Raw genomic sequence first — 53234 nt, forward strand, 5'->3', positions numbered from 1 at the left:
ATATAATTAATTAATGTGAGATTCAAACTCCTCTCTCCCACAATATATTTTGAAATACTACTTCATAATACAATATGTTTGATGCAGGACTCAAACTTCATTCACAACACAATTTAATAATATGGAATCCAAACTTCATTCAACCACCATATATTTTTAAACATTATCATAATTACATTTTTAATGTGAGATTCAAATTTCACTTACAACATACTTACCTAACGATTTTTTAAACTCATACTCAAAAAGTTGGGGAACATTGATGGAGTGGAGAAACAAGTATCTCAAAAAAAGAAAAAAAAAAGAAAAGAGTACTATAAAAATAAGAAAAAGAAAAGGAGCGAGAAAACTAAAATTTAAGAGCACTCGCAATCTCGCAAATCCTTACTTTAAAGTGGCATCCTCCTCTCTGCCGCGCCGACCGCCGCTTCTCTCCTCCACCGTCAACCTCAAAATCGTAACTTTTCAACTGGGTAACTGTTGGAAGCTATCAGTTGATCCGTAGAAGAAGCTCTTCAAATTTTCCGAGGTTAGTGTTTCTTTCATTATGAACTAATTACTTTATTGCTTGTTTCTCTTTACTACTAATTGAATGTCACTTTATCTGATTAATATCTGTGTATTCTGGAATTACTTATCAAAAAGGGTCGCTTTTATCTCGAGGGTTTTATTTAATTTATTCAAAAAGCTGTATTTTCTTTGTTACTTAAATGATTTAAACCCGTCATTCTTCTTAAACCCTAATTCCCCTTCTCCCTCGTCTGCATCTTCAGTTCCAGAGTTTGCATCCTCAATTCAAGAGTTTGGGAACACAACAGAAGATTCAAGAAAAGGTATTTATGGAAGATGATTTCACCTTACATTTTTTTTTTCATTGTGAAGATATTGAATGAATTCTGTTTTTGTGATAACTGAAATCCATGTTTATACGTAAAATTGCTGAAATCACGTCTGAAATTTTGAAACTGTTGCCGAAATCATGTTTATTTGAACATGTCTGCATCTCCCGATTCCTACATTCTCGCATAGCCTCAGCGCCGCCTCGCACCTCAGCGCATCCGCGCGTCGAGGTGGCCACCTTTCGCTGACGAGGCGCATATACACAAAAATCTTGCAGAGGCGCACATATTGGTGCACTTCAGCGTCGCCTTGCCTTGAGGCGCGCTTCAAGGCGTCCGCCTCCAGTGATTGTCACAACATTGCTTAAATCCTTTATGCAATTTATCGAATTTCATGGTGTTCAGAGATGATTGTTATCTTCTTTTTGTTTGTCAAGAAAAAAAACCATGAATACTTCCTGCAAAGCAAATACAGAACTCTCCCGCTGTATCTCGAGTTCGATTAATCATAACTTGTTCAAGATTGGTAAAGACCATTCAACAAGAAGACTCTTGCCTTTCTTGTCCAAGAACTGCAAGAATGAAATTAAGATGAGAAGAGGAACTAGGAAAGGCAGAGGTGTGGTTTCTATGTCGAGAACTGAGGCTGCAGAAAAGAGCGATGGACTTACTTACAAGGATGCCGGAGTTGACATTGATGCTGGCTCCGAGCTTGTTAAAAGAATAGCTAAGATGGCTCCCGGAATCGGAGGCTTTGGAGGGCTCTTTCCATTGGGTATTGTTCTCTGCTTTTGTGATCTTTATGTTCAATAGTCGATGCTGACATTTTTTTCACTCGAACTGCATGAATTGCCTCGTTTAAAGTTTTGATTATATTTGGATTTGAAGCATGAGTTGTCTGTATTTATCTTTGGCTCATGTATTAGGGGATTCCTATTTGGTTGCTGGTACTGATGGAGTGGGAACAAAGCTTAAGCTGGCTTTCGAGACTGGAATCCATGATACTATCGGCATTGATTTGGTAAAAAAAATTCAGTCTTTGGATGTTATTTGTTAGTTATGCCGGTGGTAATGTGCAATTCTCTTTATTCAGGTTGCGATGAGTGTTAATGACATTATCACATCTGGAGCTAAGCCTTTGTTTTTCCTTGATTACTTCGCCACAAGCCGTCTGGATGTTGACCTTGCAGAGAAGGTATTGGTTGTTATCAGTCGACCTCTTGCATTATCCATTATCCGATGAAAATTCAGTAATTTTATTATATACTATATACTAATTCAGGTCATTAAAGGCATTGTAGACGGTTGCCAACAATCTGATTGCGCTCTTCTTGGGGGAGAGGTACTTTTGGCCTACTATTTCTATCTGTTTTGGCGACCATCTAGCTCCCAATATAATTAACTATTCGTTCTTCAAAGGTTTTCGAACTTGTACATTTTTTTGTTGTTTTCCAAAAATTAGCTGGTGTCTATGCTGAATTGCTAAGTATGTTTTTTTTTTTTTTCCTGTCCACTCATAGTGTTTCTTAAGTGGTTTCTTTACGATAAGCAAATTATTATTTTTCATTTGTGCTCCATTCAGCTATAAAGTCGTGACCTTATTTATACAAACTCCCTTATTGCGTAAAATGTGCTTTTGAATAAGAAAACCGATGTCTATTCACTGTATTTGATTTGACTCGACTGTCCTTGATATCTTTCAGACTGCAGAGATGCCTGATTTTTATGCTGATGGTGAGTATGATCTGAGCGGCTTTGCTGTTGGCATCGTGAAGAAGGACTCTGTTATCGATGGAAAAAACATCGAGGTTGGGGATGTCCTCATCGGTCTTCCCTCCAGTGGAGTGCACTCAAACGGTTTCTCTCTTGTCAGAAGGTTCACATCCGTTTCTCTGAGATTGCTCGTTTTTCAGTTGGAGTTGTCTTTTCTGTACACCTCCGGAAACAGATGAGTTAATAGCCTAATCCGATTGCACTAATCCAGGGTTTTAGAAAGAAGTGGCCTTTCTTTGAAAGACAATCTTCCCGGCTCGTCTCTTAGTCTGGGCGAAGCTCTGATGGCCCCAACCGTTATATATGTGAAGCAGGTAATGCCTCAAGCTTAGCATACAACGTAATACCATTTGCGAGCTCACTCGTTCTTGACACAGGTTCTTGACATCATTAGCAGAGGTGGCGTCAAAGGGATCGCCCACATCACCGGTGGTGGTTTCACTGACAACATACCCCGTGTTTTCCCAAAGGGCCTTGGGGCTCTAGTATACAAGAACTCGTGGGCTGTTCCCCCTGTCTTCAAATGGATTCAAGAGGTCAACATCATCAAATTTGTCTAGGCCTCCTCTCTCATTTTCTGTTTACTCACACCATTGAACTTTGATGAATCTCAAGGCTGGAAGGATAGAAGGCGCCGAGATGAACCGGACTTTTAACATGGGGATCGGGATGGTGCTCGTGATGAAGGAGGAGGCCGCTCTCAGATTACTCGGAGATGATCATGGCAAGAACTCGGTGTACCGGATTGGTGAGGTTGTAAGCGGGGATGGCGTGAGCTACCGATAATCGTTGTTTCGAATTGCCAGCCTTGAGAAGTTCTGAGGTAGCTGAGATTGCAGAATTTTTTCTGTTCCGGTTGAAGTTATGAAATCCATCGTGATTAGCGATTTTTGCAGGATTTTGAGGTGAAATGAATATAAAATTGAAATGTCGTGTTTATTACTCCATGCTATTGAAGTCTTGTTTATGATTATTTCTGAACTAGATTAAGTTGCGTTTACTTTGATGAAAAATGAAAGGAAAAAATATATTTTAACACATTTTCTCTATCATTTTCACATAGAAAATTTTCTCCAGGTAGGGTAGAATATTTTCTTGCTTTGTCTTTTTTCACTAATTTTCTCTCCATTGTTAATTTATCTTAAGGTAGGGGTGTGAAAATATTTTTCAACATTTTCTTATCTTTTCATTTCTAACAAGTTCTCCATTTTCAATTAAAAAAAAATATTTTCTCATCTTTTCTTATCCATTTTCAATAAAAAAAACATTACAATCAAATTAAACGCACTTTAAGGGGCGGTTCCTTTACAATTGCTTAAAAAATGAGAGACAATTCCTTATTTTTATTTTTTTTAATTGAATAAATTGAAATTTTAAAGTTTGCGTCACTATTATCATAGTTACAAGGCAAAAGTATAGTTTAATGTCCAAACTACTTATCTCTAATAAAAAGTGTCTTAAATTACACATATTTGCAATAAAATATCCAAATTATTGACACTTAAAAAAAAGTCTAGAATCATAAATAATTACAATTAAATGCTCAAATTATTACAAAAATGAGCAAAAATGCAATATTATCTCGAAATCCAATTGCTGATCACAGAAAGAAAGATTATATGTCTTATTATGATTTTTTTTTTCACAAAATAATTCTATCAAACAATGTAATTTTCCGCAATTAAAAACTGAACTTTGCAATATTTTTGTTAGTTTGGTGATAGTCTAGGTATTTAATTATAATTTTATATAGTTTGCTATATTTCTATAAAATCAATAATTTAAGTATTTAATTGTAATTATATATTTCTTGAATTATTTTAATGTCTTAAACCGTACATAATTTTCTCTAATTATAACCAGACAAAAGCAATAAACATCACCCTTACAAACAAACGCATTTGTTTTAGGTAATCCCCGCGACGAACAAATCCACAACTTCTTTCCCATTTTCGACTGCTTTCGTCTCAAGTCCAAATCCCGACAACAACATCCCCTCCACTCGACGGATCAATGGATCATTGTCTACGACGAGCGCCCTTTTTTTTCGCCCTCCCTCCATTTTTCCTCCTGCGAAACAAAGCACCATGCATGCATGTTGAGTATACATGTAGGCATGTATATATATATATATATATCGAGAGAGAGAGAGAGAGAGAGAGAGAACCTTTGGAAGAAGAGATTTTGATGAAGCAACTTTTTGGAGAAGATATGAAAGTGTTGGCTGCAACCAGATTTTCCGCGCTTATGGTCAAGTACTTTTATTGCCTTTGTTGGCTTTTTGCATGATGGATTTAGGTTAAATTTTTTCTGATGTTTCTCCAAGATTTTCAGGTCTAAAATTTGGAGATTTTGATGCAATGAATTGAATGGGGATTGGCATTCATCATTTTCCGTCTGGGAGAAATCTGTGTGGTAGATTTGCAGTGTTTAGTTATAATTCATGTTGTGTGATCTATTTTTCATATCGGGATTTAGCACCTTTTCAAACAGAATCTTGTTACTGTGGCATGTGGAAATCACAGGTGAAATTCAAATTACATCATTTTTGTTTCTTTTTTCCTTTGAAAGATAAATTCATTTTTGCATAATTCAAGACTAGTGCATAATCCGTCGAAATTCGAACCGAAAATTATTTTAAATTATATGATATTATTTTTGTATAAATAGTTATTTATATAAATTATTTTTAAATTTATTTAATTTGAGTTAATAGAGTTGAAATTATATTAATCTGAATCATATTGCTCAATTAAATGTTAACCTTTTGTTAGAATAATAAATATTTTTTTTATATAAATTTTTATTTAATAATCATTTGAAAAAAGTTGATATTGAAGATTTTATTTCATCTGGGCATCATCTCGTCTGACCCGGTAGGATCATATCATCATCTAAAGTTCGAAAGATGACATCTAATGTTTGACCACCAAACTTTTGAGCATCATCTCGTCTAAACCTTAAAATACAAAAAATAAACTTTTGTGCGTCCATTTTTTTAACATCATTATCTAAAGCTTTTAAAATCAAAGTTGACTTGTGAGATTGTATGATTTGGAGCTTCTAACATCATAACTAACTCGTAAACATCATTTTGTATGGAACTTGAAAAATATTGACAAACTTTTATATGCATTATTAGCTTTAAATGTTATAGTAATTGAGTTCCAAGAATCATCTCGGTTTGAGTTTGAAATAACAAATTTAACTTGTGAGTATCATCTCATCTCATTTGCACTTTGAATGACCACAACTAAGTTACAAGAATTATCTCGTGCGTAGCTTTAAAGATCATTATCATCTTGAGCTTGTAAGATCATAACTAACTTCTAAACATCATCTTGTCTGCAGCTTGAAAAATCTTGACAATTTTTTGTGCATTATTTCATGTGGAGCGTGAACATTATCTCATTTGAAGTTTGAAATATCATAACTAAGTTCTGAAAATCATCTCGTGTGTAGCTTAAGAAAGTTGATGCGAGATTCAAATTGTATTAATTTATTTAGTAACTTAATTGATAAATTTTCAAAAAAAATCTATGTTGAATCCAAATTTTATTTTTAAAAATTTATACAAAATATATTATTTTATAACCAAATTAAATTGAGGAAATAATTTACTTAATTACACCAATTTATTTTTTAAAATTAAATTAATTAGATTGTGTATCTAATTAAATAAATTTGATCAAATTGAATTGACAAAGCAATTCAAATTGTATTAGTCTCAATCATTCCGCCAATTAAATGTAGATTTTTAATTTGGAGAGCAAGAGATTTTTCTTGTATAAGTTTTACTCCCTGCGTCCGCTAAGATTATGTAAAATTGTTTGGGCGCAAGATTTAATAAAATTGGTGATGATTTTGATGTAGTGGAAAAAAGGTCTCACCACTTTATGATATGTGTAGTTGAGATTGAATTTGGGGCGGATTTTTTGTAAATAAAAAGTGTTAGTAAGGATAAAATATTAAAGAGGAAGTGGAACCATTGCCTTAAAAAGAATGTGACATAATCTTGGCGAATGCCCGATATAGTAATTTTTACATAATCTTGGCGGACAGAGTGAGTGTTTTATTTCTAATGCGTAACTCGTCGAAATTCGACGGGAAATTATTTTAAATTATTATTTAAATTATATTCCCTTCGTCCGCGATATTGTTTCCACATTTGCCATTTCGGTCCGTCCGCGATATCGTTTCAACTTTCATTTATAGAAGTAGGGTCCACAAACTTTCACTCACAATAATAGTGGGACCCAAACTCCACTCACTACATATCCACTACTATCCACCACTTTTTTTAAAATCCGCATCGTCCACAATGTGGAGGGGTATGATACTCTCTCCATCCTCCAAAATTATGCATACCTTTCATTTTTGGTACGGCCCCCAAAATTATGCATATAGACACCACCCCACATATAATTCTTACAATTTTACCTTTTTAACTTATACTATCTATTTAACAATATCCTCACTGTAGGACCTTTTTCCACTATCATTACTATAAACTTCCATGCATAATTTTGGGGGACGGGGGAGTATTATTTTTGTATAAATAATTATTTATATATAAATTATTTTTAAATTTATTTAATTTAAGGTAAAATAATTGAATTATATTAATCTGAATCATATTCCTCAATTAAATGTTAACCTTTTGTTAGATAATAAATATTCTTTTTATATAAATTTTTACTTAATAATATTTTGAAAAAAGGTAAATATTAAATATTTTATTTCATTTGAGCATCATCTCGTTTGAACCACCCTGTAGGATCACATCATCATCTAAAGCCCAGAAGACGACATCTAATGTTTGAACACCAGACTTTTGAGCATCATCTCGTCTAGACCTTAAAATACAAAAAATAAACTTTTATGCGTCAATTTATTTTTAACATCACTATCTGGAGGTTTAAAAATCAAATTTGACTTGTGAGATTGTATTATTTGGAGCTTCTAATATCATAACTAACTTGTAAACATCATTTTGTATAGAACTTGAAAAAATCTTGATAAACTTTTATGCATTATTAGCTTCAAATATTATAATTGGGTTCCAAGAATCATCTCGTTTGGAGTTCGAAAGAACAATTTAATTTGTGAGTATCATCATTTAATTGGGTTCCGAGAATCATCTCATTTGGAGCAATTCAAATTGTATTAGTTTCAATCATTCCACCAATTAAATATAGATTTATAATTTGGAGAGCAAGAGCTTCTTCTTGTATAAGTTTTATTTTAGTGAAATCTTATATAAAAAAATTAATGTGAAATGAGGTAATTTATATGAATTCTTCACTCGTTTGAGATTATTATAAATTTAAGGGTTAATAGCCAAAAAATACACGAACTTTCACGAAATTTTCATATTGCACATGACCTTTAAAAATAGCCCCAGAATACACCACCTTTTAATTTAGTTGCAAATTGCACCCGCGTTGACTACCACCTTGATCGGTTACCACCTTGATCGGTGGTGACGTGGCTGCCGGATTTTATTGACATGGACGATTTTCCGATGTAGGAATACGACGTCCCAAAACGACGTCGTTTTGTCAAATATTTTAAATAAAAAAAAGAAGAAGAAAAAAGAAAAAACTTCACGTTGTTCTGCCAAGTCTCCTCCGCCGCTTACCTGCTGCTTCACCCCGCCGCCGCCGCCTCCGCCGGGTGGTCCTACTCGAACTTGGGGCTGAAGATTATTGTTGATTGTTGAGTGATTTGGGGCTGAAAAAGAAAAAAATTGTTGTTGAAGGTGATTGTTGATTGTTGAGTGATTTGGGGCAAGAAGCCGTTGTTGTAGCCGGAGTGTGGAGAGAAGGGGGGGCTTTGGGCTGGGCTAGGCGCCGACGGCCTTCCGGCTATGCGGTCGCCGGGAATCGACGGGCAGGAGGCCGCGATTTGGGGATCTAGGGTATTGGCAGCGGAGGTGGTGGTGGTGCCCTCGTTTTGTCATTCCCAACCACCGCAGCCACTGGTGCCCTCTTCCTATCTCTCTAGAGGAGCAGCTGTGTAGTCGTGGGTGGAGGAGGAGACGGCGACGCCTAGAGAGAGGATAGAGAAGTAGAGGACGGGGATGTGGAGGGAGGGCGGGGAAAGGATGAACGTGGCGTCATTGTTGGAGATGGGGGTTTGAGTGGAGGCGGCTCCAGATCTGGAAGGGTGGAGGTGGCAGTTGAGTGGAGGTGGAAAGGGAGAGGCGGCGGTTGAACGGCGCTGCTCCCGTCGCGATTGATGTCGGAGAGGCGTTCCTCGCCGGAGAAGCAGGGGGTGGCTCCAGATCTGGAAGGGTGGAGGTGGCGGTTGAGTGGAGGTGGAAAGGGGAAGGCAGCGGTGAGGAGGGAGGCGGCAGGGAGGATTTTTTATTTTTTTTTAGTAAATTCTTCAAAATATCAAAACGACGTCGTTTTGCCCACGTGGCTTGCCAGCGTGTAAAAAAGCCACGAGTAATGCCATGTAATATTAAATATTGTCCACGTCATCGCCGGTCAAACTTAAGAGCTGCCGGAACTTTCACCGTGTGCAATTTACGACTAAATTAAAAGGCGGTGTATTTTGAGGCTATTTTTGAAGGTCATGTGCAATATGCAAATTTCGTGAAAGTTTGTGTATTTTTCGGCTGTTAACCCTAAATTTAATACATAATTAAAGATTTCTAATGTATTTTAACACCATATCCTCTATTGTTCTTTATCTAAATTCTTCATTTATGCATTACTAATTTCAGAATTTATCTATTATTATTATTATTATAATTATTATTATTATTATTATTATTATTATTATTATTATTATTGACGAAACTGAAACAAATAAAGTTTTTAGATATGAAAAATATATTTTTCTTCCCTATACAAATAAAATGTACGGATATATTTTATAAAAAATAAAAATAAAATTTTAATTATTTTGATAGACATAAAATAAGATTTTGTTTTAAAGTAATCAGGTTACAGAATTTGTGCCTTATTATTCAAACATGTAAATCAATAACCGAATCCGTTTGTAATTTACATACACGTGCATGTCTCAATTCGAACTCAATTTAAAATGAATTTTATTGAAAATTAAGAAGATAAATATATATATATATATATATATATATACTCGGGTTGGCTCTGACCCGATCCGATTCAAACATGTATATTATAAATTTTGATAAATAAAAATAAATGTTAGGTGTGGTGCGTGCAATGGCAACATGCGCATTATATTTCTTATCCCAAAGGGCTGGGGTTCCTAAACCCGCGTGCAATTTTTGCTTTTTTTTTTTCCTCTATTCCATTTTTTGCTTTTTTTTTTCGTCTATTCCTTTTTCTGCGTTCTTTTTTTGTCTTTGTCTTTTTGTTTTTGTTTTTTTTTTTGTTTTTTCCTCTATTCCTTTTTCTGCGTTCTTTTTTTGGCTTTGCTTTTTTTTTTTGGTTTTTTCCTCTATTCCTTTTTCTGCGTTCTTTTTTTGGCTTTTTCTGTTTCATTGCTTTTTTTTGTTACGATTTTTTTCTTTTTTGTTTTTGTTTTTTCCTCTATTCCTTTTTCTGCATTTTTTTTTGCTTTTTCAGTTTTCTTCCTTTTTTGTGTTTTCTTCATATAATGCTTCAATTTTTTCTTCTTCCTTTTTATTTTTCTGATTTTTTATAATATTTTTTTATTTTGTTTTGTTTGTATTTTATTTATTTACACACTATATTTCAAAGTAATTATTATTATTACAAATAGTACTCCCTCCGTCCGCCAAGATTATGTCACAATTACTATATCGGGCGTCCGCCAAGATTATGTCACTTTCCTTTTATGGCAATGGTCCCACCATCCTCTTTAATATTTTATCCTTACTAACACTCTTTATTTACAAAAAAACCACTCAAAATTCAATTTCAACCACTCATTTCATAAAGTGGTGGGACCCTTTCTCCACTACATCAAAATCATCACCAATTTTATTAAATCCCGTGCCCAAGCAAATTGCCATAATCTTGGCGGACGGAGGGAGTAATTATTAACATAAAAAAGTACTCCCTCCGTCCCATTAGAATTGACACTTTTGAATTGGGCACGGAGATTAAGAATAAAGGTTTAAGAGTGTAAAGTAGGTAGGATCCACTTATTTTATGTGTGTAGAGAATGTAGGGACCACATGCTATTTTTAGGAAAGTGTCAATTCTAGTGGGACAAACAAAAAATGCAAATGTGTCAATTCTAGTGGGACGGAGGGAGTAATATTTTTGAAACATTACTTTTCAACATTTCAATAATTACTTTTTCTTACAACAATGATTACTTAACCAAATATACAAAATTATAAGTTCTAACGAGTAAAAGTAACGTTGTTGTTATACATATTAATAATTACTTTTTCGTACAATAATAATTATTTTATTAAAAAATTAAAAGTACAAATTCTCATAAATAAAAATAACAATTATCGTGAACAATTAAATGTAATAATTTAGAAATATTACATTTCTTTGTAACAATAATTAATTTTTATTACCACAATAATTACTTGGCCAGATAGTTAAAAATAAAAGTACAAACGAGTGAAAATAATATTACTTTTCTTCACATCAATAATTACTTTTACTTACATTACATTTCTTTGTAACAATAATTACTTTTTATTACCACAATAATTACTTGGCCAAATAGTTAAAAATAAAAGTACAAAGGAATGAAAATAACATTACTTTTCTTCACATCAATAATTACTTTTACTACAAAAATTATTACTTGAGTAAATAACTAAACGTAAAAGTTCGTATAAATAAAAATAAATATTGTTGTAAAAAAATGTAATGTTTCAAAAATATTACTTTTCTTCATAATAATTACTCCTTTCGTCCGCTAAGATTATGTCACAATTACTATATCGGGCGTCCGACAAGATTATGTCACTTTCCTTTTAAGGCAATGATCCCACCATCCTCTTTAATATTTTATCCTTACTAACACTCTTTATTTACAAAAAAAAACTCACCCAAAATTCAATCTCAACCACACATCTTATAAAGTGGTGAGACCATTTCTCCACTACATCAAAATCATCACCAATTTTATCAAAATTAATTTAAAAGAATAACATGCATGATCTCTTTACAGATATATCATGTATAACCCCCATTATGTATCTAGTATTAAAAATACTGATAAATAACCCTAATATCTCAATCAATATAGCCCCCAACACAAAATATTAAGAAAATAGATGAGGTTGAGGAAGATTTGACAGATTTTTCGGTATTAACCTAGTTGGTGGCCAACCAACTTAGAGAAAGGGCACTGCTGGAGGAACTCTTAAGATTATTGAGAATGGAGAAAAAAATGTTGATTATATCAGGAATAATGAAAATACTCCGTCCCGATTTTTAGTATCCATTTGAGAGTGACACAGATTTTAATAAAGTGGTTGGATGTGTTGTGAGTGGAATAACTTAGGGATGTCAATAAGGCCAGCCCACTCGGTTTTATGTTATTTTCAGTTTGAGCTAGTCGGTTTTTTTTATTTTTCGGGATAAAAAATTTCGACCATAATCCTAACCCACTCGGTTCGGGCCACAAGTTTATGATTTTTTTATATGTTTATTTTTTTTATAGATAATCATACTCTTGTAATAAAAATATGTCGTGTTTTTTAAATCAAGACATATCGTCTTGGTTTAGGTACAAAAATTAGTGTTATTTTAACGTAAATTGACATAATATCTAACTTTAACTTCATTTCCAATAAAAAATGTATATAGATTTAATATAAATGAAATGACTATCTTTCTTTGACTTTTATATCATACATGTTTGTTATTAACCAATAACCGTAGAAAAAAATCAAAACATATTCTACAAGCATCAAAATATTTATTATTATCGAATTATAAAGTAAAGTTTAAAGTTTAAAAATCAATTATTAAGAAAGTGTTCTGTTAATCGGGCCAACCCACTCGATTTTTGGGCCAACTTTATCGGGCTCGGGCTATTTTCGATTTGGGCCATTCGAATTAAATTTTTTTTGGGCTAAAATTTTTCGCCCTAACCCTCCTTATTTATCGGTCTATTCGGGTCGATCCGTCGGTTTCAGGCTTTCTTGACATGCCTAGGAATAAGGATCTCATCTTTTATGTGAGTGTTAAAATAATTAAAGTGGAGTAAATGTTCTACCTACTTTTATTAAAAATAGAAATGAATATCAAAATATGAGATAATAAAAAAAAGATGAATACTAAAAGTTGGAATGAAAAAAATAATTAATAATAGATGAAAAAGTGAAAAGTAAAGATTAATTAATGAATGAGATATAATTTTAAAATAAGTAAAAACCTTTTTTTGTGAATTATTGGAAGAAAAAATAAAGAAGCAGAAAGTTCTTTTCATGACAGATTATTTTACTATTATCATGTTAGAATTGATATTGATATTTGGTTTTAAATTGGTTCAAGTCAGAAGCAGGAAAAACAATTATTTTTAAAAATTTACTCTATGATTGAATACATACAAAAACAAAAAGATATACAGTACAACACAAAATCTAATTAGACACGTGACGCGTATTGGAGCGCTCCGCATAACACAAGGACAAATATGTCAATTAAAGAAGGGTTAATTACGTTAAAACACACGAACTTTGGACCGATTTTAAACTTTTCCATATACTTTGAAATTTACCTTCAATTCCCTGAATTTAAACACTTGTTCAATTTTTCCACACTTTTCAAAATTCCCAAATTACAAGCTGACATGGCATTTTTAAAGTTGCCGGAAATATGACGTGGAATTCACGGACGATGAATAAAACGACGTCGTTTTGTTGGGATAAAACGACGTCGTTTTGTCCTGTGTTGTATCTCTCTTCCACTCGACCTCTCTGCTCTCTGCTCTCTTCCGCCGCCGGTCACCCTCTTTTCCCCGACCTCTCTGCTCTCTCATCCCTCCGACTCTTCCACTCGCTCAAAACACAACACACACACAAATTGATTTCATTACCCCTTCTCTTTCACACTGAACGGACCAACTAGGGCTCCAGCCACCTCTCTCTAAAATTTCAGGCAAAATCGTCGTCGTCGCGGCCACCGCCACTCACGCCTCCCTCGTCTCTCATCTCTTCTCTTCCTTAAGACCTAGATCCCCAAAACCAGACTCAACTCCCTTCGATCTCCGACAATCGCGCCCCCGCGCCGTAAAGCCTCCGCCGAACCTCCCCTCTCTATCACCGGTGGCGACAGCCAGAACCCGCCACCACTCCTCAGCCTCGACTCACACAAACACAGTAATACCGACACCAAGTTTGATAATTCTAAGCTCGATTAGGGGTCTGGGTTTTGGGGTCTGGAGGGAGGCGGCGACGGCACTCTTCGCCGTTGCCAAGGAGGGACGGCGGCAGTCGCGACCTGGAGATCTAGGGCTCAGGCGCAGCGTCGGCTGTGTAGATGTGGGTGTGTTCCATCAAGGGTGGGAGAGAGGTCGACGGAGGCGACAACCCTTGTCCTCGCCAAGGAGGAAAACGGAGGCGCGGTTGGTGGCCGTGTCGTCGCCGGAGTTTCAAGGGCGGCGTTGATGGGTGAGGAAGACAGACGACACCTGCTTGGAGGAGGGGGAAGGGGAAAGGGATAATTTTTTTATTTTTTTTTATTTTGTTGTTTATTATTTTCCAAATGGCAATTTTTAAGTCCAAATAAGCGCCATGTCACTTCGATTTTACCAAGTAGGTGCCATGTCAGCTCGGCACTTCGTCGGAGCAAAAAACGTGGAAAAATTGAACAAGTGTTTAAATTCAGGGAATTGAAGGTAAATTTCAAAGTATATGGAAAAGTTTAAAATCGGCCCAAAGTTCGTGTGTTTTAGCGTAATTAACCCATTAAAGAAAAGGAAGATAATTCCTAAAAATGGGAAGTTTCCGAATATGGAACACGCGTCGGTGATCCATATGGTGTAGAGCGTGCTCACATTCCGATTGGTCCACGTGTCAATATTAATGAAAATTGAAGTAGTTTTAAGCAAAAAGGTTTTATTCTGAGCGTAAATTTCCAAAAATAGCAGCCGCCCGATCGAAAATGTGGGAAGTCTTTGGGCATCTGAATAATGTAAGGTAGGGAGCAGATCTGAGTCATCCCTGTGAGTCGGAAATGCAATTAATTGAATAGAAAAAATGGGGAGAGGGAAGATAGTGATAAGGAGGATCGACAACATGACGAGCAGGCAAGTGACATTTTCAAAGAGGAGGAATGGACTGTTGAAGAAGGCTAAGGAACTTGCTATTTTGTGCGATGCTCAGGTCGCACTCATCATCTTCTCCAGCACCGGAAAACTCTACGATTTCGTCAGTACCCCCAGGTTCTCTCTTCCCTTTTTCTTTTTTGTCTTTTTTCTGTGCTGTCGCTTCATGCGTATTATACACGTGAAACTGCATTAATTTGTTGTTTTATGATAAGATCAAGTATAGTTTTTATGTATGATATTTGGTGGTGTTATTGCTATGAGTATGACTTTATCGTTAATACTATGGCTAGCACTAAAATGAATAGTATCATAGGTTGAAACACTACATTTTTTTCTTTTTAGTTGTGGGAAATGGGATGGATATTGGTGGAGATGGCCTCTCCTATTAAATATATACAGATTTTTATGAACTCAGATTGTGTGAAAGAACTCAAAAAAGTGATAGAATATTGATCAACTTGCTTTGATTTAGAGGGTGTTTGGCGGAGCTTATAAGCTCTTAACAAAAATGTATCTTATAAGCTCTTGAAACATCTTATAAGTTTTTTAAAATAAGCTTAGCCAAACACCCTCTTAATGTTTTTAAATAAAGCCCTTTGGTTGAATAGTTAGGCATTAATCCACAACTAATGATACCAGTGACGTAGCCTTTTTAAGTCAAATATTCTAAGTGATTAACGATTATTGTAGACATTAATCTTAAGATTGGTTCTAATAAAAGGGGATACATTCCCCTAATTAAGGTGAAGAAATGATGTATATAACATGTTTAACCCCATCAGGCATCAATCCACAGAAATCCTTCAACCACATTTGCCTCATTCATTCTGCTTAATTTTTCTTGTGCGTTTATTCTATCAGTGAGGCTTCAAAAGAATGCTCCATCATAAATTAAACTCGAAACTGTTAGCTCAAATTTTGTGTAAGGCCTCTGAGTATGTGAGAATCTCGAAGGCATCAAAGTTTGGAGACAAATTGGAATATGTGATTATCTTCATCGTTTGTTGTTTATGTCGGTATCATTTTTAGCAATTGCAAGCAGCGTAAGGGAAATCCTTAAGAAGAAATTAATACTCCCTCCGTCCGCCAAAATTATGTAAAATTGTTTGGGCACGGGTTTTAATAAAATTGATGATGATTTTGATGTAGTGGAGAAAGAGTCCCACCACTTTATGAAATGTGTGGTTGAGATTGAATTTTGAGTGAGTTTTTTTGTAAATAAAGAGTGTTAGTAAGGATAAAATATTAAAGAGGATGGTGGGACCATTTCCATAAAAGGAAAGTGACATAATCTTGGCGGACGCCAAATATAGTAATTTTTACATAATCTTGGCGGACGGAGGGAGTATAAAAGACAAAACAATATCATCAGCGAGGCGGATTGAGGAAGTGGGGGGCACTACCCTTTATCTTTTCAATTTCTGCAATATATTTTTGAACTAATAAACTTTCATATATGTTCAAAAGATTCTTATGAATATGTATATTATTAAATTCCTACATGTCTTTAGTATTCCTACGTATCATTAACTTTGCACTATTAGAAAATCCCCGATTAACGACCCGAAAAATGTCGTTGGAATATTAAATATATTTTACTATTTTTTTAAATTAACAATCAAATTATCGATCGTTAATTAACTATCAATAGAACATTCATTCAGTGATGTAAAAAAGTGATCGTTACATAATAAAAAAATTAATTAAAAAAATTATGTAGTAATGATTGTTGTATCGATCCGTAACCGTGAATGGGGGTTGGATTGATGATAAAATAGAATCCTAGGTCGCGAACAGTGATTCGATTGATGATGAAGAAAGACGATTCTTGGTTCAGTTCTCCGCCTTAACGACAGAAAAAAGGATTGATCAAATTCTATTGAGTCTGACTCATAATGATCATTTATCAAAGAATGACTCTGGTTATCAAATGATTGAACAACCGGGAGCAATTTACTTACGATACTTAGTTGACATTCATAAAAAGGTTGAATTATAAGTTCAATACATCCTCCTTTTTTACTGGGGAAAGAGCGGGGCCAACCGTTATAAAATTAAATTTTTTAATTAAAAAAATTATGTATTAACAAGCGAAAAAAGAGTAGTTAATTAACAACCGATATTTCGATTGTTAGTAATAAAATACCGCCGTTACTATTCTTAAACTTTGTACTACAGAAAAAATGGTCATTATTTAGTCGTTAAAATTAACGATTGGAAAATGATCATAAATTACAAAAACGACCATCAAATTAACGGCATCTAATATCGATCGTTATTGTATTTAATGACTAAGAGCACTCCCAAATGATCACCTAAATGCATCATTAACTCTAAATTTAGGCTAAAACAATTGAAAATGAGATAAAAAATGCATCCAGCAGATCTCCTAAATTAGATGGGGCCACAAAAAATTTTACACCTACCTAAATTCAATCTTAAATTTACCCTCACCCTAAATTTATTTTAAGCTTATAATTAGTAGGGCCCACACATAATTATTATTTTTATGTAGAAAATAGGAGATCTGGCGTATGCATTTATAAAATCGAGATCCTAAAATTAAATAGAGAAACTTTAGGGAGGAATATAAGAGCATAATTTTGAGATTTAAGTTGGGAGTACTCTAAAATATCATTTTTAACAACCAATATTTCGGTCCTAAAAGCCGTTTTTTTGTAATAGTGTTGGTAAGATTTTGCTTCATAATATTTAGACAGAAATCACATGCAACCGTAATTCCTTAGGATAATCGTTTTCCTAAGGTGATAAGTATTTTTATGACATTATAATATTTTGTTCACTTTGAAATACAAGGTTTTTAATTAAGACTAGATCAATCTCTCTCTCTCTTTCTCTCTTTCTCTCTCTCTCACACACACACACACACATATATATACATATATATTAAAATTATAAGAATATTTTAAAAAATGAAATTTAAATCACCCGATCTGTTTTTTTATTTTTTTTATTTCAATATATATTTTTTACCATCCTTCTCAACCAATCTAAAAAGTATCATTTATATATATCATTTATAAAGTATTATTTATATTTATATAGTACTCATTCCGTCCCACTTCAATAGGCCACACGGCCTAAGCACCGATGTTAAAAAATGAATAATTTATAATAAAGTTTTTCACTGATCTACACTGGGATCATGCACATCAATGTGAACATGATGGAGGGAAACATGATAATAGACCAAACATATTAGGAGAGGATAGTGATCAAATCTGTAGAATAAAACTTATATCTAAGGAGAAGTATTACCAGTCTATTACAAAACTACAAACATTTATTGAGTTCCATGTTGATGATCCCAATCAATGTATATTAGTGAAAACTCTGAATTTTTAGTCATGTTTTGATACCAATCTTGAGAAATACATATATCAAGGAAACACACAGAATCAAATGGTGGAACACGTCAAATATCGGTCGCCGGATTATTTTTGCAGGCTACAAATAAGAAAAAAAAATGAAACGATAGGTATTGTTTTGTAAATATGCTTAGGGTGTGATATATTTGAGAAAACGCTCAAACGATGGGTCAAAAACTTATATTAACCCTTTTCTTTTAATTTTTAATGTTGATGTATACTAATGATATGACACTTGGTTAGAACACGTCAAATACCGATCGCTGAAAAAAATTTGCGGGCCATAAAAAAAATGAAACGATAAGTATTGTTTTGTAATTATGCTTGGGGTGGGAAATTTTTGAAAAAACGCCCAAACGAAAGGCCAAAAATTGATATTTAAACTAAATAATGAGTTAATGATGTTTATTATGTATTGATTTTCTAGGAAGTGACCTATTTTATTAGAACGTCTAAATAAAGAAATGTGGCCTATGAATTGGAATGGAGAGAGTATCATTTAATTTTATACAACAATATCATTTGTGAAATATCATTTGCATACATCAAAAGTGTCATTTTCTATTATTACAAGCGTCATTTATAATGTATGTTTACACAAAGTATCATTTACTTTATAAAAGTATTATTTGTTGTTAGTAATAGTATCATTTACATATAAATAAGACATTATAAAAATAAAAAGAACAAAATGCGGATTGGGTCGGAGCCGTCAGCACCATACAAACAAATGTACAAGAGACTGCCCCAAATCTTATTTAAAATATTTAAATTGAAAAAATATATATTGAAAATAACAAACCATAGTAACTTATTTTTGTAAATTATTATTGCTTATAAAATTATGTGAAATAACTTAGGATTGGGTAGGAAGGGACTAGGTTATAAACTCCTATTAAAATATGAACAATGAGTCATGAAACGCTGTAAAAATATATAAATTCAAAAATTAAAATTTTCGCTCCATATGAAATTCGAACCCAAGATCATAAATACATCCAATAAAGTGATGAATTTACCATATATCTTCATAGCTTGAGAGCTGGAAATGGTTCATAATTTCTATTTTAAAATGAGTTCTTATTTTACCCCAATCCAGAGTGAAACTTTTTTTCTAAGAAGCTTACAAGTGAACTTATTTTCACAACTGCTTACGAGCTTATTTTGTCAAATCTCAAAAACCTATGAAGCTTATAAATTGTTTTAATTAACTTCTAGATGAACCAACACCTTCTAAGGTAGACCGTAGATTGAAACTTTAGAATATCTCATCGCCCTTGATAATTTCTATAATTGAGTTCACTTTTCTTAGTTCAAAACCAATTGGAAAATAAGACCAAAGAAATACTAATAATAAAAATGAAAATACTTTTTTATACATAATATAAACACCACCTAAGGGCAGAGTCTATAGTAAATGGCGAATGACAGCTCAATTGACCGGCCGCACTAACAACTATTTTGAAGTTTGTTAACACACTTGACAACTTACTTAAATTGCTAGTAAGTTGCTATAAGAGTTTATTATGAGTATAAACCTCTAAATGTTGATTCGTTAACGAATTTCCATTCAATAATCAAGAATTAGAAGCTAAATAGTCAAGAATTCCATCGATTTGGAACAACCTGTTCTTCCTAAATATCCTAATTCAATGCTACCTGCCACACTCACCAAGTGTATTCTTCGATATAACTGCTCCTAGTGTGTGATTTGTTGGTGTGTTTTGTGATTAGTAAGGCGGGGTGTAACATTTGGGGAAGAAAGAAAGTGAAAAGCTTACAATTGCTTAAGCTTGTAAGAGCTTCAATAAAAGGCAGGCTGTCAAGAGAATTAAAATCATAGAATATAATCAAATTAAACAAAACATGACATGTATAACCGAAATCATAATTATCCGAGTATTTCAAAATCTGTAGAAAGATAAACTATATGACCAACAAATACATCTAAGATTTCATTGTTCAGACCCCCCCCCCCCCTCCCCCACCACCCCCCCCCCCCCACACACACACATATATAGGGAGAGGTTCAAATAAGAACCACTAAATAAAATAAGAACGGGAAATCATTTTAAGTCATTCGATCATCAAGATCTACGGTGGATGAATGCAGAACCTGGGTTTGAATCTTGAAGGGAACAAAAAAAATTTTTTTTTCGAATGCGGTAAATTTATTAGCAGATGCATTAATTTGTATAGCAGATGCAGTAATTTTAATAATTTTCATGTTCTCACAAAAATTGTGGTTATCACTAGAACCGCACCCTACACACACACACACACACACATATATATATATATATAGGGTTAAGATCATGTGCGAAATCGTCTTTTTGTGAGAACGGAAAAATTATGAACAAATACATAAAATACATTAACAAAAAACGCATGAACAAATACATAAAATTCATGAACAAAAGCGCATGAACAACAATTTTCATGTCTTATTGTTGAACAAACCGTCGAAAATATCCAAATCAACGGCTGTGATTAGTTCTTAAGTGTCACAAAAATATGGCATTCTCACAGGAACTCTCCCTATATATATATACACACACACACACACAATAATACAAGTTCTTACATACTTGAGAATAGATACATGCAAAATAGATACCTAACAGAACGAGAGGAAAGCATGACATTGATTAGTACATATTCTCTAACTAAACTATTCGTACAAGCAGCCTTATGCATGTACTAAATTTTGAATATGTAGGCCTACGCTTTTAACTTTAAGCCATGGATGGATATAATTACATCCAAAGTAAGTTTATTAATCTCCGTGACCAATTTTTTGACTTTCTGTGTCTAGCCGATCAGACATTTATTTATGATCATCTTTTACCCACTTAGCTGATCATCCAAAGTTTGTAACTAATTTAACTACTGATGCGTAATATTTAGAGCGGTTTGGCACAGCCTCGCCTTGAGGCACTCCAATCGGTTTTTTACAACATTGATCCAAACTTTGACTCTTTCATACTGAGATCACAGGCAAGGAGAAGTTTACTATAGATGCATAATATTTAGAGCGGTTTGGCACCACCTCGCCTTGAGGCGCTCGAATCGTTTTTTACAACACTGATCCAAACTTTGACTCTTTCACACTGAGATACCAAGACAAGGAGATGCTTATTAGAAGAAACACACTCATTTCTTCTTTACTATTCTCCTTGTGTACAGATCGATTTATTCTTGCTGCATGCAGTCAGAATGACACTCGAACTAGATTCTGTTTGCATGATGGTCTTCAGCAACTAATCAAAGGAGTATACATGGATCAAAAAAATTAACAGGAATTGAGCAATGTACATGAATCTAAGAATAGATTATAGTATAATCAGGAATAGTTACCACTTGGCGACCACTTCTGACTTTTCTTTTTGCTTTTTGAGAAATTTGTGTTTCTTTTGACAATGAAGAGTTATATAGGAAATCATGTGGCAAACAAAACGATAAATGCATAACTTACTACTAAAGAAATTCCTTACATATTCATGGAACACCATTATAACTTATAAGATCTGACATTTATGCAAATTTTGTACAGCATGAAGTCGGTGATTGAAAGGTACGACAAAGCAAAAGAGGATCCTCACCAATTGGCAAATTCAACTTCTGAAGTCAAGGTAATCTTCACGATCAAATGTCCAGTGTCCATGTCCAACTCATTTAGCCTAATGAAGAGCAGTAATCTCCTAGACCTTAAAAGTGTAAATAGCCTAATGAAAAGGGAAGATAAAATCATGTGATAAGGGAGAGAAAGAAGTAATACTTCCCCATGTCCCACAAAAGTGTCCAGCACGAGTTTTAAAAATATTAGTTGAATGTGGTGTGAGTGAAGAGGGGCCCACAGTTGGTATTTGTTGTACATAAGTTGAGATGTTGAGGTTTAAAAATAAGGGATAAGAGTCCAAAATAGAAAGTGCATATTTTTGTGAAACGGATGAAAATGGCAAAGTGTCCATACTTTTGTTGGATAGGGGGAGTATTAAGTTTGACAATCATCAATGGTATATTAAGAAGTTGAGATTTTTGCATGAATCCTAAGAGCTTTTTAATTACAATGTCATACACAGATTGATAACATATCTACCAAAAACATACTCCCTCCGTCCACAAAAAATAGTACATTTTTGCCATTTTGGGCCGTCCACAAAAAGTAGTCTCTTTTCATTTTTCAAAACTTTCTATCACATGGTGGGCATCTTTCTCCGCTCACAATACAATTAATTATCATTATTAACATCACTTTCTAAGTGAGAAAGTGGGACCCTTTCTCCACTCACAATACACTCAACTATTTTTATTAAAACTCGTGTCGTGTCGTCCACTTCTAGGACTATTTTTTGTGGACTGAGGGGGTATAATATACATCTAAAGCTAAAATATTTACACTTTTTAATCAATCAGGAGTAACTACAAAACTTAATTGCTTTATGTTCTTCTAATCAAAACTTCAGCCTTGGATAAGCTTTGAAGCAGAGTTTCTTCCAGTGGTTCAATCTTCTTTTAACCAGCTGATTCTGATATTACTAAAATAGCTCGGATTGTTAAACTGGCTTACGGATATGAATGAATTGACTTCTAGTATCCTCACAGTTTCATGATCCTCTTATCCATAAACTTTAACTACATAAATTTGTCATGACCACAAATCCATCAATCCGTACTTAGATTGCATTATGACAGTTACTCTTTATACCGGGACAAGATGCAATGCCAACTATAGACTTCTCTTGTACCTAGTTGATCAGAAGGTTTGAAACATTATACCTAGTTGACCAGAAGGTTAAAAGAAAATGATTGTGATTGGTTATATAGCTGATGTAAATTGTATGGATATTAAGTATACATACTCCCTCCGTCCCATTTATATAGGCCGGTTGCAATTTACACAACGATTAAGAAAAATAAGTGAAAATAAAAATATACAACTAAACTTCCCAATATGCCCATATTTATTATTTAATGATGAATTAAAGAGTAAATTAAAGAATTAAATGAGGACATATTAGTAAATGAATCAAAAAACATTACCTTTTATGGAAACAAGCCTAAATATTTGGGACATCTGAACAAAAAAAAACAAACCTATATAAATGGGACGAAGGGAGTATTTGTTGGGCATAAAATTTATTTTATTTAAGTATTGATTAGGTTAATTTATTTAAGGATTCATTAGGATCTAATAGTTATGGGTCTTGGTTTGTGGACTCCTTTCGTGAGCCTTGCTTAGCCTAACAACTAAAAAGGTTCTTTCTCCTTGTGTGAAGAATCATCTGGGATTTAGGATTTTAGGATCAGATTTCTGATCAAAAATCTTGTTTCCATTCAAAAATTCTTTTTTATATGGTTTTAACATGCTAGACGGCAATATCTTTTTTTGGATGGACACTAGAGTTGTTGGTTGGAGGGCTAAGCTCTCTCCAAGTGAGGGTCCAATTGACCCTATTTTGAAAGTTTGGGAATTTAAGACAACAATATTAAAGCTCCCTCCAAGTGAGGGTCCAATTGACCCTTTTTCATAATTAAGTAGTTATTTCGGTGGGAGTTATTATTATCTTTGGGTTGGAATTTGGCCTTTTGCAAGGGCCGTGGATAGGGTTTAAATAGTTGAACTTACGTAGGATTTGGCATCTTTTGAACGCAAAGTTGCAGCAGGTGCTGTGTTTCTCTGTGGACCTCGTGGTTGGGGGTATTTCCTGTTCTCTCAGTTCTTTCAAAAAAAGAAAAAAGGATCAATAATAGTTCATTATTTCCCCCCGTGATGACTCAAACCCCCGACCTAATGGTTGGAGGAGAAGTGTCTTACCAACTGAGCTGAGCTGAAAATCGTTGTCTGTTCTATCAGTTCAGTTTATCTTCTTTAAAGATCTCCAGCTATCATTTCATCTGGAGAATATCATGAGAAAGTCACTGCCAGTCTTTGGGTTATTTGTAAATTTGCACGCAATAACGCAATATAGATATTTTTTGCCTTTTTATGAAAAGTTGCTAGAGGAAATTTGCTGCTTCAAATTTGGCAGCATAACAAATGATGATTCTGAACTTCTCAGTATTGGCAAAGTGAAGTTAATATGCTGAGGCAACAATTACAGAAATTGCAAGAGAATCACCGGTAAATTTCTTTCATCTGGCTCTGGAATATTCGACAGCTAAATATATGAAAGATGACAATCACACATTCACACTCATTGCACAATGCTATTAACATAAATAATACATATATATAGCAACTTTTGAGCATTTCAAGGTAAGGTTAGCATATATGTATGTCTATATATATATATATATATGGATAATATATATTCATAAAACATCTTTCCTAATTCCCTAGAGTAATATGCTCCTTACACATCTATGTTGAATCATATGGTCTCTACTAATATCATTTAAATATTAGGTAGATGCAAGTCTAGCTCAAACAAACAAAAAAACCTTTGCTTTCTCTAGGAAAATAGAGGAAGAAAATAAATTAGAATACAAAGACAGCATAAGAAGCCAAAAAACGTAGGCAATATAACGGAAACCATGAATAATAGTGTCGGAAATGAGCTGTTTAGGATGCCATTAACATAATTTATAACAGTTATGGAACCTAAAAGACATAATATACTTTATAAAGACCATTTTATATGATAACTGCACCTCTTCTCAAATCATAGTGCACCGGGCATCAAACAAATTAATGATGATAAACTTGAAAATTTGGTAATACTTATTGGACATATAAAAAATAATGCTTGCTGCAGAAAGGTACAATATGACACACTAATGAGGACATATATATGTAAAAAAACGAGAAAAATATAACAAAATGACAGTCTATATCTTCTAATACTATCTACCATTATTGCAGGCTGCTAATGGGTGAGGGACTTAGTGATTTAAAAGTCAAGGACCTACAGAACTTAGAAAAGCAGCTGGAGATGAGCCTCCGGGTTGTTCGGATGAGGAAGGTTCATAACTTTTTTTATCTCACAAGGGATTTATGGTCAAATGTGGTCTCTAGCAACAAATTTACAAATTTTTTTACTCTTTGTAGGACCAGATCTTAATTGATCAGATTGAAGAACTGAATCAAAAGGTTGGCCCAGGATTATTGCATAGACTAAAGAATGCTATTTCAGTTTTGCAGAAACATCTAAAGCGCTAATCCTCCTGATTTTGTTGCAGGGAAACCTGATCCACCAAGAAAATTCAGATTTGAAGAAGAAGGTAACAGTAATTCACCAAGAAAACATGGATTTGTATAAAAAGGTAATGTCTTGGGCTTACAATCACAAGTTTCAAACTCTTATTTGGAGCTCCAAGTATATATTTCAAGCCCTCTCGATCATAGAAGTCATGACGGTGCTTATGTTTCAGGTGTATAGAAAAAGAGATGCAAATGGAGTAGACAGTAATTCATTCACTACGGAAGGATTATGCATCAGAGACGACTCGGATGAACGTATCTGTCTCCAGCTTTGCCAGCCACAACAAACAAATCATGAGGCACAATTGGGAGCTACAAAGTCTGAGTAAGTTTTTGTCTACAGAAATCTCAAATTATTGAACTAGTTTCTGCCATCTAATACTGGATTTGGTAGATAAATTGCAGCAGATTGCAAATGCACTAGCAAAAGGAAAAATACTTTTCAAGAATGTTCACTTGACCATTAATGAGAAGACAGCAGTTGACTCTTATGTAACAATTGTTGAAAGGGCGAAGACATCGACAGCCATTTAGTTAAAAAAAACATGAATACTGGAATTGCATCTATCAAACATCAGAAATCTGACTGTAAGGAAAGACGGAACCTCAAGTCTTCACAAGAAAAATAAATGATTGTGTTAGACTCTATTTCTTTCATATTGTTCAATATTTCAAAAATCACTCTCTACAGCTGAAAGGGAATAATTGAAAAATACATATACATTTTTTAATGAGTTATCAGACACAATGTGGTTGAAGTGGAATATTGAAAGCATAAGATTCACAAGAGAAATATCAGTAATAATCCCTAGCATGGTCAGAATTGCGGAAGAGTGATGGTTTCATTGTATACGGATGTCTATGAGGTATGGTAATCACCAATTAATTTTTCTACTAGCTTAAGAGATATATTGTAAATTGGTATTTACATAATTTATGATGAAGTGGAATATTGAAAGCATAAGATTCACAAGAGAAATATCAGTAATAATCCCTAGCATGGTCAGAATTGCGGAAGAGTGATGGTTTCATTGTATACGGATGTCTATGAGGTATGGCAATCACCAATTAATTTTTCTACTAGCTTAAGAGATATATTGTAAATTGGTATTTACATAATTTATGATGAATGTACTTCACAAGGTCTTTAACTGAACTAGAATTGCGGAAGAGTGATGGTTTCATTGTATACGGATGTTTATGAGATATGGCAATCACCAATTAATTTTTCTACTAGCTTAAGAGATGTAAATTGGTATTTACATAATTTATGATGAAATGTACACTTCACAAGAGAAATATCAGTAATAATTCCTAGCATGGTCAGAATTGTGGAAGAGTGATGGTTTCATTGTATACAGATGTCTATCACCAATTAATTTTTCTACTAGCTTAAGAGATCTATTGTAAATTGGTATTTACATAATTTATTATGAAATGTACACTTCACAAGGTCTTTAACTGAACTAGAAAATATGTACTCCATTGAAGTCAATGAATCAACTGCATTCTTGAATATTTTACAAATAACAGGAGAAATCTCAAGCTTAAAGTCGTGAATTGATGTGCCACACCTACTCGGTTTCAGCATATCATGTTGTCTAAAATCTAAAAGAAAATCCTAAGAGAAGGGGTCAACCAGGCAACTAAGGATACACTGTGCTTAAAATATTCTCACCTCCACTATAGCACACCAAATTAGCCAATAGCAACTGCAGCTGTGCACATGTACCTGGAGGTCTATTATAACCAATATACTAACTCTGTAACTCACATTTTTTGTTTTAGAAGCCCATATACAAAGAGCAGAACAAAATATCAGTCATTACGATAACACAGAAGCATCTTCAATTAACAGCTTTTGTAATCTGTATCGCACATTTGAAATTTCAAGCGTAGTTTTCAGTTTTTTTTTTTTTTGTCCTAAGATTAAGAAACTACAAGTTGCATGCTTTTACAAGAAAACAATACATCAGAGAAGAAAATATCTTGATTTCTTCTACTTCGTGACTGATACTTGAATTTTCACACTAAACCTCCCAAAAGAAGGATGATAAAAAAATTTGACACTAAAAACAAGAAAATCCACATACGTAGAAAATGTCACACTGATGCAATAAGTGAACTGTGTATACAGGATATATATGAATTAAACATTAGACGGAACTTACAGGTGAAGAGAGTGCTCAAGGTTCCATGAAAGACAAGGAAAAGTTCCGTGGCAGAAATATTAGATAATATCTTCTACAGCAATAAATTTGTGAAATGAATGAACCATCCACTTCATGGTTGGAATTCCTGTAATGAAGAAGCTAGACATTCACCACTCCATCTGAAGGCAATGAACACAAGAAAGGCTCGAACAACTTCAGCATGTGCTTCAAAAAAATTACAGAGAATGATAATATTACATGACAACTAAGTCCTCTACTAGACAAAAGATAAAGAACACAGAGAGAATCTAAAGGCCATCTGCAAAGAAAAATTTACCATTTAGACAATCTTCCTTCTAATGTTAATCACAAGGATACATATCTATTTTTGTAATCATCAAAACTACAAAAACTATTTCCACATGAAATTGCTTACGAATATTACTAGATATGTGGTAAAACCATTCACAGTTCTGAAGTCCACGTGGAGAATACTTGATGGAAGGAACAAAATAATTTTCTCAATAACAATATCCCATGCCCAAAAATTTCATGATCACTAGCAAGCTAGGAGGAAAGGTCAAAGAAATAAAGGTAATTCATTACTCGTTGTAAGTCTACATGTTTCAAGCTACGAAGTGTGTTTGCCTAATTTGCTTCAGCTGGTAGATCTCTTCTATGTGAACATGATGAAGCAATTCATGTGTCAAGATATTTATCCATTCCAAACTCCATCATCTATAGCAAGTACTCAAACAAGCGCAGTCACTTAACTTTTTCTCTGGGCTTGACATAAGCATGGGAAATAACTAGAATTTCTACATACAAACCGCTTCAGGCCCAAAGGACATATGTACGTACAAGAACAAAGTGTATCAGCACCATAGATTCTACAGACTCTTATCTCAGTTTTCTATAACTCTACAAGACTTGCATATTCCAGATTTGTTAGTACTTGAAAATTTCTTACCAAGTCTCAAAAAGTTAACTAAAAGAGTTTGAGAGTCTTTACACGTCGAATTTCGAGTCTAACCACTGATACAGGAAACAAGGAGACTCGCAAGAGAGTATTCATGTGGATAAATTCAGAGAGGTGGCATTCATGGAATACTAAAGTTGGGCAAATTCAGTGAAGAAGTTCCTCAAGTTTCATTTCAATAATTATCTCTAATTACTACAAGTTAAGCACTTAAGCGAGCACATGGACTTTTCTGGTATTAGAACGATCTACTGAGAGAGAGAGAGAGAGAGAGAGAGAGAACCTTTATATACACTCATAAACAATATCTATTGAAACAAAAGAGCAAGCTTCCTTCATTGCAGATAATATAATATAGTATTAACTTATTTGTAAGTTTATTTCCTTCCAGGAGCATCATAAGTTTCTAATTAATCACTTGTGAGTCACCAATTTAAACCTTATAATCTTTAATATGTAGTGGTAAAGCAAAGCACATTATGTTAGACTTGTCATCTAAAATAAAGTAGAAAGAATTGTAGAATTTTGCAAAGTAATCATAGGAGAGCATGAGTTACATACAAACAAATCCTAGCAACACTCTATGCATCCACTGAAAGATGACGCATATTTTAGACTTATAGAAGAGACTTTACAAAGAGTAGGGTAGGATGAAAACATGTTGGAACTGAAATACATAAATACCTGAGGACCCTATAACCCAAAGAAGAGAAGCACATCCAAGTCCAATACAAATGAACACATTAAAGGATCCAATTTTAATGGGGAAAAAAGAAAAGCTATAAAGAAACAAAAGTTAGAAAGTCCAATATTCATCTGCCATCAACAGAACATCTTATAATCAAGCCAACAATACAGTCAATACTCTTAAATAACATTATATCTACAGTTCACTAGGGCTACCAAATCAGGTACGTCGTGCCCTTCCTAAAGCAGCATGTTTGAGGGCACAATACAAATAACATTACGCACAAGCACGCTTATTGTGCCTAAAATGCTAACCTGAACATGACATGATAAGAACACGATAAGCACAAACATGAGAAAATTGGCCGAATAAGCTCAGTATTTTGGTTTAGAAAGTTAAAATAGTTCAACAAAAATTTAATTTTTTTCCTTATATATATAGGGATGGGATCCAGAGGGAATCACATCTTTTGGTGAAAATGGAAAACTATGCACAAACACATAAATACATGAATAACATATGACCAAATCGTGAACAACTGAATATAACATGTGTATAGGATTGAAAATCAACTAATGTGGTTGTTCATGTATATAACTAGTTGTTCACTCTAGTCATTTCTTGTTCATGGATTTTATGAATTTTTGCATGATCCTGATGGTTCTCACGAAAGATAGCAGTTCTCACCAGATCATTTACCTATAAACTTACCAAATCAATCAAGTTTAAAAAGTAATGAAATACATAGACGAGGTTTTAAAAAAATTAATTATAAAATAATAGTGTGATATAAGCTAAAGTAAAACTTATCTTATACATTACTTTGCCGTTTCTGATTCCATCCATCGGGTGTCCCGATAACAACACGAACCTTAACACAATGGATCATTCCAATAATGGTGCCCAAACCCAGTGATTTTGTGTATTGTTTGTGCTGGTAGATTGTGTCGTCTCAATTTCGAACCCCACATTTCTCTTATATCTTTACTTAAAACATAAAAGCAATTAAATAAAATTTGTATAAAGTGGACTCTATTTATTCTTCTGATAAGTTCTCCTATAAGGCTATAAGTGGATTTATTTGAAGTGTTGAGTATATTCAAAGATCATTGAGAGAATGCTATTCATTCTTGACTCACGAGTGTCACAGTCACACTTTAAAAGTGTTCCGTGTGTAATCAAAAAATTATAGGGGGGAGGGAAATTATATGCACACTTGTAGAAAAATAAGCTTGCTTTTAACATCGTTGTTTGAACTTTTTAGCATTTTCGCTATTCCATTTTGGTTTACATTTCACCAGGGCAATCTACACATATATAGTGCTCAAATTTATGTATGCACATGCATGTGGTGTTCAAATCCTTCCCTACCCCTACGTCCCATTTTATCAAAGGCTCATCACATCTATTGTTTTTCTTTTTCTTTTTCCCTAAAAACAGTGCATATTATAACACAACAAAAGATACAAAGCATCAACAGCAAATTTAAGCAATTCAGAATGTAATCAGGGGCGTAGCCGGGGGGGCTAGAGACCCCCCCCCCCCCAAATTTAAAAAAAAAAAAAAAAATTATAATATGTCTAAAAATGTTGTTATTATTATTATTATATTTGTATTTTAGTAAAAAATGTCTAAAATGTATTGAATGCCCCCAAAAAAATTTTTAGTAAATGTTTTGAACTATATTATCTATGAAAAATGTTGTTATTATTATTATTATTATATTTGTATTTTAGTAAAAAATGTCTAAAATGTATTGAATGCCCCAAAAAAAAAATTTAGTAAATGTTTTGAACTATATTATCTATGAAAATGTTGTTATTATTATTATTATTATTATATTTGTATTTTAGTAAAAAATGTCTAAAATGTATTGAATGCCCCCAAAAAAAAATTTAGTAAATGTTTTGAACTATATTATCTATGAAAATGTTGTTATTATTATTATTATATTTGTATTTTAGTAAAAAATGTCTAAAATGTATTAAATGCCCCAAAAAAAAATCGGGGGCGGTCCCCGAACCCCCGTAACAGTTCACCCCCCCAAAAAAAATCCTAGCTCCGCCACTTAATGTAATACGTAGGAAATTTGAGTTTAATGAATCGATAAAAGAAAGAAAAAAATACATAGAAAACAAATTGCAATAAAAGGATTTATTAGTGCAGAAGAGATGGAAACCAGAATCAAAATCCTTAAAAGAGTGAGCATTTGAAACGAAGTGAGCATTTTGAAACGAAGGGTGCATGCTCGTGTTTGTATTATGAATGCAAGCTCTCAGTTCATAATTCGGCAATTGAAATAGCAATTTCAAAGCGTAGAAAATTGAATTTGAAACGAGACAGAAGAGAGAAGCAATTTGTATATACCTTCATCTTCTTGGCCACATATACAAATAGCTTTTATTCTTGAGGTCAAAATTATGAATCCGCAGCGCGGAGAAAGAAGCATGAGAAGCAAAGATAGAAGAATTGGGAAAAGAATAGAAGAAGAAGATGAAGCAAGCGGCTGAGTGAGGAGAAGAATGAGCTGAAATTGTGCCTCGCTTTCCCGAGAGAGAGAGAGAGAGAAATGCCTTGATGGTGTCGTGTGCCGTGTTGTGTTGTAAGATAAAAAGAACAATTACGTGTGGCGAGAGAGAGAGAGAGAGTATTATTGTATGTGTGTGCTTCGTGGTGGGGAACAAAAAGATTGTAGACCCAAATCGTGGCACCAGATTCAAATGTATGTGGGCGGAGAGACGGTGAAGCCTTCTAGAACATATCCAATAAATTTGAACACTAAAACCAAACCATGTAGGAGTACCTTTTTTTTAGCATAGACCAAACCAAGCACCTAAATATATGTAAATGGAGGTCATTTTAGAGGGTATAAGTAGGGGTGAGCAAAAAAAACGTATCAGGCCGATAAAATCTATTGAACCGATTATTTTTAATTTTGTTGGATTCGTACCATTAATAGTCAATTTTTGGTTCATTTTAATAATTAAGAACTGTCTAAATTTCGATTCAATTTTGATTTCTCTATCATGAATCGATCGAAAACCAAATCGAACCGATATTTATTATATTATCTGCTTTTGTTACTCTTTTACCCTCCCTCTTCATTTAAAATTACTACCATTTGTCATTAGTTATCCCACCTCTTTTGTTAACTCACTTAATTATAGAATTAATTATTTCCCTAATAAATTCACTAACTAATTACTCCACTAAAATGAAGGGCATGCGATCTCTGTGCGTCGGAGTAGACGAAGCCGGAATCCACGGCGGGCTTCCCTCTCGAGTCAGGAGGAGGGGGTTCTGGCCGTGAGTTGACAGACGGCGGTGGCGACTCGCTGCTGATGTCCGTCTGACGGTTTGGGATTTGTGAGAGAGATGTGGCTCATTGAAAGGTGATCTAGGGCATCCGACTGGCGGCAGTAGAGGCGGCGACCCTACTATTGTTCAGTCAGGAGCAGAGCGGGAGAGAGGGTGGCTTGAGATACTCACCGGACTTGAGGATAGAGGCGGCGTTGTCGCCTGTAGTTAAAAAGAGCGACGGCTGTTGCTGGATTTGAGGGCAGATGGGTGGTTGGATTTTGAGACTTGGGGTTCTGTAGAGAGAGAGGAACGAGGGGCGACGACGATGGTCATAGTTCCTCTGCGGCTGCTGCTGAGCTGGAGGACGACCGATGTTGACCGAAGATGAGGGAGAAAAGGTTGTCGCCGTCTTTGTGTGTCTGCTGGTGTGTGTGTTCTGGGAAGGTCAGAGGGAGAGAGAAGGGCGAGTACCGCAGCGGCTGTGACACTCAAATCTAATTAAAATTTCAATGTACATTTGTGAAGAAAAACCATGAATATAAATAAATATTTAATGAGAAAATCATGGAATAAATTTTTATTTAAAATACTTTACATAAAATAACATTTTTAGGCAAAGCTAAATTCAAAACATTTAATCTGCCATTCGACCTTCCACGCGCCTCCGACTTTTAAAACCTAAAAATGATAAATATGGGATGAGCATACAGAGTACATTCAGTGTGGGAACATGCAATCATTGTCCACGTTAATAAAATGGTAACGCATATGATCCACTGTAACATTCATAACTGTAAGTCGTACGGTGGCATACCAAGGACCTTTATCGTCCTGGACCAATTATGCTGGCCCCTGGTGACTGATTGCAACCATAACTTTAACATGTACTTCCTCCGTCCGTCAAAAGTAGACCACTTTGGTTGGGCACGGGATTTAATAAAATTGGTGATGACTTTGATGTAGTGGAGAAAGAGTCCCACCACTTTATGAGATGTGTAGTTGATATTGAATTTAGGGTGGATTTTTTTGTAAATAAAGAGTGTTTGTAAGAATAAAAGATTAAAATGAGTGGTGGGACCATTTGCATAAGAGGAAAGTGGTCTACTCTTTGCGGACGCCCAATATAGTAAAAATGGTATACTTTTGGCGGACGGAAGGAGTATATCGCATTGTGGCATACCAAGGATCTTTACCATCCTGGACCAATTATGATGGTCCCTAGCGATATTTAATTTAACTCATATGATAAACACATAATATTAAAATGAACAATAATTAATCACAACATGCATTTAAATAAATCTCATACCTGAAACCTGAAACTTGAGCTTTGAAAAATACAATTACTAAATATATACTTTAGTATAAGGGTGTGTTTACTTTGATAGAAAAGGTTAGAAAAAGTATATTTTCCATCATTTTCACATGTTTTCTATGATGGATAATTTTCTTCGGGCAGGTTGAAAAATTTATTCGGGCAGCCCATTTTCACTCATTTTTCTCACAAATATTGGATAATATTATCCTATTGGAAGGGTGTGAAAATATTTTTCAACATTTCAATTTGTTTATCCATCTATTTCCAACAAAGTAAATACATGATAAAAAATGAGAAAAATATAATATTATCTCACCTTTTCTTATCCATCATTTTCAAATGAAAATTTTACTACCAAAGTAAACACACCCTAAAGCTATAAATTAATTGTATAAGATTGGTAAAGTGTTGGGGATGAGAAAATAAGAAAACTGTCGAGGGTAGTATAGCTAGCTTGTATGAGTCACAAGCCTATTATCTTAGGCCTAACTATTCACTACTAGTTTTCCTTGCAAGCAAGACACGTGGCTTTGTGGGAAAGGTACATAGCTACACTATTAGGTATACACACTGATATTTCCTCCGTCCATCAAAGATATGCCACTTTACTTTCGGCACGAATTTTAATAAAATGTGGGTGAAGTTGATAGTGGAGTAAGGGTCCCACTTTAAATATTTAAATGTGAGTGGAATGATGTGGACCCTACTACTAAAAATGGATGTAGCATATTTTTGTGGACGGACGAAAAAAAAATTTGTGGCATATCTTTGGTGGACGGAGAGAGTATGATATATTTAGCTTACTTAGAAAACTATCAGCTATTCATTTCGTATGGGTATAAAATAAAATTTAATAAAATAAAATTCTTTTAGTTTATGTTAATTAGCTAACTACTACATATATTACTAGACATAATTCAATTATATATATATATATATATATTTAATTGTAAATAATTATATATGTGTATTTAAAAACTTGAAAATTAAATAATTTACAAATAAAAGTAGTATAAAGAAAATAAATGGTTTTGGGCTGTGACAGCGGCTGCTACCGCCGTTGAAGGAGAGTGTTGGCGGTCGTGGCTTCTCGTCAGTGGCGCGCGGTTGTTGTGTTGTTGTGTGTGTTGTGTGAGTGATTTTCAAAGAGTGAGAGATGAATAAAAATAAATCCAAAAATTAAAAGCAATCTCGTAATCAAAGATTAGTAAAAGTAATCTAATCTCTTAACTACTACCCCTTTATTTCATCCACACCACCTTTTTTCAACTTTCTTAGTCTCCGTGCTCACATCAAAGTGGGGCTTTAAATTGTGGACGGAGAGAGTATGTTAAATTAGAATTGGTTCGATTTAAAAACCAACTAAAATCAATCGATTTCCATCGCTTCAGTTTTGGTCGGTTTTCGAACCATTATCGGTTTGATTCGGTTTAAATGTTGGAAAGGTCGGGTTCAATTTCAATTAAGTCGAAGGGGGTCGGTTCAGCTCAATTTTAAACTGATGCTCAGCCAGTCAGCCTCATGTATAAGAGATAAATTTTTTGGCAATTTTATAATTTAAAGTGTAAAATACTTTTACTTTTGTTCTTTGTTATTGGGCCAACACTTGAACTAAGACAGAAAAAAAGAAAGAAAAAAAAAAACAAAAAAATAAAAACTAAAATTGCTAAATCCATATCTTTTAGTTTATTCGTTAAAAGAAAAACTAGGGATGGCAATGGGTCGGATCTGGATCGAATCTTATAAGTACTAGATCCAGATCCGTTTTATTTTTACAGGTCCAGATTCGCTCCAAATTCGATGGGTCTGAAAATTTGTGATTCAGATCCATATGCGTCATATCTGCAGGTTTACAGATCTAGATCCGTGGGTCTACTGTTGTATTGATCCGCGGATCCGGATCAGAAAATTCAAAATTGAGAGGAGATCCTGATCCGGCCCAGATCCGTCGTGTCCAAAATTTTGAGATCCAGACCCTGAAAAATGGTTCTGGATCCACGGATCTAGATCGGGTCCAATATCCATTGTCATCTCTAAGAAGAACTTAGAGCATCCACAGTGGGGGCGCGGATGCCGACGCACATCCGACGTCAAATCTTTTTTTAATGTAATGCTTGATTTTTATTTTAATAACTTTTATGTTGTTAAATTTAATATTAGTTTTTATTGAAATCAATATTAAATCAAATACAAAATAAAAATCAAAATTTAAGAGTCAGGAGGCTCCAATGTGGAGTGTGTCGGTGTGGGCTTTTAAGCGGTGGAGACCACTTTTAAGGATGTGCAACATCATCGTACATTTGCAATCATAACTTTAACATGTATATCGCATTGTGGCATACTAAGGATTTTTACCATCATGGACCAATTATGATGGTCCCTAGCAATATTTAATTTAACTTATATGATAAACACATAATATTAAAATGAACAATAATTAATCACAACATGCATTTAAATAAATCTCACACCTGAAACCTGAAACTTGAGCTTTGAAAAATTCAATTTACTCGTCCAGCACCGTCAATTACTAAATATATATTTTAGTATAAAGCTATAAATTAATTGTATAAGATTGGTAAAGTGTTGGGGATGAGAAAATAAGAAAACTGTCGAGGGTATATATACAAGCCTATTATCTTAGGCTTAACTATTCACTACTAGTTTTCCTTGCAAGCAAGACACGTGGCTTTGTGGGAAAGGTACATAGTAACATAACTACACTATTAGGTACACATATATAATATGATATATATAGCTTACTTAGAAAACTATCAGCTATTCATTTCGTATGGGTATAAAATAAAATTTAATAAAATAAAATTCTTTTAGTTTATGTTAATTAGCTAACTACTGCATGTATATATATATATATACACACGTATTACTAGACATAATTCAATTATATATATATATATAAGGGTTCAACAGAGAAGCTAAATATTGTGGAGAATAGAGAATTCGTAAAATAAAAACGAACAAATCTATAATTTTAATGAACAGATCAATGTACCACATGAACAACAATTTGCCAAGGGTTCGAATCCTGCTGGTGATGAGTTTTTTTTTTTTTTTTACTAAATACGACTGTTCATTACTTATGTTGATCTGTTCGTAAAATGAATAGATTTGTTCATAATGAATAAAAAGACAATTCTCTATTGAACTCAACCATGTATATATATATATATATATATATATATATATATATTTAATTGTGAATAATTATATATATGTATTTAAAAACTTGAAAATTAAATAATTTACAAATAAAAGTAGTATAAAGAAAATAAATGGTTTTGGACTGTGACAGCGGCTGCTACCGCCGTTGAAGGAGAGTGTTGGCGGTCGTGGCTTCTCGTCGGTGGCACGCGGTTGTTGTGTTGTTGTGTGTGTTGTGTGAGTGATTTTCAGAGAATGAGAGACGAATAAAAATAAATCCAAAAATTAAAAGCAATCTCGTAATCAAAGATTAGTAAAAGTAATCTAATCTCTTAACTACTACCCCTTTATTTCATTCACATCATCTTTTTCAGTTTTCTTAGTTTTCGTGCTCACATCAAAGTGGGGCTTTAAATTTTGGACGGGGGGAGTATGTTAAATTAGAATTGGTTCGATTTAAAAACCAACTAAAATCGATCGATTTCCATCGCTTCAGTTTTGGTCGATTTTCGAACCATTATCGGTTTGATTCGGTTTAAATGTTGGAAAGGTCGGTTCGGCTCAATTTTAAATTGATGCTCAGCCAGTCAGCCTCATGTATAAGAGATAAAATTTTTGACAATTTTATAGTAATTTAAAGTGTAAAATACTTTTACTTTTGTTCTTTGTTATTGGGCCAACACTTGAACTAAGACAGAAAAATAGAAAAAAAAAAAACAAACAAAAAAACTAAAATTGCTAAATCCATATCTTTTAGTTTATTCGTTAAAAGAAAAACTAGGGATGACAATGGGTCGGATCAGGATCGGATCTTATAAGTACTAGATCCAAATCCGTTTTATTTTTACAGGTCTAGATTCGCCCCAAATCCGACGGGTCTGAAAATTTGTGATCCAGATCCATATGCGTCAAATCTGCAGGTTCACAGATCTAGATCTGTGGGTCTACTGTTGTATTGATCCGCGGATCCGGATCTAAAAATTCAAAATTGAGAGGAGATCCAGATCCGGCCCAAATCCGTCGTGTCCAAAATTTTGAGATCCAGATCCTGAAAAACGGATCCGGATCCACGGATCTAGACCGGGTCCAATATCCATTGTCATCCCTAAGAAGAACTTAGAGCATCCACAATGAGGGCGCGGATGCCGACGCACATCCAACGTCAAATCTTTTTTTAATGTAATGCTTGATTTTTATTTTAATAAATTTTATGTTGTTAAATTTAATATTAGTTTTTATTGAAATCAATATTAAAATCAAAATACAAAATAAAAATCAAAATTTAAGAGTCAGGAGGTTTACTCTCCAATGTGGAATGTGTCGGTGTGGGCTTTTAAGCGGTGGAGACCACTTTTAAAAGCCAATCTTCTCCAATGTGGATGCCCTTCAAGACAATTAACGAAGCATTGTCTATTGTTGTTATTTGTTGTATTCAAAAAAGGGGAATTTGTTAAAGTAATTGTATAAGTGTTTTAATCTGATACCAAAACTTCTGAAAATATATAGTCCCACACCTTGAAAGATAATGTCTCAGCTTTAAAATATATCAGGTCAAAAGAAATTATTAGACTTGGGCTTTGAAGAAGAAAGCTGAAGAAAAATAGTTCCAAGATGTCGAAGTCAATCTAAAAAAATGAAGATTTGGATGCCACACTGTGCTACTGAACTCATTCTCTCAAGCTGACATCACGAAGAAGCCCTAGGAAACCTTAGAGTGTGAAGATCTTCCGATCTCAAAATACGAGGAACTCTTGATTAGAGCTGCATATTCATTTAAGTTCAGGTTTTGAATGACTATAGTTCGACCAGGCTCTAAATTTTAATGTCAGACATAACTATAGTACTCCCTCCGTCCCAAATGAAATGTCTTGTTTCTTTTCGACACAGTTATTTAAGAAAATATTAATTATATAATTAAGTGGTCTAGTGTAGAGTTGAAAAGGTGATGTGGGTCCCAAAAATTCTACTTTTTGAGGATAATTTTTTCCACAAGACATTTAAAGTGGGACAACCCAAAAAGGAAAACAAGACATTTGAAGTGGGACAAGGGGAGTAGTATTTAGCTAGATTGTCAAACAAAATTGATAGTCCTTTTCTTAAAAACATTAAATTTCTTTTGGTTTTTTTTTAATACAAGCAATTAGTTAACTAGTACTCCATCTGTCTCAATAGTAGTGTCTCATAGTTTTTGGGCACGGAGATTAAAAAATATGTAAAAAGTATATAAAGTGGGTTGGTGAAAATTAATTAAATATTAGGTATAGAGAGATACTCCCTCCGTCCGCCAAAAGTGGACCACTTTGGCTGGGCACGAGATTTAATAAAATTGGTGATAATTTTGATGTAGTGGAGAAAGAGTCCCACCACTTTATGAGATGTGTGGTTGAGATTGAATTTGGAGTGATTTTTTTGTAAATAAAGAGTGTTTGTAAGGATAAAAGATTAAAGTGGATGGTGGGACCATTTCTATAAAAGGAAAGTGATATACTCTTTGCGGACGCCCGATATAGTAAAAGTGGTCCACTTTTGACGGACGAATGGAGTAATATATTGCCAAAAAGGGAATGAGACATTTGTATTGAAACGTCCCATTAAGAAAAATGGGACATTACTATTGGGACGCAGGTAGTATATTATTGCTATCTGTTAGGCGGATTCTTCTTCATTGGAATTGACGTGGCTGAAAGTACAACATTGCTCAAGCTCTAATTTACTTATGATCTAGCCAATATAAGGTCTCTTGTGGTTAAGGATGTCAATCAGATGAATTCATCGAATTTTAGGTTAGTTTTATAAAATTATGGGCTATTCGATTTTTTTAAAAAGTTCGAATTATAAATTCTAAATTCCAACCTTAAATTTTTAGTTTTGGGTTAGCCCATCAAGCTAGTCTGGCTCTAAAATTTTATTAAAAAATAAATAATGCTAATAATTAATATATTTCTCCTAATAATTTTTTCTATTAGTAACAAACAAATACAAACATAAATAAGTAATATTTTTTCGACATCGACTTACATTAACTAATATGCAACTCTTATAGGGATAGGGATTCCCACATTTTTCTTAAATGATTATCATTTTAAAAATTTTACATCTAAATATTTTATGTTAAGTATTAGATTAAAAACACAAAAAGGTAAAATAATGAGTATGACTTTCAAATATTGAATAAAAACATATTTCACAAACCTTTGAAAAAAAACTTAGTATACTAACTTTTAGAGACAAAATAATGAAATTGAAAAATCAAATAACGAGAAAAATTTCATATAACCAGGCAAACACATTGTTTTCTGGTCAGTCCTATAGGACTTGGGTTGTCTTCGGGCCAACCATATCTGGTTGTCGAGCTATTCGGGCTAAAATTTTATTGGGTTGAAATTTTTCAGCCCTTTTATTCGGATCAGCCCGAGTTTCGAGCTGAATTGACATCCCTATTTGTGGCATCTGCTCCTACCAAACATGAGGCTATTGATACCATTTGTTATAAAATGACACACACAATCATTACGAAAAACAAGTAAAACACAAGAGAATTTGTTACTCAGTTCCGCTCTATGAGATTACATCTTGGCAAAGATTTTATCCACTAGAGAATTTCTTATGAAAATATTGTGTATTCTACAATTACAATAAAGGGCAATTTATAAGAAAGGGAAAATCCTAATAAACATAATCATGCTCCAACTAGAATTCTTCTATGAGACTAATCTCATATATAATCATAAGTTCTAAACTTTTTTCCTGTATTTGTACGGTAGCGCCAAGCCTTCTTCTCAAGTTACCAGGCTAGTTGAAACTATGCATAGATACAATCTCTATAAAGTCACCTTCTTAGTAAACATAGACATCAGAGAATCAATCTTGTCCATTGTAAGTTTTCACTAGCTCTTATCCTCCACATGCATGCATCATCTGCTATTTGACATGCATCGGTGGTGGTAGTATGTTTGATTCTTTAATAATGACTTGTTGATTCTGAACTCCATTGCTCCTACCCGAGTCATAAATATCTAATATTCAATAACTTGCATACATGCACTATGAGAATCTTGGGCATCTGACTCTGCTGCTTCAAGGTTTTGTCATCCTTCGAAAAACACACAATTTTTTGTTTTTCAAAATTACAGTCCTCACACTAACCAACCGTCTTGAGATCTGATAGCTCTTGCTTGAACCACTGCTCCCCCCCCCCCCCCCCCCCACCACACTCATGTGGCTAATATAAACATCGTCGTACATTTGCATCACACTTTGCTCCTACAATAGCAATTGCAATCTTTTGTATTGATCATCGTATACAACACCAATGATTCGAATTGGTTGCTCAAGATCAATCCATCTTAGATCTCATCGACTGACGTGTCCGTTGATCTTCACTTTTGATTTGTGCTCTCCAACAATATCTCCATCATCTCTTTCGTGGTCTTAGCTTTGGAATTGTGAAACATGATATTTCTAAGCAACGATAAACGCATTACCTCAAATCCAACAACTTTTACTCGTCCTTCTTCTAATGAATTGGTATTTTTCTGTCAACTATCGTATTCGCTCGCCTAAAACTTGGGGCTCTTGATACCACTTATTAGGAAATAACACGGAGAACAATTAGGAAAATTAAGAAAAAATATATGCTAATTGATTATCAATTTGTCAAGTCATATTCATCTATTAAAGAATTTCTCTCTATAATTATAACTAGTGAGTAGTCCGTTGAACTTCGATGGAATCAATTATTACATAAATGTGTGAAATTATATAATGCATTTTTTGATTCATGAATTCTATTTTTACTAAAATAGAGTACTGAATGAAATTGTTTTAAAATTAATAAAAAAGTGTGAAATTTATTTGAAATTGCCTTAAATTAGATGCCTTATGAAATATATATACAAGCAGAGTATCAATCCACAAAATGTTACTCCCTCCGTCCCAATAATGAAGACACACTTCATTTGGGCACGGAGATTAAGGTGAGGTAGATTAGAGAATAAAGTAGTGTGCCCCACTTTATTAGTGTATTTGTTTAAAGAGTTGATTAGGAGCTTATTTACTTTTATTTTAAGTTTATTCTGGAAATATAAATTTTTTAAGTTAATAAATTTCGAATTATTTAATTAATTAAATATTTTTTTTAATTTACTGCTATATATATATATATATATATATTCCATAACAATTGCAATCCAAATTTAAAGTGATTATGAGATTCAAAGGCAGATTCAATTGACGAAAATGCTGAAACTTCATTAATTCCCCTGCACTTTCATTTCCACCGCCCATGTCCACCTCACTTCAAGTTTACCGAAAATCAAAAATGGAAAATCCCCCAATATCCACCGCCCATGGTTGCAATTTCATTAATTCCCTGCATTTTCACTTTAATGAAATCGAAAATCCCCCAATTTCTGTGTACCGACACGATTTGAATTTAAGAGAGGGACGATTTCTGGAAATCTAGGGTTGGAGAGAAGGGCGGCGACTCCAGAGGATGAGAGAGAAACGAGAGGGAAAGAGAGAGGGGTCGGACAAAGAGAAGGGCGTGGGAGGGTGGCTTTCGTTCTGGTACAGTAGGCGACGGCGCGACATGCGTTGAATCGCTGGCGAAGGAGGGCAAAGGCAGAATGGAGGAGGCGGTCGGCTGTGAGGGAGAAGACGGTTGTTGTTGCGCCGAATAGTGTGGTGCGATGAGGGAGATGAGAGAGGGGTGACCGGCGGCGTTCGTCGCCGGAGGAGGAGCTACGATGGCAGAACTCGAAAGAAGGAGAGATCTGTGCTGGTGTGTGAGTCGTGAGATTGAGAGAGGGAGAGAGAGAGAGATATATATGGGCGTGAACTAAATCTAGTGAAGAAGAATGAAAGGAAATAGGTATTTATACCATAATTAAGGTGTGAACTAATTATAAATTGTTAAGCCCTAATTATTTCCTTATTTAGAAGTGTGTCTTTATTATTGGGACAGCCCAATAAGGAAAGTGTGTCTTCATTATTGGGACGGAGGGAGTAAAAGAGAAACTGCAATAGTTATTTGAAATTTATCTGATTAGAGATTTAGAAAAAAGTTATAAGAATCAAGTTTGTATGATTATTTAATGGTTTTTAGATGTGGAGATTGATTAGAGATTTAGAAAATTTAGAGAAAAAAAAATTAAAAAAAATTAAAAATTGAAAAAAATTAGAATGTAGTTATTATACGATGCCACATAAGATAGATTCAATTTTCTTCTTCTTCTTAGATAAATGCGCTATTCATAAGAACGAAAAATTCATTATAATTAGGGTATGTTTGATAGTTGGGACCAGATAAGGGATGATAAATAAAATCTAGATAAATAATATAGATTGGGTGAGATTGTTTATATTTTATAGGTGTTTGATAAATAAGATACTCCCTCCGTCCCACTAATAAAGACATAGGTCTTTTGGGCACGGAGATTAAGGAGAGGTAGTTTAGTGGTTAAAGTGTTGGGGACCACCTCTATTAGTTTAGTTGATTAGTTTTAGTTTAGTGTATTTCTATTTAATGTTTTATTTGAATTTTAAATTTTGTAATTTTATAAATTTCACAAATTTTAATTAATTTAATTATCCAGATTTTTTAACAAAATAAAAATTAACTTTTATTCATCCAGTTTTTTTTTAAACGTTTTTTTTATCCAATTTTTGTTAATCATTATCCATATTCAATTCATGGTATAGGCTTTTGGATTCAAGTCCAAATTAATGAAATACAATTAGTCACAAGAAAGAACCAGGGCACACACCATATTCAATCAAACACAATTAGTCACAAGAAAGAACCATGGCAGCAACCAATCAACAAAATGTAGGGGACACAGCCCACAATCTCATTTTTTGACATTTAATCATAGATTTTTAGCATTATAGGAAAAATCAAACAAATGAGCATCAAGTTCATCATCTCAGCATTCAGCCCATCTACCACAACAGCACAGAGGGTCACATCCCTCATACCAACAGGACATGATAGAGGAACACAGAGGAATGAGAGCACAGAGGGCCACACCCCTCATACCAACAAGACATAGACGATCACAAATATCGGGACAATAAGAAAGATCTCACCATTTTAAAGCGGGATACATGGTCTCCACCATCCTTCGCAACAAAGGGGAGCACCGTCGCCACCAGTCGCCGCCAACAGCCTCTTCCCGCTCGCGCACGACGTCGTCCCAGCTTTCCGTGCATAGGAGAGAGTCTAGCTCCGACACTTGCGCCTTCATCGCGGTAGAGGGGCGGCGATAGATGGGCCGCCGGATCGGACTCCTCGGAACCCTCGAATCCTCCATGAAAGCACCGCCGGTGGACTCCTCAGAACCTTGGAATCCGCCGCTCCCCTCATAGACAAAACCAGACGGCGGCGACGGCAACGGAGGTATGAGCTTAAAGAATTCTTCGTCCTCCGAATCGGGGACGAATTCGGAGTTCAAATATGCCGACCAACCCATATTATCGGCCATAAACGCGTAGATCTAGGGTTCCAAAGAGAGGGAAAAAGGGGATTAGGGTTTTGGAGGAGGGCGGCGCGAATGGAGGTTGAGGACGGCAGAATCTAGGGTTTCGGAGGAGGGCGGCGCGGATGGAGGTTCAGGACGGCAGAATCTAGGGTTTCGGAGGAGGGCGGCGCAGATGAAGGATGAGGGCGGCGGTATCTTAGGGTTTCAGAGCGTGAGAGATGCGGAGAGGCCGAGAGAACTTTCGAGAGAGAGAGAGAGGCGGAGAGGCCGAGAGAGTGAGAATGAAGATATGGTTTTTTTTTCTTCTTATTTATACTACTTGAATTAAGGTGCAATTAGTAGTGTTAATTAACCCCTAATTCTTTCCTTATTTGGAGTGTGTCTTTATTATTGGGACATCCCAATAAGGAAAGTGTGTTTTCAATAGTGGGACGGAGGGAGTATAAATACTAAGACAACTAATATTATTGTTTGGTACAAAAGGTAAAATTATAGATTAAAGAGCAAATTACAATTTTAACCTTATATTTAAATAAATAAACTAAACAAAAGAAAAATAAAAAAATAATTATCTAATCCTCCCCAAACACCACGCCACCAGCCGCCCCCAACACCTCCACCATTTTCACCATTCCACCATTTCAGACTAACGAAGCTCCACAATTTCAACCAAATCATATATTTTCGTTTAGAAATAAGAGGAACATCTAATTGTTTCACATGGCGGAGCATATCTTGTTCAATTACAGATTTTGGTTGCATTTGGAAAACTTAATTTCAGTTATCTTCCAAAAATTTCTGAAATCCCCTAACGAAGGGGAGTAGACAGAGGGGAGATTTAGAGGGTGTTCGGCGGCGGCAGTGGGCTTCGTCTACTGCTGCTGTCCGCCGGAGACTTGGAAGGAGGAGAGGACGGTGGGCGCTCGTCGCTGTTGGGAGAGGAGAAGCGTCGGATCGGGCAGTCTAGTGAGAGAGAGAGAGAACTCTGAGGGAAGCGCGGTCGACAGCGGCTTTCGCTGCTACTCGCCGGAGTAGAATTTGGAATTGAGGGCGGTGGTCTTGGATTGGGCTGCGTCTGCGTGTGACCTTTCTTCGTTTGGGGGGGGACAAATTTGTCCACTGAAGAGTAATGGCATTTCACTGTACAAATGAGTATAATTAACTGGCGGGGGACGGTGGATCCAATTTCTAAGAAGAACAGTAGATTAGGTGCGGACCTTGGGTTTATAGCGGGCCATTGCTACTATATAACAATCCTATCAAATAATCAGAAATCTATAGAAATACTAATTATCTTGCCTAATAACCCCTATCAAACTCGCCTTAGAATCCTACTATGACTAGAATAACTCGAGGCCCATAAATTTTAATTCTAATCTAATCAAGACTCCATGATCCAACAATGACGACACTTCAAAAGAAGTTAAGAACCGGCGACAAAGTATGGCTTAGTTCCTCAATTATATCTACCACAAAACCACAGCCAGCATCATAAAACAAGAAACTAATTTAATATGCATCATCTCTATATAGTTAACATTTAACAATATGTGACGGCCAATATATATTCCCACCCCCCACCCCCCTCCACGGTTCCACCACATACACCACACACAAGGTTAGATTTGATTGACAATTTTGATTTTTTTTTAATAAGAATAATGAATAAAATTGATAAATTTTATGAATAAATTAATATAACTGATGAGCAAATGTATCTATTTAATATGTTCAAAATTTCACCATCTTCGGGATTCGAACCCCGGACCAAATTAAATACTTGTTTATAAATATTATTCATTTATTGATCAAAATTAAATAATTTGTTCGCGACTATTCGGACGAATTCTCAAATGGCTTGAATCTCAATAAATTATCTCTCTCTCTATATATGTATACAACGATTATATTTCTGGCTAATACTTATAAAAAAAATTCACACTTTAGCCCATTCAGAAAAGAAGAAGAAAACAATGTAGCCTAGAACATTGGAGTACTAACAAAAATAAATAAATAAATAAATAAAGAGACTAATGGTCCAAATTTCGTGCAATTACCTTACTCTTTTTCTTTTTTTCATTATCTTCCCTCCATATTATTACTCCCTCCGTCCCGTTATTCAAGTCCCATTTTCCTTTTTGGGTTGTCCCACCGATAATGTCCCGTTTCCTAAAAAGGAAATAATAAGGGGATGCTTAACATTAAATGAGATCACTAATTATTCAACTAATAACCCTTAATTAATTGATTTCCCCTCTATTCTCCATCTCTCTCTCTATCTCTCTTTCTCTCGTCTCTCTCTCTGCGCGAGTCTCCACCGCCGCCGTCCGCTCGTCGCCGGAGGAAGCCGCCCTTCGCCCTCACCTGCCGCCCCCGCCGGATCTGTCCTTCGCCCCCGCCGGATCTGTCAAGGGAGGACGCCGCCCTTCGCCCTTCGCCCTCACCTGCCGCCCCCGCCGGATCTGTCCTTCGCCCTTCGCCGGATCTATCCTTCGCCCCCGCCGGATCTGTCAAGGGAGGAAGCCGCCCTTCGCCCTTCGTCCTCACCTGCCGGATCTGTCCCTTGGCTGAGCGACAACAATTCTCGTCGCCGCCCTTTTCCTCCCTCTGATCTCCTCCGCCTCCGCCTCTCACCTCTGATCTCCCCTAACCCTCTGCAAAACCATAACCCCTAATTTGGGTTGCAGATTTGGTTGGGGGAAATCGTTTGATTTCTAAGTTCGATTTGGGTGGGTTGCAGATTTATGAGCTCGATTTGGGTGGGGTTGTGGTGATTTTCCGGCGGTGGTGCGGTGGTACAGGCGGTGGTGATTTACCGGCGGTGGTAAGGCGGTGGTGCGGTGGTGGATTAAACTAACATTAAGTTTTTTGAAGACACAATTTAACTCTTAATTTTAGTCTCCTTAATCTCCGTGCCGAAAAGAAACGAGACTTGAATAGCGGGACGGAGGGAGTACTTATTAATCATAATTTTCTTTTTCCCCTTATATTTCACTATCTTAACTAGGGATGTCAAAAAAGTTCGAAACCGACGGATCGACCCAAATAGATCGATAAAAAATGAGGGTTAGGGCTGAAATTTTTTAGCCCGAATGGCCCGAACCGAAAATAACCCGAGCCCTATAAGATTGGCCCGAAAACTAAGTGGATTGGCCCGATTAACCGAACACTTTCTTAATAATTGATTTTTAAACTTTAATACTTTACTTTTTAATTCGATAATAACATTTTGATGCTTGTAGAATATGTTTTGATTTTTTTAACAGTTAATAACAAACAACTGGATATAAAAGTCAAAGAAAGATAGTCATTTATATTAAATCTATATACAATTTTTGTTAGAAACGAAGTTAAAGTTAGAAATTATGTAAATTTACGTTAAAATAACAGTAATTTTTGTATCTAAAAGAATGCGAAATGTCTTGATTTAAAAAATACGATAGTATTTTTATTACTAGAATATGATTATCTATAAAAAAATTAAACATATAAAAAAATCATAATTTTGCGAGCCCGAAACCTAGTGGGTTAGGGTCGAAAAATTTTAGCCCGAAAAATAAAAAATCGACTAGTCCGAACTAAAAATAATCTAAAACTGAATGAATTGGCCCGAAACCGAGTGGATTGGCCCGTTTGACATCCCTAATCTTGACATTATATGTAGATATAAATGTCAGCTGAATATTACTCACATAACTCATTCGTACACTAGTAACTATTAGTAGCCACGCCATTATCACCATAGCTTCTTAACTAAATCGCTTTCCCTAAAATTCCAAGCATGGGAACAGTGGAAGAAGCTGAGCCTCCTCTCTCCCAATCCCAACCACCACCAAAACTGGACGACTACGACGACGACGACGAGATCTCGCCCATCGAGCAAGTCCGGCTAACCGTACCGATAACCGACGACCCGACCCTACCCGTATGGACGTTCCGAATGTGGGCGCTGGGGCTCCTCTCGTGCGTGCTCCTCTCCTTCCTCAACCAGTTCTTCTCGTACCGGCGGTCGCCGCTGGTCATCACGCAGATCACTGTGCTCGTCGCCACGCTGCCCATCGGCCGCTTCATGGCCGCCGTGCTGCCGTCGACCAAGTGGACGGTTTCGATTCCCGGGTTGGGGCCCCGGGAGTTCTCGCTCAACCCGGGCCCGTTTAACATCAAGGAGCACGTGCTCATATCCATCTTCGCTAATGCGGGCAGCGCTTTCGGAAACGGGCCGGCCTACGCGGTTATGATTGTCGATATTATCATTGCTTTTTATGGGCGGAAGATATCTTTTCTTGCTGGATGGCTCCTTATTATCACCACTCAGGTATTAATATATTAATAAAATAAAATACTAGTATTACATAAATATGTGCTTTTTTTCAATTGTATTATTGGATAAATATCAGTCTTGTTTGGATATGGTTGGTGACTTTTTGGTCGCCTTCTTCTGCGGCTTTGCTAGATAGTACTTTCTCCTCTATCCCTTGAACAATTTTTTTTTACGAATTTTAAAGAGTTAATATTTTATATACAAGTGAAAATAACTAAATAAATAAACAAATTTTTACCATATTAAAGAAATGCTCAAATTTTGTAAAACAATTCGAAAAGAGTACTTTATATCCCAGTGTCCCACCCTCTATGATCGAACCCGCAGTGTAGAGTTATTTCAGCCTTTTTTTCCCTTTTCCTTTGGTTTCAGAAAGAAATAAAAACTTTATTTCGCATTCTGGAAAATTTGATTTTTGGGTGTTGTTAGTACGGTTGAACAGCTAATCCAATCAGCTGAATTCTTGTATTTTCGAAAATTACATAGCTTATTAAAAAAAGAAGGGAAATGTAATTATAGTTTATTAAAATTTTACAAATTTAATCATTGATTGCTGAAACTGAGATCACGACAAGAATACTTGATTTTTAACTGCAAAGTTTTCAAACCACTTTTTTCAATCTGGCATAATTTTGATCTCCAATTTGCAAATTTGTTTAGTGATTTTGTACGTATAGGGAATTCCAATCGTGGGCTCAATTTCATCGAATTGATTGAAACTGAGGTGGCAAGAAAAAAAATGTTTTTTTTACTAATATAATAAAATTGTTAACAATTATGATAGTATTAACATTATTTGTAATTTTTCATAAGTTAGTATGAAAAAAAATGTTTTTTTTACTAATATAATAAAATTGTTAACAATTATGATAGTATTAACATTATTTGTAATTTTTCATAAGTTAGTATAAAATGACATTTTTGCTAGAAAATAATGTTTTTCTTTTGAGTTAAAAAAGATTACTGTTATGTCTGCCCATTTCTCTTGAAATATGTGCTTCATAACCTGCACTAATTTTCGATACAATTTGTGTATTGTTTTGTCTATTAATGTCCAACTTGCTATTGTAATTGTAATTGTCCCTTTCAAATCGTCGTCATCAGTATTTAAATGCGTATTTTAAAATTGAAATGATGAATCTCATTATCTCAAGATACGGTCGCTGCTGCCTCACGGCCCTCACCCCTAGAGATTCCTAATCCTAGCTAAAGTATACCATGGTCTAGATATATCGATTGATTATTCTTTTTCATTTTTAATTAAATCTCGAATTATTTTAATGCTTTTAGGACTCGTTTGTTATGTGGTATGGGATAAGACGAGATATCTTTAACTATGATATCCATTAATTTATTAGATATCAATATCATACATGGTAAGATATACTTTAAAAAAGATTTTACCTTATCACCAGATGTGATATAGAATCTAAAAGATATGAATAATAGATAACGAACCATTAATTTATAAAGGACTTTGAGTTTTGACCCAAATAACATATTGGGATGGTATAGATATCTATTCAACACTTATCATACATTGCAAATGAGACCTTAGGTATACAGTTTATTATAAGTTCTGCCCTCCAAATCTCGAATAAATTTGATATTTAAAGTTTTCGAAATAATTGAATTATAAATATCTTTAGTACTTCATGATACTCTGCCATCTAGATTCCTTTTGTTGAAAAGCTTTATCTTTTTTTTTTTGTTTTTTGAGGGGGAGGGGGATTACAGCTTTGAGCTAAAAACAAAATACTATTGTAGCATCCGGCCGGCAGCTGATGTTATGAGATGTGGTGACTTATTTTACGAATTGCATTTTACAATATTTATAAATAAAACTATTGGATTGTTTTTCTTGCTTTAAGGAATGGAAAGTCAATTCCCCAAACCCAAAGACCAAAAATAAACACACAAACATTATAAAGATGATGATTCTTGGATTATGCTATAGATTTTTAGAAGTTAATTTTCTCTTTTTTCGATATACTCCCCTTGTTCTGTTCCAGTTATACAGACTTGCATGTTTTCTTTTGTCTGAATGTCCTAAATATATAAATCGATTTTCATAAAAGATAATATATTTCTAACTCTTTGATTAACTCTTCATAAAAGATAATATATTTCTAACTCTTTGATTAACTCTAGCATAAACGAATTATCAAATACTCTTAACCCAATGATTTTCTTAACCCTTACGCAAAATTAGGAAATTACAAAATTAATTTTCTTTACCAATGATTTGCTTATATAATTTTCTTAACTATGCAAAATTAGGAAATTACTTATATAATTTTTTTTACCAATAATTTTCTTAACCCTTATGCAAAATTAAATCTACCTATATAATTGGGAGGGAGAGGGCATTTGGTTTTTGAGATGATACAATGTTTGACGTTTTATAAGCGCTTATTTTCATAGTTATTGAGCTGATTAAGAGTGATTTCAAGTTACTAATGTTCAATAAGTAAAGGAAATGAGGAATAAAAAAATGGAGTTTGACGATAGGTTCTTGGATATGGATGGGCTGGACTGCTAAGGAAATACGTAGTGGATCCGGCACACATGTGGTGGCCCAGCACTCTCGTCCAGATTTCACTCTTCAGGTTCCTTCATATATATTCTCACTTCTTATTTCTTACTATAAATAAATATGATCTCTTCTATTATTTAATAAAACACAGATACTGAGATACATATGAATTAGAGTTTGAGGGTTTTTTAGGACAGTAACTTAGATTGATTTGGAAATTAGGACAATAACTTTCGGACTTGTAAAAATAGGACACTAATTTTTTTGACGACTAGTAACTTTCATCTCTTAGCTGTAGATTGTTTTTTTATGCTAAAATTAAGCAACTTGGACCTTGGTATTCTAGCTTAGTTTAATTTGTCAACACATTCCCGTGAATGAGCTAGGCCTAAATTCTTAGATATAATAATAATGATGCATCATTCCGAGTAAAGTAATCTGTCTATTTCATGCAGATGCAGTACTAGTTGATTTTCACGTCCTGAAAATGGATCCCAATATTAATGATGCGCTGTCATAAGATGTTGATGTTTTAATATTATTTTCTATCATGCATAGCATAGTCGAATACAACGAAACTTCCTAGACGGCCTCGTTTGTGTTTATTAATATTCTCCGTCACATAATTTTATACGTCTCATTCATTAATATATTTTATAAATATACTCCCTTAGTCCACAAATTAAGATTATACGGTGAAGTGAAAGATACGAATTTTAATAAATAATTAGGAGATGTGTATAAAATGTAAAAAATAGTTCATAATTAATAATTGGGTGGTGAAAGGAATTTAAACCACTAACATTGATATTGTGTAATAAACATACAATATTCGTGGACGAATGAAGTATAATATATATAATTATAAATCATAATTCACACTTTATCAATAAAAAAATGAAGTTTTAAAATATATATATTATATACCCTATTATAAAATAATTAATTAAATGCTAAACAACAAGTAGAATTCTATAATTCGATGTAAGGAATTCTAAGTAATAATTGCAAGACTAAATTAAAATTAGAGAAAATTCAAAAAGAAAAAAGAAAAAAATTAATCATGGGATATAAGTTGAACACCAAAAGGTAGAATAGATTAGCCCAAATGTTGTATTTCGATCGAGTTGCTACCTACATTCCAAATAAAGAATCTTGTGAATCATGTCCTTGTGAGAGGATGTGGAGACCCCTCCAATTAGGATTTACTCCCTCCATTCTTTAGTTGTAAGTATTCCTAGTCACTAAATTAGTACTACTATATATATACCAAAAAAGTACATTTACAATCTTATCAATTGTTTTCTTTTTTTGATGCTGTTGTAATAAAAGAAAAGTAAAACATGAAGAATCTCTTTACATTTTGAAATAAGGTACATATTAGAAAGAAACAAAGAAAAAAGAAATCACAACTGAGACTCTTAAAAACAATAGAAAGGAGTATATATTAATCCACAATCATAATTGCATGTTGTTCAAACATAGGTCCTTATAAAATGAGATTTATCTCATGCACAAAGTTGAAAAGCCCCTCTTTAAATTTCAGGTTTTGATATTAATATTGTAAGGAAATTATGGGCTTTGCAGAACACTGCATGAAAAGGATGAAAAGGCAGATGAGGGCGCGAAGAAGCAGATGTCACGATCCAAGTTCTTCTTGATTGCCCTAACATGCAGCTTTCTATGGTACCTCTTCCCAGGCTACCTCTTCAAAACCCTACAGAGCATCTCATGGCTATGCTGGGCCTTCCCACACTCCGTCACCGCCCAGCAGCTCGGCTCCGGCTTCAACGGCCTCGCCATCGGCGCCCTCACCCTCGACTGGTCCGTCGTCGCCTCCTTCCTCTTCAGCCCTCTCATCTCCCCCTTCTTCGCCATCGC

General features: G+C 34.5%; 3 protein-coding genes and 2 long non-coding RNA genes across 10 annotated transcripts in view; 4 read left to right on the top strand and 1 right to left on the bottom strand.

Moving 5' to 3' along the window:
* Window positions 1–334: 334 nt before the first annotated feature.
* LOC130992626 (phosphoribosylformylglycinamidine cyclo-ligase, chloroplastic/mitochondrial-like) lies at window positions 335–3650 on the top strand. Its single transcript, XM_057917340.1, has 10 exons — window positions 335–529; window positions 774–833; window positions 1277–1614; window positions 1766–1860; window positions 1933–2034; window positions 2122–2181; window positions 2543–2715; window positions 2824–2926; window positions 2990–3148; window positions 3228–3650. Exons 3-10 carry the CDS (start codon window positions 1287–1289, stop codon window positions 3396–3398), a joined length of 1191 nt encoding a protein of 396 aa, XP_057773323.1. The 5' UTR covers window positions 335–529; window positions 774–833; window positions 1277–1286; the 3' UTR covers window positions 3399–3650.
* A 799-nt stretch (window positions 3651–4449) lies between these two features.
* Window positions 4450–5154, top strand: LOC130992714 (uncharacterized). The gene is made up of 2 exons (XR_009091360.1): window positions 4450–4862; window positions 4947–5154. It is a non-coding gene; the product is annotated as an uncharacterized LOC130992714 (long non-coding RNA).
* Window positions 5155–14593: 9439 nt separating this feature from the next.
* LOC130992665 (MADS-box transcription factor 23-like) lies at window positions 14594–26063 on the top strand. Of its 4 annotated transcripts, none has more exons than XM_057917404.1 (8): window positions 14594–14936; window positions 21765–21843; window positions 24274–24335; window positions 25077–25176; window positions 25269–25304; window positions 25394–25477; window positions 25586–25740; window positions 25821–26063. In XM_057917404.1, exons 1-8 carry the CDS (start codon window positions 14752–14754, stop codon window positions 25837–25839), a joined length of 720 nt encoding a protein of 239 aa, XP_057773387.1. In that variant the 5' UTR covers window positions 14594–14751; the 3' UTR covers window positions 25840–26063. The 4 variants fall into 4 exon arrangements, with proteins under 4 accessions (XP_057773387.1, XP_057773389.1, XP_057773386.1 ...); XM_057917406.1 differs by having other exon boundaries at window positions 14596–14936; window positions 25810–26063; XM_057917403.1 differs by having other exon boundaries at window positions 14602–14936; window positions 25263–25304.
* LOC130992698 (uncharacterized) lies at window positions 21656–31923 on the bottom strand. 3 transcript variants are annotated; one of them, XR_009091336.1, is made up of 4 exons: window positions 31603–31923; window positions 27587–27713; window positions 24030–24109; window positions 21656–23933 (listed from the first exon to the last, which is right to left on the bottom strand). It is a non-coding gene; the product is annotated as an uncharacterized LOC130992698 (long non-coding RNA). The 3 variants fall into 3 exon arrangements; XR_009091334.1 differs by having other exon boundaries at window positions 27587–27747; XR_009091335.1 differs by having other exon boundaries at window positions 27587–27793; window positions 31603–31910.
* A 16005-nt stretch (window positions 31924–47928) lies between these two features.
* The window catches only part of LOC130992560 (oligopeptide transporter 4-like), a 6803-nt gene continuing 1497 nt past the window's right edge, over window positions 47929–53234 (top strand). Inside the window, exons 1-3 of the mRNA XM_057917238.1 lie at window positions 47929–48811; window positions 51329–51426; window positions 52941–53234. The exon at window positions 52941–53234 is cut by the window's right edge and continues 1497 nt beyond it. Coding sequence (XP_057773221.1) covers window positions 48278–48811; window positions 51329–51426; window positions 52941–53234 — 926 coding nt within the window. The 5' untranslated portion in view covers window positions 47929–48277. The remainder of the gene's footprint in view (window positions 48812–51328; window positions 51427–52940) is intronic.

This window comes from Salvia miltiorrhiza, chromosome 7 (genome assembly GCF_028751815.1).
Source record: "Salvia miltiorrhiza cultivar Shanhuang (shh) chromosome 7, IMPLAD_Smil_shh, whole genome shotgun sequence".
NCBI classification, from domain to species: domain Eukaryota; kingdom Viridiplantae; phylum Streptophyta; class Magnoliopsida; order Lamiales; family Lamiaceae; genus Salvia; species Salvia miltiorrhiza.

Bases quoted from the DNA above. Each gene is read 5' to 3' on its own strand.
- LOC130992626 (XM_057917340.1), top strand. From the start codon at position 1,287: ATGAATACTTCCTGCAAAGCAAATACAGAACTCTCCCGCTGTATCTCG. The intron at 1,615-1,765 runs GTATTGTTCTCT...CTCATGTATTAG, and splicing joins TGGAGGGCTCTTTCCATTGG to GGGATTCCTATTTGGTTGCT. The intron at 3,149-3,227 runs GTCAACATCATC...ATGAATCTCAAG, and splicing joins TCTTCAAATGGATTCAAGAG to GCTGGAAGGATAGAAGGCGC.
- LOC130992665 (XM_057917403.1), top strand. From the start codon at position 14,752: ATGGGGAGAGGGAAGATAGTGATAAGGAGGATCGACAACATGACGAGC. The intron at 24,336-25,076 runs GTAAATTTCTTT...CCATTATTGCAG, and splicing joins AAATTGCAAGAGAATCACCG to GCTGCTAATGGGTGAGGGAC. The intron at 25,305-25,393 runs GTTGGCCCAGGA...ATTTTGTTGCAG, and splicing joins TTGAAGAACTGAATCAAAAG to GGAAACCTGATCCACCAAGA.